We start from the raw sequence: 70,415 nt of genomic DNA on the forward strand, positions 1-70,415 counted from the left end.
ATGCTGCCTAGCCCCCTCATTTGCAGCATCCACCATGAGGCAGTTAGGTCGGTGATGGCAAAACAAAGTCCGAGTCCTTAAGGGTGCATAATACTTGTTGCCCTTTTGCATGTTGGTGGCATGGGCTCTGCCAGGCTGTCTGAGCTGGATCCAGAAGAACCTTATTAACAGGCAGTGCCACTCTGGAGGGTGTTGCTGAGTGCCTGTGCTGCTAGTCTTTGACATCCTCCAGAGGGAGCTGTAGTGCACTCGCTACCCTTCTAATGAAGCCCTGAAATTGTTAGCGAGAGAAAGAGGGGGAAGCATGAGTGCCTCATCCAGCAGCAACAATAAAATGGGACTTTCAGGGGTGACTTCCACATCTGCCCTTCAACATCTCCTACCTTGAAAGGGTAGAGGGAGGATGTGGAACCCCAGTCTCCCTAAGGGACAGTACCAGTATTTACTGGATTGTTGCAGCTAAGCAGCCCATGGGTCCCAGTATCAGCATTGTGGGGGGTCTATAGGGGAGCAGAAGTTGTATACAGGGCTGCTTCCACCACACCTGATGAGCTGCAGAGTCCTCACTGTATGAGGGCAGGTTCCTACAGGGCAATGTAGGAGAACCTCAAACAGAACAACGGTGTCCGCTTCTTTTTCCTCAACATCTTCCTGTGGGGGAGCTGCCACTGAGGGCAGAGGAGAAACCTCTGCCAGGGAGCGGACACTTAGAGACTGAGATCTTGGTACTATGAGATGCTCAGTAGCTGACAGCAACTGGGACTCTGGTTCATCCGACACTGAGCGATCCATCAAGTATCAGAACTGTGGTACTGGAAAAGACCCTGGTACTGACACTATAGCTGAGGTTGCCAATAATGAGCATAACACAGGCTTTGTGGATGTCAAACACCACTGCTCGCTTGGTACACAGGGTCCAGGCACCCCCAGCTGAGCTTGCATCAGTAGCTATGACTGGTGTGTCACAGCACCAATGGCTGAGCAGGACGCTTCAGTGCATGGGGGGTAAGATTGGGCTGAATAGGCACCGGTAGCTAGAACGTTCCGATCAGGGCTTGAGGGGGACACGCACATGCACACCCATAGGGCTGGTCTACACCGGGGGGGGGGGGGGAATCGATCTAAGATACGCAACTTCAGCTACGTGAATAGCGTAGCTGAAGTCGAAATATCTTAGATCGAGTTACCTACCATCCTCACGGCACGAGATCGACGTCCGCGGCTCCCCCTGTCGACTCCACTACCGCCATTCACGTTGGTGGAGTTCCGGAGTTGACAGGAGCGCGTTCGGGGATCGATATATCGTGTCTAGATGAGACGCGATACATCGATCCCCGAGAAATCGATTGCTAGTGAAGACGTACCCATAGGGATGCTACTCAAAGAAGGGGGAGCACTTGAGTGGAGGGGCAGAGAGTTCGGGAGGAAATTGCAGTGAAGAGCCCAGGGCCGTGGATTAGGGGAAGAACTCAGACAGCAGGGTTTTTTTTTGGGGGGGGGAAGAAGGGAGCATCAGCAATTTGTGGGGTTAGTGAGGGCGGAGCTGGAGAAGCGCTCAGGCTGGAGCAGTTTAGGACGATGTTTGTGGCTGGCTGTGGGTTAGGGGGAGGGCTATATTTAGAAGTGTTTGAGTTTTGGGTGAGCCCCCTGATCGATTGGGGAGCACATGCCTAAGGGCTGGGCTTACAGGGAGTACACGCAAGGACAGAGCAGGACAATACTTGATGTTTCAGGTCAGTGGCCAAAAACAAACGAAAAACAACCCAATTGCTTCAGTTTTTCCATCCCAAAATGAAAAATAAAAACCCCCAGTTTCAGGTCACATGAAACACTGACCGGGGATTCAAATCAACATTTTCAAACAAAACATTGACTTAAATTGACATTTCATTTAAAAATGTCATCGCAAAACATTGTTTGGAAAATGTCAATTCAAACTGGAACCTCAAAACTGGTCATTTAAAAAAATGTCCAACCAAACCCAACCGTGACTTTTCCAAACATGTTCCAGGTGAAACTATTGGCTGATCCGACCCAGATTAGTGAGTAGGTACAGTGCCCCCCCCCATGAACTTTTTGGGGCATATTTACTATTCACCCAATTTTTGTTTGCCCCCCTCTACTTCAGCAGGAACTTTGTGCAACACCTGCTGATTCATGATCAGAACCCTTAGGGTTTGCAATAGTGTGAATCACAAATCAGGCTCTTCAAAATCCTGAGATTTTAAAAGTGTCAGGCTCTGTACATTGACCTTCTGGTGTTTCCATCCCAGCCTGTAGGAGCCACTCCAGCTTTTTCCCCATGCAGCAGGGCTAAAAACTGACTCTTGTTTTAAAGGCTGGCTGAGATTCTCCTAGATTCACAGGAGTTCAGGAGCTGGGGTTTCACGGAATTCATCACAGATCATGAGACTCTCACTAACCCTGAGACACAACCTTTCACTCTTGTCTCTCTCACCAACAAAAGTTGGTCCAATGAAAGGTATTAACCCCCACCCCCCCGACCCCATCTCTCTGATGTCCTGAGACTGACATGGCTACAACACTGATAACAGCCTGAGTCAGCCACACTAAACAGCAGTTATAGGTGAGGCCTTGATAGTGGGGAACACCATGGTAGGGATGCAAGTGGGGCCCTCGGCTTCAGGGTGAGAACCACTTGCAGGGAGGGGTGATTTTGTGATCACCAGGGGAAGCAAGCCCTCACCCAAGGACTTTGCTTGAAGACTTGTGTGCCGAGGGCAGGAGATGTGTGAGCAGCAAGGAGTCTTATGGGCAGGGAGAGAATCACCAGCTGAGGGGGTAGGCTAGCCCCCAGCCCCACAGGATCCCATCCCAGGTGAGTACCCACAGCCCGGGGAGGGTGGGCAGTGCAGCTACAACCTCCCCAGGCCTGAGCTAGGGCCATCACACAGGAGCTGCAGAGCAGGAAGGGGCCTAGGGGCAGAGCCATGCCTGGCTCTTTAGGGAGGCAGATCCCCCCCTGCCCCCCCAGTCTATGATACCCACCACCCACAGAGCCTCTGGTAACCTCCGAGGGGGAACAATTGAGGGTAGCATTCCTAGGGGTTGCAGCAGGGCTAATCCGCTGCACACCTTTCAGGCAGGGCTGGCTACTCAAATCCTGGAGCAGGAGAATCAATGAGGATTAAGAGCCAGGGCTGCTTTCTCCCTTCCCTTATGCCTTGACAAAGGCAGCTATGCACATTCTGGGGCTTTTAATGAAAGAAAGCTGCTTTAGCCTCCTCCCTCTCATGCAGAGGAAGCTTCATGAGCCAGGAAACCATTTCCACATTGCTTTGTTTCATACCCTGCTTGGCAGCACTTCAGCTAGTTGATTCACAAAGGGGAGGCAGATACCTCTCCTTGTTCCCAGGCACGCCTTAACCCACCCCCCCCCCCCCCCCGGCCTGCAGCAGGGAAGGCAGGACACCCCTTCTGCATCTGTGGGATCCGTTTTATGCCCCAGGAGCAGGTGCCAGCAGCAGCAATGGGCCCAGCAGGTACAGAGTCATTTTAAAGGACACTCTGTGCTAGTTCTTCCAGAGGCAGCAGGACAGCTATTTGAATGCTTAGTGCCCTTTCCCCCACCCACCTTTCAGTTGCACAGGACCCTGGACCCCCAATTTCCTCCCACCCTCCAAAAGCAACCTGCATTTGAGTGCCTGCCCTCTGGGCTACTCCCTTGGGGGCCGAGGCAAAGGCTCAGAGCAGATTGCTAAGAGGTACTCACCAATCCTCCGCTAATGGACCGTGCTAGCCCCAGCCAGGACTGCTCTAAGCCAGCCCGGGGGCAGGTCCTTCTCCCCTGGAGCCCAGGCTCTCCGGCCGAACAAACCACAGCGACACAGGTCTGGGAACGGGGGTAGGTTTAATACAATCTCAGTTCTTTTTTCAAACCCGGGGCTCCAAGACAACCCAGCAGCACAGACAGCTGGGCCACCTATCAAACCCCCAGTTCTAACAGCAGCACATACCACCCTCCACCAAATTACCGCATTCCCAAGCATGGTGCTTCCCCTTGTGCTGCAGTCAGCACCTGCCCTTCCTCCGTCAGCTGCAGGACAAGGGAAGCGCTGGCTGGGTGCAGTCTGTGCCCAGAGACCAGCCGCACTGCCCCCCAGACTCTGTTCACAGCCAGGTTGAGCAGCAGGTGGGAGAGGCATCACCCCCACCCTACATACACATTCCAGCAGCTAGGCAGGCCCTGGGCTTGAGTGACCAGGTCTACAGGCTTTGGCTGGTGAGGGCAGGGGGGAGGCTTTGCAAGTGTCATGGACTGGAGTTCCACCCCTTGAAGGCAGCTGGCCCAGCCAGCAGAGGGAAATCCAGCTCAAGCTTGTCAAACAATCTACAACCCCCCACGTCATACCCCTCACAGAGCAAAGTCCACCCTCAGCTGAATCCCCAACCCACCTTAGACAGCTAGGCTGGCCCAGCCTGGGGAGGGAAGGGGGGGGTGATGAAGGCACTAGCCTGAGAACCAGTCCTGGCTCTACTCAACTCCTTCCTGTGTGACCTCAGGCCAGTCACTTAATCAGTTTCCCTATCTGTAAACCAGGGACACTCCCCGTGGTGAGGCCACAATTGAAGAGGTATGTAACCCCTAGCACCATGCAGGCCACAGAGCTGCCTGGATGGAACCGCCCCCTACATTGTGAACAGCCAGCTCCCACCGTCCTCACCTCACCCTGGGGAGCCCCCAACTGCTTTCTAAGGACTTAACCTTTGACCCCGGGGCATGCCATCCATCCTCCTAGGAGCCAGCAACAGGATCTTGCCAGCACCAGGAAGATGGATGGCATCACAAGTGGGTGGCTTTGGCCTGCAGTGACATTGAGAGTCCCACCCATCGCTGCTCTCCCGCAAAGCCCTGCCTTTAACTGGGGGCCCTTCTGCAGTTGTATTAAATCCCGGAGAGGCAACGGTGTCCTAGGGCAACATTTAACTGCATGGGTGTAAGCACGTCCTTAAGGAAACGGCTGCTCCTGAACCATCCCACATGGGCCTGCCCCATACTGGAGGGTCACTGGTGCAGGTCAGATAGTAATGCACTAGAGAATGTCTTTGCCACAGGAGAAGGCCTCTGCGGGGAGGATGGAGATTGGTGGAAAGGGGTAGTTGGAGAAAAACAGCAGCAGATCTATTAAAAAGCCACTAGGCTGGCCTGTCTGGGACATTTGCTGCAGCATGGCAGCGGTTCTACGTCTATATCCCAGCCCAAGGCAGGGCAGGTTAGTGGCTTGGATTACAGAAGAGGCTGCCAGTGATCAGTCTTCTCTTGAACTCACTCCAGAGGAGCTCCCTCTCGCGTTTGGCTCTCTTCATGAAGCCCCTGTTTTCCAGGGCCCTTCTGGACAGGTACGGCAGCACTTCGTTCACAGGGCCGTATGGAACGTATTTGTAGACGGGATAACCTGCTTGCCCTGAGGACAGAAATCAAGGTAACTTACAGGATACAATGGGCATGAATCTGTGCTAGTGCAAATCAACCCCACTCCATCGGCTGCTGAGACACCAGTTCACACCAGCTCAGGATCTGGCCTCCCAGAGCTAGACCAGAGGTGGGCAAACTACAGCCCGCTGGCCACATCTGGCCCACAGGATCGGCCTGCCTGGCCCCTGAGCTCCTGCCCGGGCAGGCTAGCCCCCGGCCCCCTACCCCACTGTTCCCTCACCCGCCAAGCCGCACAGGCCACGCTCTGGGTGGCGGGGGTTGCGCGCTCCTGCCGAGCAGAGCAGCAGCGTGTCTGGCTCCGGCCAGGCGGTGCAGCTGCCAGACATGCTGCTCTGAGTGGCATGGTAAGTGGGCCAGGGGGTAGGATAAGGGGCATGGGGTCCCTGGGGCCAGTCAAGGGACAGGGAGCAAGGGGGCAGTTGGATGGGGTGGAGGTTCTGTGTGGGGGACAGTAAGGGGACTGGGAGATTGGATAGGCATGGGGTCCTGTCTGGGGCAGGGGTAGGGATAGTACTGGGGAAGTCAGGGGACTGGGAGCAGGGGGGTTGGATAGGGGCAGGGGGTCCCGGGAGGGGGCAGTTAGGGGACAAGGAGCAGGGGGCAGGAAGTGGGAGGGGTCAGATAAGGGGCAGGGACCAGGCTGCTTGGGGAGGCACAGCCTTCCCTACCCGGCCTTCCATACAGTTTTGCAACCCCAATGTGGCTATTGGGACAAAAAGTTTGCCCACCCCTGAGCCAGACCACCTCCGTGGCCTCGAAGTTACACACTGCAGAGAGGACTCTCGTTTCAATGTCCCAAGCAAAGGAATTTGCACCCTGGCCTCGAGGCAGCCCAGCGGGAAAGAGCCACCCTACATGACCTGCTAACACCATTTCTTCTCATTCCTTTGTTACACCCCACCACGTTCACTACAGTCTGACTGCAGCACGTTGAACCCTTTCATGCTTCATGCAGAGACCGCAGGACTGGATGCAGGGAGGAGTGAGAGCAGCCCCTATGGGGCAGAGGGACAATTCTGGAAGTGCTCTGAAGGTACCAAAGGGACTTGAGAGAAAGGTTCAGACTCCAGTCTGAACCAAAGTGACTCTCCCCTGAAGCAGAGCAGAGCAAGATGAGCCATAGAGAACATGTCTCAATCATTCAGTAGTCCTGAGAGGCAGAGAATACCCAAGTTCTGACAAACTTGGTCTTTTCCAGCCAGTACCAGCAGGCCAGTGACTTGGCTGAAGGAGACTGGAGGGGCTAATCCCCCCTCAGCTCACCAAGGAAATTGCTGTGACTCCAGTGGGATGAAGAGCAACAGCCCAGCACTGCCACTGCATTAGTGACAGGCACGTGAACCGTTACCGAGCGCCTTGGCACTCCTCATCCGCACCAGCCCAGGCAGTGCAGACAGCGCTGTCCCACGCGCGGCTAACGCAAGGGTGGAGCAGCACCGGGCAGCTCTGCAGTGCCACGGGCAAACCACACCACAACTCCACTCACACGACATTCCCATGCAGATTTAGTTCCACAGTAGCCACAGCATCATGCACGTTTCCTCCTCTTCCCCGTAGAGACAGCAGAGGAATGCTGGCGAGCGCTAACATGCTGCAGCAGGATGGGATTTGATGCCATGGCTACTTACACAGGCCAAGGGGGGAAGAAACCACTTGACTCAGCTCTTCCAATTGTCCCACAAGCTTTAGTGATTCAGAGCAGCCAGCGGTTCCACCATGAAGGTGCAGCAGAGCTCCTGAAGCCAGGCCAGTGTGGACACAGGTATTGCCAGACTGGGTCAGCACTATGGCCCATTAGGCCAGTATCCTGCTTCAGGGCAAGGTGCGAGACACCTCACAATAGGCAGTGATGGGATAGGCACCTGCCCCAGGGGAGTCCGTGAGCTCCAACCCAGAAGCAGGGGAGTTGATGTCTTTTCTTGAGCTTTTTAAATTTAATTCAACTCCTCTGGCTATTTGTTACCCACAGAAGTGTCCAACAGCCTTTGAATGTGGCTAAGTTCTCTGCCTTAATACGCTGTGGCAGTGAGTTCCACAGTCTCGTTACAGCTAGAATGAAATGTTTTTTCCCCCCCTAGTCTTTGAATTTGTCACCTTCCAATGTCATTGTCTTAGCACCAGAGCAAGGAACATCCAGAGGACAAGCACACAATCTCCCTTCTCTAGATCAGTCATTTTATACACTTCTATAGTGTCCCTTATGTATGCATCTCCTTTCATAGGAGACCAGTGCCCGTCTCTTCCATCTCTTCAGCCAAAGCTTTTCCTGCCTCTGGTCATTGTCACCTGGCTCTGTGCCCTTCTGATGGTGCAATATCCTTTGAGATCGGGTGAAAGGTACAGAACGCAGGACCCAGATGCGCCAAGCATGGATTTGTATAATGACTTATGACTATATTCTCCGTCCTGTTTCTTATGCACCTTAAGATCTTGTTGGACTTGACCACAGCCGTGCACTGAGCAGATCTTCAGTGAGCTGGCCACACACACCGGCCCATCCTGAGTTCACACAGTTCGTTACAACATGGCAAGGTGCACAAGCTAGCGTGTCCTCTCCTGCATTGCTCAGCACTGAGCTGTCCTCTTGCCTGGCCTAGCCAGGCCCCTCGGAAGTGCTGCCGTGCTCATGCTTGACTTGACTAACCTAAGTTAGGGCCTCTGCAAATTGCATCACTTTGCTGCTTGGCTCCTTTCCCAGATCATTAAACCACACGCCACAAGCAGCCTCTAGCACCTGCTCCTCACTTCTGGCCATGATAAAAGCAACTTAATTCCCCCTGTTTTTAAACTCTCAGCCAGTTTCTGATCCATGATAACACCTAGCCTCCTACCTCATGACTCGTCTCTTTAGTAATCACGCATGAGAGATCTTGTTCAAGGCCTTTTAAAAAAGGCAGCCAGCTGGCTCTCTACTCACTGACTGAAAACAGCACAGCAAACCCCACCCCTTCCCTCCTCGGGCACACCAGACACTTACCCAGAGGGAAGGTGATCTGGTCACACATGCCCAGCAGCTGCCCGAAATACACCTTCTTCTCAGAGGGATGAATGCCAAGCTCTGCCATTCTGCAATGGAAGCACCACAGTCACACCAGGAGATGCCCAGCAGGAAGCGGGGAGGGATAGCTGAGTGGTTTGAGCCTGCTAAACCCAGGGTTGTGAGTTCAATCCTTGAGGGGGCCATTTTTGCCCCAGATCCCTAAATCTGTCAGGGTACTTGGTCTTGCTATGAAGGGAGGGGACTGGACTATGACCTTTCAAGGTCCCTTCCAGTTCTAGGACATAGGTATATCTCCATATAATAATAATAAAAGGAAATGCTACACTAGAAGGACAGAGTGAGCTGGAGGAACAGTGAAGCAGCCTCTGGTCAGGGAATCCTGCTCCTTTTCCAGAGGTCTATTGCCCACAGGCCTGGATTAACAACTTCCCATAGGGTAAAAAAGTAGCAGACTGCAAGAGAAGCATGGCAGAGTTGGGTAACTAGTGCCCATCCCCTCAGAGTGCCTGGCACAGCTCTTCCCTGGAACAGCTGCATGCCCTCACCCATGCATCTGCCCAGCACATAGTGCTGCCTGGAACAGTCTACCACCCCAGCACATCTTCATCCGGCCGCTGTGCAACATCTGCGGTCACTAGCCTTCATACTCCCACTGATACAAAAACCCAGGAGTCTGGCATTCAGCACCGGTCTGAGCCAACAGATTTATACCCGCAGGCCAGAAAGGTCACTGTAGAGCAAGCAAGGAAAGTCCCTTCTTGAAAGCTGCTTCTGCCAGGGTCTGACATATTTGCCAGACATTCCAGGACCCAATTCCATTTCTCCTAACTGCACAAGAAGGTACATGAATTCAATTCCATTCCATGCACAGGCCCTCTTCCTTCCAGCCCCTTTAGAATCATAGAATCTCAGGGTTGGAAGGGACCTCAGGAGGTATCTAGTCCAACCCCCTGCTCAAAGCAGGACCAATCCCCAACTAAATCATCCCAGCCAGGGCTTTGTCAAGCCTGACCTGAAAAACCTCTAAGGAGGGAGATTCCACCACCTCCCTAGGGAACCCATTCCAGTGCTTCACCACTCTCCGAGTGAAAAAGTTTTTCCTAATATCCAACCTAAACCTCCCACACTGCAACTTGAGACCATTACTCCTTGTTCTGTCATCTGCCACCACTGAGAACAGTCTAGATCCATCCTCTTTGGAACCCCCTTTCAGGTAGTTGAAAGCAGCTATCAAATCCCCCCTCATTCTTCTCTTCTGCAGACGAAACAATCCCAGTTCCCTCAGCCTCTCCTCATAAGTCATGTGCTCCAGCCCCCTAATCATTTTTGTTGCCCTCCGCTGGACTCTTTCCAATTTCTCCACATTCTTCTTGTAGTGTGGGGCCCAAAACTGGACACAGTACTCCAGATGAGGCCTCACCAATGCTGAATAGAGGAGAATGATCACATCCCTCGATTTGCTGGCCATGCCCCTACTTATACAGCCCAAAATGCCATTAGCCTTCTTGGCAAGAAGGGCACATGGTCAGCTCATATCCAGCTTTTCATCCACCGTAACCCCTAGGTTCTTTTCTGCAGAACTGCTGCCCAGCCATTCACATTTCCCTAGCTCTGGCCAGCCCGTTCCTAGTGCTGTCGGATGCTGTGCAAACGTCACCCACACATTTCTGCTGCCACCGCTCAATGTCTTCTTGCAACAGCAGCCCCTGCTATCCCCATCCTAGGCTCCCACGCAGCTGCTCTGCTGCAGCCTCACCTCCCACCCTATTCAAGGCCTGGCACCCACTGCTCTTGCCATGCTGCCACCTACCTGCGAATGGTGAACTTCACCGTGTCCTCGTTGTGCGATGCCACCATCACTTTGACTTTCTGGCTGTACTTGATCTCCTCGAGAACGTAGTCCAGGCACCTGCAGGACAGATCACATGTGGGCACAGGGAAGTGCCCAGGGCACCACCTCCTCACCCCAGCATCCCAGCTCTGGCACCCCTACCTCTGGTACATCTCGTTGGTCTCTTCGTATGTAGGGTTGAGGGGATCCTCGTAGCCAATTTGGGCAGCTCGGGCATGCTCCTGCTCCATGTACGCGCCTCTGACCAGCTTGGCCCCGAAGTGCCAGCCCTCACGGCGAGAGAGCTCCACATCTATTGTCACGTTGTCATACGCCTCCTGCAGCGGAAAGACGGAGCGGTGCCATCCGCAGCCAGGAGCAGTCGCTCCCTGCACTGATGTGCTGTCTGGGGCCGGGGGGGGAAGGGGCGCGGGGGGAGGGGAGAAGAGGAGCAAGGCTCCAAGCCTGCTCCTGGAGTTCTGCCCTGAGACTGAGCTGCCATTGAAGCACCCCCTCCTCCTGCAGCTTGAGGCATCTCCACCCCACTGCCTGCCACCACTGCTTGGAGCACTGCCATCACCACTGCATCTGGAGCCCTTCCGGCATGCAGGCTGCACCCCGCACAACGCTGGGCCCCAGCTCCCCTGCCCGCAGCTCACACCGGCCAGACCTTCACCTTCAGGTAGCACTGGAAGGTGTTAAATACGACAGCCTTCTCCATGTTGAACTTGCGCTGCATCTCCAGGGTGAGCCGGCTGATGGCTGGCTGGAAGTAGGTCTGCTCAGCGTCCACCATCAGCCTCACTCCCAGCTCCAGGGCTCTCTGCAAGGGGAAGGACACTCCTCAGGTCAGGCCACAAGCAGCGAACAGGTTCTGCTCAGGTGAAGTCTGCAGGGCCAATGCCGAGCCCACTGCTGTGTGTAGTACTGCACAGGTCCTGCAGATGGCAGCACTCTCACCTGCAGGCCAATGCCTCCAGGGAACACCTGCTAGAAGAGTCCTGTGACCCTAGCCCAGCAGCGAACAGCCACGGAGAGCAGCCCAAACCCTTCTGGCACCGAGGCCATGCTGGGGTATGGGTGAGCAGGTCCATCTCCCTCCCCATGGGGCCAGGGCCCACTCTACCTCTCCCCGGCTCGGAGAACTTCCCACCAAGACCCCCATGATGGTACAGGCAGGGCAGCTCCTAACCGTGGCCAGGACATCCATCCTCTGCAGCATTCGCTTCATCTGCAGGTCCTCCTCTTCGGTGAAGTGCGAGAGCAGAGGCTCCAACTGGCCAGTCTGAAAGGAGAAGCACCGGAGAGCCTCAGTGCTACCCCACCCCTGTGGCCACAGCCTGGGCATTACAAACCATAAGCCCTCCCTCCCTCACCCAGGGTGCAGAGCAGGACATGGCACAAGGCATCAGGACCAGTGCTAACCCCAAGAGCCCATGCAGCTACCCACTCCCTCCCCAGGCACATGGGACAAGCCTCGTGTGCTGACCTGTCTGCATCAAAGTGCAGTGGGAGGGGGCCCAGCTGGGATCAGGTTCCTAGGAGTACCAGCATGCTCCAGACTAAGGGGCAGCCACCTAGCCCCATTCACCAACCCTGTGCACCTGCCACCTTCGACTGGGAGCCAGAGCTGCTGTTCCCCAGATGTTACAGAAAGGGTGTAGAGGGTGAGGTGCCTGGGGTCATGGCAGCTGCTAACTTGCCAGGGCTGGGGAAGCAGGATGGAGCCCCACAAGAAGCTGTTTGAGAGGAGAACCCTTGCACCCCTAGCCCTGAACCTGCCCTGGTTCCATGCCAGGGGAACGGCTCCACCGGCAGGCCTGGCTGAGAAGCCTGGTGAGTGTCCAACCCATTTCTCTGCTCAGGCCAGCCCAACAGCACTGGGCTGTGCAGAGGTGGGGCTGAGGTGGATGCTCAGGCTGATCTCCCCACTCCACCTCCTCATCTGGGAAGAGCAGATTAGAGCACAGCTCAGCTACTGAAACCCACAAGCCCCAGCTCCCTTGCTCTAGCGGGGACATGACTGCAGCGCTGCTACGGCTCTGAGCTGCTGAAGCCCAAGAGGCAGCAATCATAGAACCTCAGGAGGTATCTAGTCCAACCCCCTGCTCAAAGCAGGACCAATCCCAACTAAATCATCCCAGCCAGAGCTTTGTCAAGCCTGACCTTAAAAACCTCTAAGGAAGGAGATTCCACCACCTCCCTAGGGAACCCATTCCAGTGCTTCACCACCCTCCTAGTGAAAAAGTTTTTCCTAATATCCAACCTAAACCTCCCCCACTGCAACTTGAGACCATTACTCCTTGTTCTGTCATCTGCCACCACTGAGAACAGTCTAGATCCATCCTCTTTGGAACCCCCTTTCAGGTAGTTGAAAGCAGCTATCAAATCCCCCCTCATTCTTCTCTTCTGCAGACTAAACAATCCCAGTTCCCTCAGCCTCTTCTCATAAGTCATGTGCTCCAGCCCCCTAATCATTTTTGTTGCCCTCCACTGGACTCTTTCCAATTTATCCACATCCTTCTTGTAGTGTGGGATGCAAAACTGGATGCAGTACTCCAGATGAGGCCTCACCAGTGCTGAATAGAGGGGAATGATCACGTCCCTTGATCTGCTGGCAATGCCCCTACTTATACAGCCCAAAATGCCGTTAGTCTTCTTGGCAACAAGGGCACACTGCTGACTCATATCCAGCTTCTAGTCCACTGTAACTCCTAGGTCCTTTTCTGCAGAACTGCTGCCTAGTCATTTGGTCCCTAGTCTGTAGCAGTGCATGGGATTCTTCCGTCCTAAGTGCAGGACTCTGCACTTGTCCTTGTTGAACCTCAGGTTTCTTTTGGCCCAATCCTCTAATTTGTCTAGGTGCCTCTGTATCCTATCCCTACCCTCGAGCATATCTACTACTCCTCCAAGTTTAGTGTCATCTGCAAACTTGCTGAGGGTGCAGTCCACGCCATCCTCCAGATTATTAATGAAGATATTGAACAAAACTGGCCTCAGGACTGACCCTTGGGGCCTCAGAGAGGACCCTAGAGTCCTCTCTCCATCCAGGGCAGATGGATTCTAGCCACCCCTCCCACCAGGCCTGCTCCCATGCAGGGCTCTGCTTAGCCTGGGAGTGCACCCGCACACACCACCATGTACATCTGACCAACCATCTCCTCCATCCAGTTCAAGTTCTGTCCTCAGAGCCCAGCCTGGCATCAACCAAGGCCATTTCATTCTGTTACTGTCCTCTGGAGACAAGGGCCCTGCCACCGGCTTTACTCCTACCCATCTGGCAGCTAGCAACATTCTACCATCACCCACACTGGCACTGAGTATTGACAGGTGCCTCACCCAGTCACCCCTCCCTACCACTACCAGCTCCCGATCACCACCTGAGCATCACTTCAATGCAGAAGACACCTATGTCCATGTCTGCTCCTGTAGGGCTCTCTTCACTTCTGCCCGGCCCCAAATTCAAGTCTTGGTTTAGCCAGAGATATCTCAAATAGCACTCCCCCGAATGCCTGTAACAAGCAAGCAGAGTGCCTCCCAGATGGCTCCTGACTGTGGACACCCCACCTCCATGTCCTAGGTCTTTGGCCCTTTCATTTGCAGACAACCTTAATTCAGTACTTCACCATGAAACAGGGTTGTGGTCATCTCCCCTCACCTCCAATGGCTCCGCTGTAGCCTATAGGTGAAGGTACTTGCTAGGTGAGGCATAGGTGTAAGTTAAGGCAGTAATGCAATGAGCTTACAAGCCTCAACAACTGTGGGGCAGTAGCTTAGCTAAACTAATCAAGGCCCAAGGCCTAAAAAGCCTTACCAGGAGTAGCTAACTGGGAGTAACCCTAGATCATAAGGCAGCACAAGACAGAGTGCTGTAGGGACTAAACTGCTGTAATCATGACATGCTAGTTGATACCATCTTGGGATATTTTTAGTCAGGGACATCAGCAGATGTCTGACTCCAAGAATGTCATGGGAATTATCTGACATCTGTGCTAATAAGCTTGAGGTAAAAGACTATGGGAGAAGGGCACCCAATTAGTAGGGGGAGGAACTGTAAAGGAAAAGGGGCTGAAGCCCCTCCTGAATATGCATTAGGCCTAGTGGTGTGGGTATAACACAAGTTGTATCCCAGCTTGTGTGGCTTGAGAAGTGTGGCTCTTGAGGATGGTGAGGGGGAAGATGAGGAAGATAACTAACACCCGAGGCAGTTTTTCAAAGGATGGTGAGAGTCTATGGATGCTCAGCTCCATCTGTGTTATCTCTAGCTGCCTCACAGGGTTAGTGTGTTTGTGGCTCTGAACTGTATTAATAAAACCAGAAACAGTGCGATGGCTGAAGTGTGAGTGTTGCAATCCTGCCTCCTGTGGCTCCCAAACCAGGAACTCTGATAATACCAGGCCTGATCCTGGGTCAAGAACCTACCAAATTCTAGCGTGGCAACAAGGGAAAACAAATTGATCTAATCAATAGCTCAGGCAACAATTCCCTCTTGGATTATTTTCTGCATGGCTCAGTTCTATCAAGTTCAGTGTGTCCCACCCCGTGGCTCCTCTTCCACATTCAGCCAGCACCCCTCAAACTTGCAATGACGCATTAACAAGAGGTCTGACTTCTCTTACCTGCCAAGACCCGAGCTCAGGCCCTCTGAGCATTTCCCCAGCTAGTGTCACTGACCAAGAGGAGGTCAGGAATGCAGGTCCTTGCAGCCCAGTGCATGGAGGGATGCAACAATACAAACTCTTAGCCCTCCCAACCCCTTTGTGATGACGGAGAAAGAGGGTAACCCGGTGCTGACGGGTGAAGACCCCAAGGGGAGAGAATTTATGGTGCACGGTGTAAGTAGAAGCAATGGGATGCAATCAAGTTATCAGACAAGTATCAGGATGAAGTGCCTGAGAGGAAGCGCCTCCCATGCGACTGGCTGATCCCGGATACTTGGGAGTTTTAGAACCGACTGGCTAAAACATCGGCAGGCCTGACGCATGGTGGCCCCTGCCCAGTCCAGCACAGCACCATGGAGCTCTCCAGCTGCAGCGTCCCATGCCATTACCTGGGAGGAGCAGCTCTACTGCTCAGGAGGGTTCCCTTGGGGCCTCTCCCTGGGCCAAAATAGCGCCGCTCACCCACCTTCGTGTTTGGTATGAGCAGCAGTTTGGAGAGCTTCGTTCGGCTGTCAATCAGGCTGTTCCAGTCCAGCAAGTCCACAGTGCTGCAGCCACAAAGACTCATGTTAGCGCCAGCTCCAAGCAAGCTGCAGACTGGCCCCAACCCCAGCAGGCCTCCCCAAGGCGTGCACCAGCAGCTCCCTCACTAGTCAGGATGGATTAGTGACCCAGAGCCCACTGCTGCCCATCATGACCCATCTTGGGGGGGATTTCAGCAGAGCTCCCTGGGCATAGGTCCTGGCACTGGATTGTCCTTGGTCACCGGGAGCCTGGCAGAGCAGCAGGAACTGCATGGCAACTCTGGCTACTTACCCAGGCAAACTTCCACCCAAACCACTCCGAGAAGTAACATGCCCCTCAAAATGCCCACAACAAACATGGCCACCACCGCTTCTTACCCCTTCTCAGTGCAGCTCCCTGGCCTCTGAGAAAGGGGGGGAGGGATAGCTCAGTGGTTTGAGCATTGGCCTGCTAAACCCAGGGTTATGAGTTCAATCCTTGAGGAGGCCACTTAGGGATCAGGGGCAAAAATTGGTCCTGCTAGTGAAGGCAGGGGGCTGGACTTGATGACCTTTCAAGGTCCCTTCCAGTTCTAGGAGATTGGAATATCTCCAATTACCACCTTATTACCTAAAGGCAGCCTCTCCCAGGACCCCTGCCCCAAGCCATTGCTCTAGGATTTGGGAAGCTCCCCTCTCTGCCTCCTACCCCAGTCCCTCTCTGGCAGAGCACACACTGGCTGAAATGGAAGCCTTTGGGACCCCTTCACATGCTCCTTTCTGGGGCACCCCCACCCCTCCCCACTCTGCAGCACATTCCGGGAAGGCCAGAGGGTCAGGCTGGCTGCCACCAGGAGGGAGCTCACCCAGACACGCCCAGGTCCTCGCCGGTGAACCAGTGCTGGCTCTCCGCTTTGGTCGCAATCCCAAGGTTCGCCAGGGTCTCCTGCAATGAGAAAGGAGCAGGTCAGAGTCCCCGCTGCCGCCTGCTGTCCCCAAACGCTGCAGTGAGCAGCAGCCCTGCTGCTTTTGCGCTGCAGGCCTGGACTCTACCCTGAGTCGTGACCCTGCTCCGAGGCGATGGCTGGGGTGGGACCGTGCCAGTTCCCGCACACCACACAGCCCCCGTGGGGTCAAAGGCACCAAACAGCCACTCAGTGTTTCCCAGAGGGTTCTCTCCTGGTGCTGAGCCATGCAGGCACATGCACCAGCAACGGGGACAGACCTCACTGGTACCAGCACAAGAGGGGCTCCTCCCATTGCTCTGCCTGGAAGGGGCAACAATGGATCTCAGGAGACTTATGGTGCACTGGGACCTATGAAGGGGGAGGGGGATTGTAGCGCAACCCCAGCCCAGGGGAAGGACTGGGGGAAATGCACAGAAATGAGCTTACTTGGCTAGGGAGGAACAGGGCATGCATTTTACTGGCTGCTGCATCACGCTCTTTCGGTCACTGGGCATGGAACCAGAACAATGCTCCTCCCAGACTCACACTTTAAGGCCAGAAGGAACCATCCTGAACATCTAGTCTGAGGTCCTGCTCATCACAGGCCATAGAACCTCCCCCACTCACGCCTGTAATAGACCCCTCACTGCTGGTTGAGTGACTGAAGTGCTCACATCATGGTCTAAAGACGTCAAGTTACAAAGAATCCAGCGTTTACACAAGTTCAAGCCGGCAGGTGACCCGTGCCCCATGCTGCAGGGGAAGGCAAAAAACCCCCAGGGTCTCTGCCAATCTGACCTCCAGGAAAATTCCTTCAACCCCAGATATGGCGATCAGCTAGACCCTGAGCATGGGGGTGAGACCCCCAGCCAGACACCTGGAAAGAATTCTCTGTAGGAACTCAGAGCCCTCCCCAGTGCTTTGATCCAAGGCTCCGAAGTGTTTCACAACCCCCTCCCCCCCGAGAAAGGTGGGGGCACAGTCCCCCAGGAGGGTGATGCACCCAGGGCCCGAGCAGCACAGATGCCCCTGGGGCAGAGTTGGGGAGGACAGCTCCTTTGGGAGTGCTGCCCCTAGCTCACCTGCAGCTTTTTCACCTCCAGCCTGGTCTCCATCACAGCCAGCCCGGCCTTGCCCTGCTCTGCAGCCATCTGGTGAAAGAACTTCCTCCATTTCATCAGCACCTCCGAGAACTGCAGCTGCGGGGGCAGACCGCAGGGTGAGCTCCCTGCTCCTCTCCCCAGCCGGGATGCCTCAGAGCTCCCCCACCCTGCGATTGTATCCTGGGGTGCTGGGCACTGCCATGCCAAGTGAGCAGGACTGGCCCTGCTGGGCTCCCACCCAGACTGGCCCTGCTGGGCTCCCACCCAGACTGGCCCTGCTGGGCTCCCACCCAGACAGGCCCTGCTGGGCTCCCACCCAGACAGTGCTGGCACCTCCCACTACCCTCCTAGTAAAGATCAAGGCCCCTAAACCTGACGCTAGGCAGGGGGTCCTAGTGAGCTAACCTAGCATTTAGCCAGATCTCCGTCCTCAAAGCAAGAGGCAAGCTCAAGCCCTTCTACATCAGGTGAGGCCTGGGCCAGACATCAGGGGAGCTCTGACTCTCCAGGGATGGACTGAGGCCCAAGCCGCTGCCCTGACCGGGATACCGGCCTCCCCAGGGTGTCAACTGAGCATCACTGACAGACAGTCTAAGCATGTGCCTGGCATGCACCCGAAGGGAGGAACCATCCTGCCTGGCACCCAGCTCGCTGCACTGAGCCCAGGCAGTGGGGTGCTGCCTGCGATGAGCACAACGAGGCAGATCTAGTGTTAGGGGCCTCCGTCCTCTCACACCAGAGCTGCCGCCTCTGCAGCTCCTGCCACCTGGAACAGTCTCCAAGTAACTCCCAGAGCCTGTCTCAGCCTGAGCACCCCTCCCTCTGCTAGCACGTGGGGGCCCTGGCACCGAGAGTCAGTCACTCACCAGGAACTGAGGCCTCCCTAAAGCTGTCAGCTTAATGGCCGAAAAGCTGTCCTCGGAGCTGCCACCTAAACGAAGGCAGAGAGAGCTGAGGCGGCTGCAGCATCCAAACTCCAGGGCAGGTAAAGGAAAGCAGCCCAGGGCAATCCAGAGAGGGAGGAGGAATTCAGAAAGCCCATGTGAGCTGGCAGATCTGCCCTCCGCCCCTGCTGGGTACCCTCCAGAGACCGCAGCAGGAGGGCACTCGGAGAGCCATGGCCCACCGATGGCAATGCAGCCTGCTGGGGGAGGGGCACAGGGCCAGGTGCTCCCAGAGGGACAGTCAGACACAGCCGACAGGGGCACTCTGGGGGTGGCATATGCAGGGTGCCTACCTGAGGCCTCGATACAGCGCAGGAATGTCTCCATGTGCTGGTCACACTTGGTTTCGTCTGCATAGAAGTAGGTGCGGGCACTGATGACCTTGTCCCGGCGGTCCCCGAACCCCCGATGCGCAAGGTACTGCTTCTCTCTCTGGGTGGCACCTGGGGACAGGTAGAGGGAGCGTGCTGCAGACACGGCAGAGGGGAGATGGCCAAGAGCCCACATGCCCCTGGAACAAGCCCCCTTACTCTTACCAAGCCCTGCCCAAGCCTCTGTGGGGATTTCTCCCGCCCTAGGAGAAAGTCCCAGGGCTAGATTTTCATTGGGTCGAGGTCCTTCTAGAAGAAGATCTGCTCTACCTCAGCCACAAGCCAATGGGCTGGATGCAGGACTCATGGGGTGGGATTGCCTGGCCTGTGCTATGCACAAGAGCAGGTTAGATGTTCCAGCCTTAAGACCTATGTGAGAACCCAGCAGCTGCCCGATCTCAGGGATCTCCGCTTTGTAGCAATGTGAGCCCCCGAGGGCCCCCCCAGAGCAGTTTAAACACAGTCTGTGCCTGGGTTTTCAGTTTATGAGCAGATCAAGGTACTTTCCACCCATTGGCCACTTGAGCCCCAGGCCTTTCTGCACAACAAGGGTGTGAGGGCCAGAGCCCTGGAGCATACTGGGGAGGGGATGGTCTGGGGTAGAGTCTCAATGGATCTGTGTCCAACTAGGATGTGTTAGGAGCGGTTGTGTCACTCACCCCCCGTCTCCTTCTCAGATGCAGAGGTACAGGAGCTAGAGGAAGGAAGCAGATGGTGAGACAGGCACCAGGGCAGCTCAGGCGCCCCCCTGGGACTACAGTGCACCCCCCTCACAACCAGCTCGCTTGGGTTCACAGGGGTCAGCTCCCCATAGCCAAAGGGCCAGGTCTCCACAAGCCCCTCATCCTTCCTGTTCTTCACTCCGGCAATGGCCATTCACAGAAGCACTTCTCTCGGCCTCTGGGCCCAGAGCACTTCGCTGGCGGGGAAGGGGATATTTTCCAAAGCCTCCTTCGGGCTTACGCCCATCAGAGTCAGCCATGTGCAGCTACCTCCTCCCACCAAATGAAAATCAGTGGAACCTTCAGTGCCTTGGGAAATGTTAGCTGAGATTCCTACCCCACCCCATGGGGCAGCCAGCTCAGAGGTGGAGAAACTGCTATAGGTGAGGAGAGTAAATTCCCCTCACGAAACTGCAGGGGAACCTGGGGAGCCAGAACGTCCACACTCTAGTTCAGCTGGACACTGGGGCAAATGCCCCAACTTGTGACAAGTGTCACACTGATAGAAGCCCTCACCTCCCTCCCACAGGGTCTGCATACCAAACAGCACCAGCCTGAACCACCCTGGGCTGCTTATCCCAAAGCTTTACACTGTGCCAGCACGTACCCTCTACGGAGAGCTGAGCCTCAGCCCCTTCACTGCATCCATCTCCCCTCTTTCTCCAGGCCTGCTTCAGAGCAAATTATTGTTCGTTTCCCAGGCACTGACCCTGCCCTAGTTCTTCCTCCTGCCTCTGCTTTTCTTCTGGATTATTTTCAATGCCAATCGCTCAGACAAAAGTTTGTCTACATGTACAGGAGATAATGCTGCCTGCTTCTTATGTACAATGTCACCTGAAAGTGAGAACAGGCATTTGCATGGCACTTTTGTAGCTGGTGTTGCAAGCTATTTACGTGCCAGATATGCTAAACATTCATATGCCCCATCATGCTTCAGCCACCATTCCAGAAGATATGCTTCCATGCTGATGATGCTCGTTAAAAAATAATGCATTAATTAAATTTGTGCCTGAACTCCTTGGGGGAGAATTTTATTTCTCCTGTTCTGTTTTACCTGCATTCTGCCATATATGTCATGTTATAGCAGTCTCGGGTGATCATGACACACAGAATCATAGAATGATAGAATCTCAGGGTCGGAAGGGACCTCAGGAGGTCATCTAGTCCAACCCCCTGCTCAAAGCAGGACCAAACCCAACTAAATCATCCCAGCCAGGGCTTTGTCAAGCCTGACCTTAAAAACCTCTAAGGAAGGAGATTCCACCATTTCCCTAGGTAACCCATTCCAGTGCTTCACCACCCTACTAGTGAAAAAGTTTTTCCTAATGTCCAACCTAAACCTCCCCCTCTGCAACTTGAGACCATTACTCCTTGTTCTGTCATCTTCTACCACTGAGAACAGTCTAGATCCATCCTCTTTGGAACCCCCTTTCAGGTAGTTGAAAGCAGCTATCAAATCCCCCCTCATTCTTCTCTTCTGCAGACTAAACAATCCCATCACGTTTGATTTAAGAACACAAAGAAGGTACTAATGTGAGATTTCTAAGGATAGCTATAGCACTCGACTCAAGGTTTAAGAATCTGAAGTGCCCTCCAAAATCTGAGAGGGATGAAGTGGGAAGCATGCTGCCAGGAGTCTTAAAAGAGCAACACTCCGACGTGGAAACTACAGAACCCGAACCACCAAAAAAACCCTTCTGCTGGTGGCATCTGACTCAGATGATGAAAATGAACATGTGTCGGTCCACTCTGCTTTAGATCATTGTTGAGCAGAACCCATCATCAGCATGGATGCACGTCCTCTGAAATGGTGGTGGAAGCATGAAAGGATATGAATCTTTAGCACATCTGCCACGCAAGTATCTTGCGACACCAGCTACAACGCCATGTGAATGCCTGTTCTCACTTTCAGGTGACATGGTAAAGAGGAGGGCAGCATTATCTCCCATGAACGTAAACAAACTTGTTTGTCTGAGCAATTGGTTGAACAAGAAGTAGGACTGAGTGGACTTGTAAGTTCTAAAGTTTTACATTGTTTTATTTTTGAATGCAGTTATTTTTTGTACATAATTCTACATTTGTAAGTTCAACTTTCATGACAAAGATTGCACTACCGTACTTGCATTAGGTGAATTGAAATATATTACTTTTGTTTTTACAATGCAAATCTTTGTAATAAAAATATAAAACAAGCAGTGTACACTTTGTATTCTGTGTTATAATTGAAACCAATATATTTGAAAACATAGAAAACATTAAAAAATATTTAAATAAATGGTATTCTACTATTGTTTAACAGTGCAATTTATCATGACTAATTTTTTTAATCTCTTGACAGCCCTAATTTTAATGCAGTTTTTTGTATTTAGTTTACTAGGTTTTTCTAAAAAAGTGCAAGTCCCGTCATATGCAGCAAATGTTCTTTCACAAGCCGTCAGCAAGGCTGGAAGGCACCCTTTGGTGAGATTTTGATAGGGACCGCCCTCATGCAAAACTCCCTCTGGTCAATTTGAGTCTCTCCTCTTAGCCAGAGGCAAGGCAGATTAGCATGTAAACAAGTGGCTAGGTCTAGCATGAAGCTGAGGGAAGGACTGGTGGGGCCCTGGGGTCAGCCATGGGTCCTGGTTGGTTTAGAAGTGGAATGAAATTCCGTATGAACAAGCTGCGAAGCCGTCCAATTGCAGCGAGCGCAGCAGCATGGGGCCCCCTTGCTGAACTCAGCGTTCTGTACGCTCTCTGCTATGGCCAATGGCACTGCCAAGTGCAAGAGCAGTATAGGCAACACCCCACCTGCCTCTCCATTAGGCATCCATGGACCAGTTCAAGGGGGGGCATTAATCTGATTGTGGCAGTGAATGGAGGAAGCACTGGCAATTCAAACAAGCCAGGAGAGCTGCAAATACCAGCCCCCCCCAAGCGGAAGCTGAAAGAGAAGAGTCAAGAGGCAGCATTAGCAGACAGAGGTACTGCCTGCAGAGAACAGCCACAGAGCTGGGAGCAAGGGACAGGTAATACAGCAAGGCAGAGTCCTCCTACGAGTACGGCTGCGGAAGGGACATGCCAGGAGTGGCATCTGTGAAGATGATTTCTTAATTTCACTAGAAACAAGGCCTTTTCAACATGCAGACACTAGGCTGGTAGGACCAGCCTGCACAGGTGGTGTCCCATTTCAGAGACCGATACAGTTAAAGCCATGCAACCCCTCAGGACAGGTGCAGTGATCCCCATACAAGATGCTCAGTGCCGTAAATTTAGCAGAATAAGCACCTTTTACGCAGGCTTCACTGTGCCCACACTAAGGGGCTGCACCGGCATAACTGTATGTGCTTTCAAATCTGTACACTGTGTAGCCCAGCCCTTGGGATCTTCAAGCGCAACTGTGCAGCTAGAGGCTTAGTCGCAGGAAGTGAAACGGGCCCAGCCTGGTGTCCCAGTGCCAGGCTGAGTGAAACGCAAACCGGACCAGCAGCAAGAAGTTCACTGCTGGTTGGTTAACATGGGAGAGCGCGCTCATGTGTCGACACGCCCACCTGGTCAACATTCCTTCAGCATTATAATACAGTGCGGCTTTTCGGTTCCTGGCCCGGGTGTGTAAAGTATTAGTCAGAATGGTGCATTGATAGAACGGGTTTTGCCTTTTAATCAAGCCAAAAAGAAGAAAATCCTTTTCCCAGCTGAACAAACAGACAAGCGCCCGGCAACAGCCTGCTTTTTGGAATGTTAATCCCGGCCAGCAAAGCCATCACAGCAGATAACCCAGACTTGCTTAAATATTTGCCCACAACATCTTATAGGATGGAGCAACAAAGGAATAAGCCTCGTCAGGAGAGAAAAAAAACATCCCGTTTAATAGAGTGCAAAGCAGCCTCCTGCGACACCAACACACCCTGCACCGGAACAGCCAGCTCCGTGCACACTCAAGACAAGACTAGCACGGAGGTCCAGCAGGGTTTGGAGGAATTACACACCTAACACCAGCACCCCTCATCTCCCAGGGCTCAGCTGCCGTGGTTCAATTCCTTCCCCACTTGTGAATTCCTACAGCCCAGCTCTGAAGGGGGCAGAGCTAACATGTATTTGGATCTCCTTGGGCACAGTGCCCCACAGCCTGGGACCACCCTGGAAGAGCCTCCGATCCAGGGCCAAGAGCATCACGCTGGCTTCGGAGTCTGTGCCATGATGAGGGCGGTGGTCTCTGGAGTCAGAGAGAACCAGGTGTTCTGGAGGCCTGGCCGCAGCCCAGCAGGGGCTTTAGAGATTAAGACCAAGCCAGCGACCTGAACCTGGAGTGGGCAGGGGTGGCATTCTGGTGCCACGTGCCTTGGGGCTGCTGTGAACCATGCAGGCTACAGTTAAAGTGGCCTGGACTGATGTTCCTAGTTACAATCATCCAGTCTCGGAGTGACACTCAAGGTTACTAGGTTCCCACCAAGAGGAGCAGCTGGAGCTTCCTAGGTAGCTGGAAAACGGGCAGCCATTGGTATCGCTGTGTGGCTCTCGGGGCGGTGGGGGGGGCGGTGGGGGGAGATGAGTCTATTAGTATGTTGAGGCCATGCCTGTGGGAGGCCCCCCTCGTGCGTACCAGGCACCCCAGACGTCACTGGATTCCCAGACTCGCTGGACACTTTCTGCTGTCTCTGGGCTCGACTAACCATTGCCCGGCACCTTGTGCAGCGGGTGTGATCTGCTACCAACCAGGCCCACAGCACTAAGAGCACAAGGGAATAGTGAACTAGGCTCTTGTTTCTTACACAGCACCAAGAACGCTGTCAGGACTCAAAGGGCTGACCCAGCTCCCCTGGGCGTCACAGACCCTAGATAAACAGCCCAGGTTACAAAGCACTGTCCACACACATTCTTTGATTTGGCTTGTGGGTTAATTCTGACCACTCTGCTTTGGTGAAAGCCTCATGGTGAGGCAGAAGCTGAAGTTGCTCATCTGGGGAGAAAGCATGTCACTGTTGCTCCAACCCAGACAGACTACTATGCCATAGTGTTCTGGGCAGAACTCTGCACACGGGTGATGGCCCAAGTGGATGTCACAAACATGGGAACGGCTGGAGCCTCAACTTCCCGTTTTCCAAAACAGAGGATGCAAAAATGGGCACAGTGAACTGAGAAAAATTTAGCATGGAATTTATGAAAAGTATTTCCACAACATTTGCCTCGCTCTAGCATTGAGCACCCTGGCAGCAAGGGCAGCCGGTTGTGTGCTAAGTGAACGGAGAGTGCCAGCCGACAACTGCTAAACACAGATCAATTTCCTTAGCTGTGGGGCTCCTGTGCAGAGCAGGGTTCCCTCTATCACACTTCACTGCACAGCCAACTTAGCCACACGTAAGAGAGCACAACCATTACCAGCTTAGCATAAGCCATGTGCCAAGTGAACTTGGTATGTCCAGCTGGTGACTGTCCAAAGTCCCGGCTTTACCAAATCAAAACTAAAATTTCATCAGAACGCTCGAGATGTCCTTGGCAGTGAGAACCATCTCATGTTCAGCTTTCTGCCCCAGCCAGCTCTGCTGTGCCCCATGGCTGGCGTAGTCTCAAGGACTGGTAAAATACTCCCCTTCCCTCACCCACAGATCCTTGTTCTCAAGCAGCTGAACTTTTCCCCCCAGCTTACACAGAGGAATTCTTACAGTATCAAGGCTGGACACTTTTTACCCAAAAATGAAGTTTCAAGAATTCTGAATGCCTGAAACCTGGGGCTTAGCGTGGTACTCAGTGACTTACACGAGTACCCGCTAGTCGACACTAGAAGCCCTACACTGGCACAGCTACACTGATGCTGCAATGCGTCTGGTGAAGACGCCCTGTGCCGATGGGAGAGAGCTCTCCCATTGTAAGCTCTCAGGCCTTTTCTGCAACCATATTAGGAGAGCAGCAGCCATGAGCCAAGAAGCAAAAAGTCACCTCCTCACATTTTATCTACATTACTTTAAAACAATGTAATATCAGGCTTTTAAGAAGGCAATCCCGTACTAACAGTACCCACCACCAAACAGATCTTAGGGTGCCTAAAGAAAAGTTGCTTGATAGTATTCTGTCTAGCAAGGAATCACTTCTCAACAGCTGTGGTTGTGAAGTCTCTATTTCATTATTTTGTCTTGTCTATGGTCCCTGCTTCCCTGTTCGTCTGGTTCTTTGTTGCACAACTAATTTTGCAAGATTTAAATCAACTAAGGTGGTGGGGTATGACTAGGCAAAGAATTGTTTTGCAATGTTAGGATTGTACAAAACTGCGTAACATTTTAGTAAAATGATCAGCTAAGGCAGGGGTGGCCAACCTGTGGCTCCGGAGCCACATGTGATTCTTCAGAAGTTAATATGCGGCTCCTTGTACAGGCACTGACTCCAGGGCTGGAGCTACAGGCGCCAACTTTCTAATGGGCTGGGGGGTGCTCACTGCTCAACCCCTGGCTTTGCCCCCCCTCCACCCCCTCCCCTGAGCCTGCCATGCCCTAGCTCCTCCCCCCTCCAGAGCCTCCTGCACACCATGAAACAGCTAATCGGGAGGTGCAGGGAGGGAGGGGGAGGTGCTGATCGGCAGGGCTGCCAGTGGGCAGGAGCCGCTGGGAGAGTGTGTGTGTGTGGTGGGGGGCTGCTGACACATTACTGTGGCTCTTTGGCAATGTACATTGGTAAATTCTGGCTCCTTCTCAACCCAGGAGTGGCCAACCTGAGCCTAAGGCATAGCTAAGCAGGACTCCAGTTTCATTATATAAACTGGGTTCCAAGGAGACTGTTGGGGCAAAAAAAGGAAAAGGAAAGACCTGGAAGAAGAAGTCGCCTCCAAGAGACAGCCCAGAGCAGAGCTGCTAGAATCCTATGCACGACCCTGACATGCAGTGTAACCCCTTTGGGATTTAAGGAGCATGGCCCCTTTAAATCTTTTTCTTAGGGGGGAGAGGGAGAGTGAGAAAAAAGGAGGGAAACTCCAGGGGTGGGGCTGAAGCTCCAGGGGAGAGAGGGGGCAGCCCGCAGCCCTGGCAAAGGAAGCAGCAGAGAACCTGCCTGGAGCCTGGTAAGGGCAGGGCGGCCAATCAGGGCCAGCCCAGGACAGGAGCCAGGAGGAATCGCCCAAGGACAGGCCAGAGCTGGACCCAGGATCACGCCTGCCCAGAGCTGCGTGGGGCTGGTGACTCTGCACTGGGAACAAGGAGGGAGGCTGTAGCTAGTTCAGTGGGGAGGGGGTTGCTCTGTGGGGCTTTGCAGAGAGCAGCAGAAGAGGCACCGGAGGGGTTTGCTGGGGAGAGTTCACTGGCACCCAAGACGACCAGGAGCCCCCAAGACTCACCACCGGACTGGAACTTTGCTCAGGCCTCCTGAAGTCTGTGTGCAGACACATTGCTCAGTGCCTGCCCTTCCAGACTGTGCTACCACTGGGCCCGTGGGGCCTTGGCTTGGGTGCAGCCCTGTTTTACTGCTCCCCCTATATTTCCCCTTGTTGTATTTCTCCTCTCATCCCTCTGTAAATAAATACCTCCCTTTGTTATCTTCATTGTAGTGTGTGTGTGTGGGGGGAATAGGCGCCCCTGGGGTGGAAGGGATTTCTCCTGCTGCATTCCTGCGCGCTGTCTCTTGGCCAGAGCTGCCTGCAGAGCAGACTCCATCTTGGCCACGAGGGCGCTAAAGTTACACAGCAACAAGAACTCAGGTGAGACTGATCTTGCCTGGCCAACAGGTAAAGTCTGCCTGCATGATCAGGACCCGTGAGGACAGCATTGTATTCTTAGCATGTGTATTCTGCTCTGTGATTGTGAACAGAGGGAGGTTAAGGATATTTCTGTGTAAGACTCTTTCACTGATAAAAAGGTCCTGCAAACCCACAGAAGAGCACACCTTGATCCCTGGGAACTAGGTAAAGGCGGGTGCCCTAGAGTGTGCCAGTAATACCATTGGCATAATAAATCCACCTCTGAGAGACCTCGCCCGATGACATACCGCAGTCCACGCTGGCACTTAAGTAGGTGCAACTTACGCAGCTTGTGGGGGGGACGGGCTTATTCATACCCAAGCAACACAAGTTATACAGATGTAACCTGTCATGTAGACAAGCCTTCAGGATGGGCTTGGTGTAACACCACTTATCTGGAGTAGCTTCTACCGAGGTCAAGTTTGATCTCAGAGAGTTAGTTGGTAAGTCTCAAGGGAAACATTAAATCTGATTAATGCTCCATCACTAACAACTTTCACTGAGAAGAAACAGATGCCAGGAAGTTAATGAACATTGCTGTACAGTTACTTAGGCCATGCCTACACTAGCGAGTTTACAGCAGTACAAATCTATCGCTGTAATATTGCTCGTGTAGCCGCTCTATGCTGTCAGCAGAGAGCTTATGTCGAACAGTCCAACATGTCGCTCAGGGGTGTGAAAAATACTCCCTGAAGCAGCTACTGCACTGATACCTGGATCAGAGACATGACAATTCACTACAAAGGAACAAGCAACAATCCAAGAGCAGAGTGCAGTATGGGGAGACCATTTGATTCCAGTGACAGCAACACCTGCACCCTTGCATAAGACTCTGAAAACAAGCTGTTTGCAAAGCAACCTGCTGGAAACAGCAAGAGAGAACTGCTAAAAGGATGAGTCAAATCCATCCTCCTGCCATCAACTCAGACACCACATGCAAGGACACTGGCAGGTGGGCATGGCTACTTTTACAGGCCTGTGTTAGTGACACTGTGCAGTTACTTATTGCATCTCCTTAGCACAATCCGTTGCCAGGACACATCACAGCTCTGCACAGGGCAGAGCCAAGACCGAATACGTGTCTAACTGGGGAAAAGCACAAACAGCTTGTTAGACGTTCCTTCACAGCCACTTTTGTACCAAGTCTGCGAATTCCAGGTAGGGCTGCTTCCAACGCTGCTGGTGAGCTGAGCAATGCCCACCATCTCACAGCTAGTACATGCCAACCCCCCACTCTCCATAGGGGGCCAGAACAGACTGGGGCAGCAGACATGCAGTGGATTGAAATCCTTCTCCCCCGACCAAGGCTCAGCCTCCCCTCCTCTTCCCCACTTCAGCCACATACACAGGACCCTGGAGAGAGGGGAACCAATTTTCCTGAGTAATGTGAGGTGGAAGGGAGGGAGCGAACGCATGAGTTCCCAGCAGGCCAGATGCGTGAAGCTGCCCAGGACCAGGCTCTATGGAAGTTGTTTGGAGTCCACCAGGCGGTGGACAAGGTGTCCCCAAAGTGTCCTCCCCACCCATCCCATGGGGAGGTATCAGAGTAACACCTGTAGCAAACACCTACAAGAAGCTCAGCAGGAGAATGAACTGTGGCCCCACCTGCATCCATTTATCAGGGTAATTAGTGCTCCTGAAGATGAAAGGGGGTGAGAGTGAGCACAGTGCACTCTTAGCTGCTTTTGGGTCTTTGGGCAGCTTCCACAAGGATTTCTGTGGGTGCCTCAACAGCTTCCTGTCCCCAAAGACTGTCCGGCAAAGCAGGTCTGTGGCTCACCCCTGCAGAGAAAATAGGACTCTCAGGCCTTCCTGATCTTCCCTGCCCTGCATAAACACTGTTCTGAACAGTCTGAGACTCAGCACCTACCATGGGAGGAATCTAGGGACTCAAATCTTGCAAGAAATTGTCCTTTTGGGGCAGAACTCGAGTACACCTCTGAGAGGATGGGGCAGGATCCCTGCAGCAGCTCCAAGGCGGAGGCAGGCAGGCTAGATCTGCCTGCAGGGGGTACCCAAGCTGAGCCTTCTGGGAAGCAGCACAGAACTTGGCAGCTCCAGTGCTTACCTAAAGGCTCTGCCTCTGTGACAGCCAATCAAACTGAAGGGGATGGGCCCTATTGGCCAACTGCATTCCCAGGAAGAAGGGCAAGCCCTTGGCAAATTTGAAAGGGTACATTCTGTCAAAGGCACTTGCAGGCGGAGGCAGAGAGGACAATTTCCCTTCAACTGCACCAGGTGCTCCACAGTAATCTAGTCCTCGCCCACTACCAAGGTCACAGAAACTATCCCAGGCCAGGCCTGAGGATTCAGCAGCACTGAGCCCACCTGCATGAAGGGAGGACATAGACCCTGTGCACTCTGGTTCAGAGCACATGCTGTGTTGGTGCAGGTTCCATTCAGCACCACAGGCCAGAGACAACCCGGCTTTGCCAAATGCAGCTCTGATCCCACAGCAGATGCACAGATCAGAGCACTGGGTCACAGGTTCTGGACTGGGCATAACATCCACTGGGCCTGAATTTCCAAATGACCAGTGATTTTGGGGATCCAACCTGAGACAGCCTAGGGACCCAATTTTCAGAGGGTGGGTGTTCAGCACCTCTTAAAAATCAGACCCTTTGAAGGCATCTCAAATTGGGTCCTCAGAAAAGAGGCCCTTTCTCCACACAGGGGAAGGAACATGTAAATTCTACACCCCCACCTCTCAGTCTCTGGGAAAGGGCATGCAGGTGGGATGATGTCCCAGAAGGAAAATGCTCAGTGGCACCCCAACTACACAATCCTTTGGAGGAAGGGGTGGCTGGCTGGCTTTTTGGTGCCAAAGCAGAGTGGTGTCAGCACCTGGGAAGCTAGAAATCTGAACGGTATGTTCTCTTTTCACACATGGGCTAGTCTGAGGAGAACATGACCAGAACAGCAAGGCAAGGTCAGCACGTCCATGCAGGGCAAACTACAGTGTGAATGAGCGAACGATTTGAAATGGCTGCAGTGAACGTGTAACAGCCTGAACTGGTCTCCCAGGTCACCAGCTCAAATCTTAACCTGAAGGAAAGTTTGAGGGAGAACAAAGGAACAGCGATGACGAAGCTGTCATGGGCCTGAAGCAAGGCCAGGAAAGGAAAACAAAGCAGAGGGACCAGAAGACAGAACAGAAGCAGCCAAATCAAGACTTGGCCATCACATTTGTTCTGGGGTGTGCTTCTTCCCTGGGAAAGCTCAGCACGCTTCAGCCATTCCCTTTCATAACGAGGCTGCCTGGGCAACAAGGCCTGAAAAAAGGAGCTTAACTCACACTATCAGATAGTTCCTTCTGCTGTGCCAGCAGCAGCCCTGGGATAACAGAGGCGAGTAAAAAAGGGAAAATCCTCACTGGATGGTTCCCCCGTAGGTAACACCCACTACTGGAGCACAACCTGCTGCCTAGTTCATCTCACCCCACAGACTAGCTCTGCCCCGCTCTCAGCACTCCCTGGGATACCTTTCTCCATCAGGAGGTTTGAAGAGCCAAGCTCTATTTTCTTGCTCCCCTCATGAACCACAAGAGCTCCCCAAAGATGGTCCCAGTTCTGATCTCAGGCTTTGGGAGGCCTGGTGTGTATTTATAGCCATCACCACAGATTGCCCAAAGCTTTGCTTCTAACTGCCTGCAGTCTGCAAACTCGCAGTTAGAAGCGCTCAGATGCTTACTCCATTTCCTTACGCTCCGCCTCCTCCGGTGTCAGATCCTCCTCCACGCTGTAGTCCAGCACCGAGCCGACCCCAAACGCACGGTTTCGTTGGATCAGGGGTTTGATGGCCTCTTGATCCTCGCCAGCCACAAACTGCCCATAGAAGGTCATCTTCATCAGCTTCTCAAACAGATGCTGCCCCAGCAGCTTCCTGCTGAAGTTCATCAGCTACAAGACACAAAGCCCGTGTAAGACACCGCTTTCTTCGGTGCAGGCACCTCCTTGCCCCGCCACACCTGGGGTAACAGCCCTGCACTAGCTCTCAGGTGAGGAAAGCCAAGACCCAACACACCAATAGCCACAGGGCCATGGAGCAGCCTGACCTCAGGGGCCAGCCAGTGCTGGTCACACCAGCGCTCTGGCCTTAGCTGTAGGGACACCACCCTGCTCTGCCCTACACAGGGGCCAAGCCATGATCCCCATCTGTACAGAGGAGGGCGGGCCCAGGATCTTGCCCGAGGTCCCAGAACCAGGTCTCCGCCCCGTACCCCAGGCACAGGGCCACCCGCTGAGACGCGTTAAGTTAATACTAAAGACAAGATCCTACCGGCACCTGACCCCCGAGCCTCGCTCCAGAGAAACCCCGGGGCCTGCGTCGGCGGGATGGGGGGGCAGAAGGCATCAGTTACACGCAGGCTCGAGGGGTCCCCTGGCTGATCCGGGGGTCCCCGTCGCTTTGTCCTGCTGCCAAGCGCCTCGCCCCAACTCCCACCCCGGGAGACGCGCGACCACAGGCGCAGCCCCAAGGTGTCCAGACCCCCGGCGGCTCCCAAAGCCCCCAGCTCGGCCCCGCGGGCAGCAGCCGAGCCCCGGCGAGCCGGCTCCGAACCCCCCCCCCGCGCACGGGCCCGGGGCCCCGCTCACCTGCCGGCTCCGCGCCACCAACGGCTCCAGCGCGCAGAGCCGCAGCACCACCAGCGCCCGCACCAGCTCCGCGCTGCTCTTGCTGCGAAACGCCTCCCGCGGGTCCCCGAACTGCACCGCGGGCGGCGGCGGCTGCACCCGGCGCGTCCCCCGCGGGCCGGTCCCGCCGCGCGCCGAGCCCCGCTCCGGGAGGCGGCGGCGGCCGGGCCGCTTCCCCGGCTGCTCCTGGCGGGCGGCGGCGGCCGTGGAGCGCAGGCAGCGGGGGGAGCGCAGGCTGGAGGCGGCGCGGAGCGCCAGGGGCCGGGCAGCGCTCGCCATGGCGTGGAACCCTCCAGCCCGTGCCGGCCGGAGCCGGTTTAAATAGCGGGAGCCCCGCCCCCGCCCCTCCCTGGAGCGCCCCGCCCCCTATTGCTTAGCCCCGCCCCCTACACGGAACGCCCCGCCTCCTCCGTGCTTAGCTCCGCCTCCTACCCGGAACGCCCCGCCTCCTTCGCGCATTGTCCCGCCCTCCCTGCGGCGCCCCCTGCCGCCTGTTGGTGCGCTGAGAGAGCAGAGCGGGATCCACTGGCAGAGTTATGAACGGCCCCACGGCGCGGGTGGGGGCTGGACTCCATGACCCCTCCCCTCCAGTCCTGTGTCCCTAAGGGGCTTTGTGTGATACAGGCACCTATTGCCCCTCCATTACCCTCCCCTCCCCCATATACTTGCTATCCGGTCACCCAGTCCCTATGTCAGTCCTAGCCTGCCCCCATCCTGCACTCAGAACTGTACCCCAAGCCCCCCAACCTGCCCCCTAAGAGTGGTGGCACAAACCCACCCTATCCTGCCCCTAGGGACTGTGCCCAACAACCCCTCTTAACCTGCCCCTAGCAGGACGGGTGCAAGGATGTTTCACGCCCTACGTGAAACTTCCACCTTGTGCCCCCCCCGAGCCCTGTGGCAACTCTCCGCCCCCCCGCCCTGAGGTGCCTCCCCCGCTCACCTCTGCTCCGCCTCCTCCCCGAGCACGCCGTCGCTGCTCCACTTCTCCCGCCTCCCAGGCTTGCGGCGCCAATCAGCTGTTTGGTGCCGCAAGCCTGGGAGGGAGAGAAGCAGAGCGGGGCGGCATGCTGATGTCAGAGAAATCAGAGAGCAGCTCCCTGGTCACATTTCCATCTCCCCAGGCTGTGAAGGCCTCAGTGCATTATGGAGCATGAAAGTCGATGCGCCCAGGGGTTTGCAGTGAGTCCGGGATCCAATGGCCACGCATCGTAGGAACAACTCAGCGAGCTAGGATCTTCCCTGGTCCCCCTTCAGCTGTCGGGAAAGGTGCGGCCGTTGCAGCCCATCATGCTCTGCATGTGCCCAGTACGGCTTTGCCTTCCTTAATCAAACCCAGTCTTCTGTACAGGAGAGCAAACGGCCTGGGAGGCCTGGGCGTTGGGCACTGAAGTGAGGGTGTTTTGCTGTCACCCCATCAAAATTAGAATTTTTTAAGGGCCTTTTCCCAACCTTGCCACAACTCAGAACCAATCAAAGAATAATACACAACAACACACGATGCACCTTGGGCACAACCACAGCTGATAGCTCCAGCCCCTAAAGTGTATGGAAACAGGGCTAGGATGGAGGTTGCTCCAGTTGCACCAGCAGCCCCTGCTCCAATCATCCTGCCTGGCCAGACGCAGTAACATGCCTCAGTGGTGTTACCCATGAGGAGGGAGGGGAGGAAATCCCCAGCAATCCAGGAGGCAGGACAGGTGACTGGTGACTGGAGCAGGGTAACCATAGGCCAAAGCAAGGTCCCTGGGCGGCCTTTCTAAGTTGGTGTCAGAGGTTAGGGCCTCTGAGTAGAGCTGGCTTCTCATTGGCTGGCATCAGGGCCGGCTCCAGACCCCAGCGCGCCAAGCGCGTGCTTGGGGCAGCCTTTTGCTGGCAGGGCGGCAGGCGGCTCCGGCGGACCTTCCGCAGTCATGCCTGCGGGAGGTGCACCGGAGCCACGGGACAGGTGGACCTGCCGCAGGCATGACTGCGGATGCTCCACCGGAGCCGCGGAACCAGCGGACCCTCCGCAGGCATGTCTGCAGGAGGTCCCGCGAGCTGCGGGACCGGCGACCGCCAGAGCGCGCCCCGCGGCGTGCCGCCCTGCTTGGGGCGGCGGGATTGCTAGAGCTGCCCCTGGCTAGCATTCGAATTTTTGGACCTGTTGAATACATTTTCAATGCTAGTGGTCCTGAGCGTGAGTGCTAGATGGGGCAGGGAGGAGTGGGGGCATGGAGAAGTGCTGGGAGGAGAGGAGTGGAGATATGGGGAAGAGTGGGGGGTGGGGAGATGCTGGGGGCAGAGTAGGGGGAGGGAAGGTGCTAGAAGGGGCGAAGAGAAGTAGGGGTGGGAAGTGCTGGTGGGAGGAGGGGGAGGTGTTGGCGGGGTGGGAGGTGCTGGGGGTAGGAGTGGGGAGGTGTGGAAGGGGCAGGGAGGAATGCGGGGTGGGGAGGTGCTGGAAGGGGTGAGAAGGGGTGGGGAGATGCTGGGAGGCGAGAAGGAATAGGGGTGGGGAAGGTGCTGGGTGGGGTGAGCGGTGCTGGGAGGGGTGGGAGGAGTGGGGTGGGAGGTCCTGGGGGAGGACCAGGGAGTGGGAGGTGCTGGGAGGGTGGGAGGGGTGAGGGGAGGTGCTGGGAGGGTGGGAGGTGCTGGGGAAGAGCAGGAGGTGCTGGGTGGGGTGGGAAGATTGGGGGTGGGAGGTGCTGGGGGAAACCGGGGTGGAAGGTGCTGGGAGGGCTGGGAGGAGCGAGGGGAGGTGCTGGGAGGGTGGGAGGTGCTGGGGAGGAGCAGGAGGTGATGGGTGGGGTGGGAACATTGGGGGGTGGGAGGTGCTGGGGGGAAACCGGGGGGTGGAAGGTGCTGGGAGGGCTGGGAGGAGCGAGGGGAGGTGCTGGGAGGGGTGGGAGGTGCTGGGGATGAGTGGGAGAAGCGGGGAGGTGCTGGGTGGGGCAGGAGGAGTGGTGGGTGGGAGGTGCTGGTGGAGGAGCAGGGGAGGTGCTGTGTGGGGCCGGAGGGGTGGTGGGTGGGAGGTGCTGGGGGAGGAGCAGGGGAAGGTGCTGAGTGGGGCAGGAGGAGTGGTGGGTGGGAGGTGCTGGGGAGGAGCAGGGGGAGGTGCTGGGTGGGGCAGGAGGAGTGGTGCGTGGGAGATGCTGGGGGAGGAGCAGGGCTGGGGCAGGAGGAGTGGTGGGTGGGAGGTGCTGGGGAGGAGCAGGGTGTGACGTTATTGATATAAACTGGGACCATATAGAACATGGTTTGCAACCAAGGTCCTGTAGTGGCACCAAATCTTAGGTAAAGGGGGTCATCTAAGGTGTCTAAGACCAGGTTCTGGGTTGCTGGTTATGATTATGCTGTCTGTATGTCTGTGTATCATTTTGTACTTGAAGTTATAAGTATTGGCTCTGTACTGTCTGTATTTTTATTGTGCTCTGCTTCTGGGTGACACCGCAGACAAGTTGGTGTTAGTCCTGCCTAGCTGGCTTGATGGCCCATTAAGGACCATCAGCTACACAATTGACCCATGGAGAGGAGGCAGACACGCCTGGTGACTCAGCAAAGTATGCAGGGACTGGCCCATGTGACTCCAGACTCCATTTTGCTGTAATTTTCCACAGTAAGGACAAAGAGGTTCTTACACCTGGAAAAGCCTATATAAGGCTGATGCATCATCTCCATCTTGTCTTCAATCCTGCTTCTTACCTCTGGAGGGACTTTGCTACAAGCTGAAGCTCTGCACAAGGGACTGATGACCCATCCCAGCTGGGGATGTTCTCCAGAGACTTGATTTAAACCTGCAGTTTACTCCATCACTGCTACAAGCCTGAACTAAGAACTTTGCCATTACTGTATGTAATTGATTCCATTTAACCAATTCTAGCTCTCATCTCTACCTTTTTCCCTTTATGAATAAACCTTTAGATTTTAGATTCTAAAGGATTGGCAACAGCGTGATTTGTGGTAAGATCTGATGTGTATATTGACCTGGGTCTGGGGCTTGATTCTTTGGAATTGAGAGAACCTTTTTCTTTTATTGGGGTGTTGGTTTTCATAACCATTCATCCCCAGGACGAGTGCACTGGTGGTGATACTGGGAGACTGGAGTGTCTAAGGAAATTGCTTGTGTGACTTGTGGTTAGCCAGTGGGGTGAGACCAAAGTCCCTTTTGTCTGGCTGGTTTGGTTTGCCTTAGAGGTGGAAAAACCCCAGCCTAGGGCTGTGACAGCCCTGTTTAAGCAATTGGTCCTGAATTGGCACTCTCAGTTGGGTCCCGCTAGAACCGAATCGTCACACAGGGGGAGGTGCTGGGTGGGGCAGGAGGAGTGGTGGTGGGGGGGAAGTGCTGGGGGAGGAGCAGGGCTGGGGCAGGAGGAGGGGTGGGTGGGAGGTGCTGGGGAGGAGCAGGGAGGTGCTGAGTGGGGCAGGTGGAGTGGTGGGTGGGAGGTGCTGGGGGAAGGACCGGGGTGGGAGGTGCTGGGGATGAGTGGGAGAAGCGGGGAGGTGCTGAGTGGGGCAGGAGGAGTGGTGGTGGGGGAGGTGCTGGGGAGGAGCAGGGGAGGTGCTGAGTGGGGTAGGAGGTGGTGGGGAGGAGGTGCTGGGGCAGGAGCAGGGGTGGGGCAGGAGGAGTGGTGGGGAGGTGCTGGGGAGGAGCAGGGGAGGTGCTGGGTGGGGCAGGAGCAGGGTTGGGGAAGTGCTGGGTGGGGCAAGAGGAGAGGTGGAGGAAGTGCTGGGGAGGAGCAGGGGTGGGGCAGGAGGAGTGGTGGGTGGGAGGTGCTGGGGAGGAGCAGGGGAAGGTGCTGAGTGGGGCAGGAGGAGTGGTGGGTGGGAGATGCTGGGGGGGGAGCAGGGCTGGTGCAGGGGGAGTGGTGGGGGGAGGAGACGGGGGAGGTGCTGGGTGGGGCCGGAGGAGTGGTGGGTGGAGGTGGTGGGGAGGAGCAGGGCTGGGGCAGGAGGAGTGGTGGGGAGGTGCTGGGGAAGGAGCAGGGGAGGTGCTGGGTGGGGCAGTAGGAGTGGTGGGTGGGAGGTGCTGGGGGAGGAGCAGGGTAAGGTGCTGGGTGGGGCAGGAGGATTGGTGGGTGGGAGGTGCTGGGGATGAGTGGGAGAAGCGGGGAGGTGCTGGGTGGGGCAGGAGGAGTGGTGGGTAGGAGGTGCTGGGGGAGGAGCAGGGTAAAGTGCTGGGTGGGGCAGGAGGATTGGTGGGTGGGAGGTGCTGGGGGAGGAGCAGGGTAAGGTGCTGGGTGGGGCAGGAGGATTGGTGGGTGGGAGGTGCTGGGGATGAGTGGGAGAAGCGGGGAGGTGCTGGGTGGGGCAGGAGGAGTGGTGGGTAGGAGGTGCTGGGGAGGAGCAGGGAGGTGCTGGGTGGGGCCGGAGGAGGGGGGGGTGGAGGTGGTGGGGGAGGAGCAGGGCTGGGGCAGGAGGAGTGGTGGGTAGGAGGTGCTGGGGGAGGAGCAGGGGAGGTGCTGGGTGGGGCAGGCGGAGTGGTGGGTGGAGGTGGAGCGGGAGGAGCAGCGCTGGGGGAGGCGAAGTGGGGGGTGGGAGGTGCTGGGGAGGAACAGGGAGGTGCTAGGTGGGGCAGGAGGAGTGGTGGGTTGGAGGTGCTGGGGGAGGAGCAGGGGAGGTGCTGGGTGGGGCAGGAGGAGTGGTGGGTGGGAGTTGCTGGGGAGGAGCAGGGTAAGGTGCTGGGTGGGGCAGGAGGAGTGGTGGGTGGGAGGTGCTGGGGATGAGTGGGAGAAGCGGGGAGGTGCTGGGTGGGGCAGGAGGAGGGGTGGGTGGAGGTGCTGGGGGAGGAGCAGGGTAAAGTGCTGGGTGGGGCAGGAGGAGTGGTGGGTGGAGGTGCTGGGGAGGAGCAGGGCTGGGGCAGGAGGGTGGTGGGGAGGTGCTGGGGAGGAGCAGGAGGTGCTGGGTGGGGCAGGAGAAGTGGTGGGTGGGAGGTGCTGGGGAGGAGCAGGGTAAGGTGCTGGGTGGGGCAGGAGGATTGGTGGGTGGGAGGTGCGGGGATGAGTGGGAGAAGGAGGTGCTGGGTGGGGCAGGAGGAGTGGTGGGTGGGAGGTGCTGGGGGAGGAGCAGGGGAGGTGCTGAGTGGGGCAGGAGGAGTGGTGGGTGGGAGGTGCTGGGGGAGGAGCAGGGTAAGGTGCTGGGTGGGGCAGGAGGATTGGTGGGTGGGAGGTGCTGGGGATGAGTGGGAGAAGCGAGGGGAGGTGCTGGGTGGGGCAGGAGGAGTGGTGGGTGGAGGTGCTGGGGAGGAGCAGGGTAAGGTGCTGGGTGGGGCAGGAGGATTGGTGGGTGGGAGGTGCTGGGGATGAGTGGGAGAAGGGAGGAGGTGCTGGGTGGGGCAGGAGGAGTGGTGGGTGGAGGTGCTGGGGGAGGAGCAGGGTAAGGTGCTGGGTGGGGCAGGAGGAGTGTTGAGGGGGAGGTGCTGGGGGGAGGACCGGAGAGGAGGGTGGGAAGAAGGAAGCTTTACTGTCCTGGCTGCCCCCAGCTTCCCAGCAGACGCGCCATGTCAACATCAGGCCTTGATTGCCCTGGCCCTGAGAGATCTTCTAACCCAGGGGTGGTCAAACTATGGCCCACGGGCCACATCCGGCCTGCGGGACCCTCCTGCCTGGCCCCCAAGCTCCTGGCCTGGGAGGCTCGCTGCCGACCCCTCCCCCACTGTCCCCCTTCCGCTGCCAGCGCAAGGCTCTGCATGGTGGGGCTGCGAGCTCCTGGGGCAGCACAGCTGCAGAGCCCGGCCTGACCCGCTCTCTGTGCTGCGCGGTGGCGTGGCTGGCTGCAGCTGGGTGGTGTGGCTGCCTGACCCTTTCTCTGTGCTGCGCGGTGACATGGATGGCTCCAGCCGGGCGGCGCGGCTGCCTGACCCGGTGCTCTGTGTTGTGCGGTGGCGTGGCTGGCTCCAGCCGAGCAGCGTGGCTCCCTGTCCTGGTGCTCTGGGCGGCGTGGCTGTAGCGCCGCCAGCCACCGGTGCTCCAGGCCACGTGATAAGGGGTCAGGGAGTTGGGGGGAGGGGGTTGGATAGAGGGCAGGGGAGTTTGGGGTGGTGGTCAGGAGACGGGGGCGTGGATAGAGGTCGGGGTGGTCAGAGGGCGGGGAATGGGGGGGCTGAATGGGGGCAGGGGTCCCGGGGGGCAGTCAGGAAGGAGGGGGGTTTGGATGGGGCAGCGGGGGGCAATCAGGGGCAGGGGTTCTGGGGGCCATCAGAGAACAAGGGGGTTGGATGGGGCAGGAGTCACGGGGGGGCAGGTGGGGGGGGTCTGGGTCACGCCTCCCTCCCCTGGCCCTAACCAGCCCTCCCTACAATTTCCAAAACCTGATGCGGCCCTCAGGCCAAAAAGTTTGCCTGCCCCTGTTCTAAGCACATCAGGCCAGAGAGGGAACCGATGCCCTGCCCACCTCCAGCAGCTCCAGCGGAGCCCTGTGCAGCCTCTGGCCTGAGAGTCCAGGTCCCTGCTGTCCCCCCACTCTCATGGCTCATTTCTCTCCCCCACCGTATTTCTCCTTTCGCCTCTGAGGGGAGTCTGGCTTCCTCCCCAGGACGGCTCCCCCTTGTACCAGCGCTGTGAGCAGAGAGGCAGCCATGGCAATGCTGCAGCCAGCCGGGCAGTGAGTGCAGCTTGCAGGGCTCGCGGTGGCTGGTCAGGGCAGGTGCTGGTTCAGCGCAGCTGCCAGCGGGAGCCAGCACCAGGGGCACAAGCCGCTTTCCCGCCGGGCTTCCTCCCTCTGAACATGCTCGTCTTGTTTCGTCTGAGAGGAAATAGGATTGGACACTGACAAGGCAACAACAAAGGCCCAGCAAACAGAGGGTGCCCCTAACTGCTTAATGCTGGGTCAGCAAACAGGAGCTTTATCACCATCTCCTCCTGTGCTGGGCTGGACACCCGCCTTATCCACATAGCACAGGCAAGAGGAAGGGAGGAGGAGGGGAGGGGGCTGCAGGCCCTGGGAGACGAGAGGGCAGCATTGCACCGTCTATTCCACGGACCCCCGTGCACAGCCCACTCCTGCTCCTAGCGACCAGGCTGCTGCTCAGCACAGAGACCATGTTAGACAGAAAGGTACCAGTTAGGGGTTGCCAGTTTGGGTTGAACGTATTCCTGGAGGTTTCATCACATGACATTAAATATTTATCCTGGAGACTCCAGGCAACCCTAGTACCAGTGAATGTCCTTTCAGTTATCTGAGCTCCCCTGCATTCACAAGGAGCGTGGCCTATTGGTTAAAGCAGTGATCAAGCCCTGGCTTTGCTGTGTCACTGGCCCACTCCGCTGTGGGTGACACTCTCCATGGGCACCGTGTGCTCACTGGCGGATGAGGTGGTGTTAGTTCTCCAGTGTTTGTAAGCCGCTCTGAGATCCGGGAATGGAAGTCGCTCTAGAGTTATGATTCTATATGATTATTTTCAAACCTACTGGGCTCGTTTCCAGAGGAGCCCTGGACTGGCTCTGAATCATGCTCCTGGTTCCCCATAGAAATGTATTGTGTATCCAATGGAAAACTGCAAACGCAGAGAGATTCTGGGAGCCCCAGTGACATCTAGTGGCTAGTTATGCTAATCACATGTGTATGAGGCCATGTCTACAGGGCAGCCTATGTTGGCAAAACTTATGTGAATATTCCACCCCTCTGAGCATCATAAGTTACACCAGCACATGTGCACAGTGCTATGTGGGCAGGAGAGCTTCTCCCACCGACATAGCTTATGCTGCTCATGGAGGTGGTTGTGTTATGCCAATGGAAGAGCTCTCTCCCATCACCAGACGCGCTACAGTGCCTCAGCTGTACTGGTACAGATGTGCCGCTGCAGCACTGTACGTATAGACATGGCCTTAGAAGGACCCCTCTCTTAGGCAGAACCGATGAAGTAGTAGTAGAAATGACCTGCAAGTATTTGTTTGCATTTGAAAGCACATTTTGATTAGACTGTGGTTGTGATAGAAATAGTTTGCAGTATTTTTAACTACTAGCTCTCCCCACCCCCTGAATTTTTGTATGGCGTTGTGAAGTTTTTACACTTAGTTTATTTAAAAAAAAATCAAAATCTGCCAATTTTAAATATATTTTTTGCCTGGAATGTCCAAGTTTGGTCACCAGAGGGAGCCTGCAATACATGAGCAATTTTTAAAATAAACAATTTTTCCTTCCGAACAAAGCAGAAATATAGCCATCATTTTCACAAATCATTTAAGAATTAATAGTTATACCTAATTGTTGAGGTTTCATGGAAATATTTTGTTAAATTCATATTGTAGAAGACTGGAGCCTGGTCTACCCTTAAAAATTAGATCCACTTCGCTACATTGCTCAGGGCTGTGAAAAATTCCATACCCTGAGCACCACTGGAGACACAGCTAGGTTGATGGAATAATTCTTTCAGTGTAGACATAACCCAGTGTTTCCCTCTGTAAACACCCTTTCCATGCATTCCCACGATGTGTCCCTAGGAGCGAGCTACCGAGCAGGCTTTTAATTGCTTTATGGAAATAACTCCTTTGAACATCATTACTGCAAGGGGGTTAAACACACCAAGTCCTGCATAGTGGGTTGAACTTGAGGGTACAAAAGATTCAAAACATTGTGGTTTGTGATAAATCCAGAAAGCCGAGGTTAAAAATAAAAAACCCAAACCCAACATTTTATTTGATGTTTTAAAATAAACTAGATTAAAAAAGTGGCAAAGAGTGCTGTGGCACCTTACAGACTAAATGTATTGGAGCATAAGCTTTCGTGGGTGAATACCCACTTCGTCGGATGCATGCTACCCCTCTGATAGATTAAAAATAAAAGTCAGAATCTGACCCTAACATTGCTCCACACCTAACACTAGCACTAGCCCTAACCCTACCCCCAGTCCTCACATTCCTGTGCATTCTAGGAAACACATGGTTATGTTTTGTACCTGGAAGAAACAAGCAGAACTCTAGTACTTCCTTCTATATTGTGATTAGTGCCCTGTCAGACCCTAACATCCATGACTGCAATGAGGCTAATGTCATGGACTTAACATATGCAGTGTGTCAGTCCCATCAAGCAAAAACATCTCATCTCATCTCATCTCACCTGTTCTGTTCTGTTCTGCCCCCCGGTCTTCCTCTCAACCTCCCCTCCCACCCCGCCACCACCACCGCACTGGGCTCTGGCAGCTGAACCCCCAGCTTAGCGAGTGCAGTTCAGCTGAGGGTGACCTACGCAATCAGGACAGGCCAAGCACAGTTCTGCTGCCCTTCACTTGTACAATCAGGATAACAACATTTCATTCCCCTGCAGTCTATTAAAGTGATCTGTCACAACAGCCAGAATTGATCACTTAGGCAACACAGTTCTGTCAGCTGGATACCTAGGCAGAGGGGGTATGTTCGTGTAAACACAGGCTGGTCCTGAAGCCTTTCCCCTCAGCTCATCATTAGCTGTCATGGTAGAGCTCATTCAGACCTGGCTTACGCCGATAACTGGACAGATGAAAAACATCACCAGCATGACCAGACTCTTCTGCTTCCCTCCATATTGCAATGAGTGCCCTTCGAGCGCTCACATCCCCACATATCCCAGTGGGAGGAATCCTTAACATGTCCTGGGAAAACGTGCCTCTTAGAGTGAGAGACTCAAGGAGATCAGTCTATTTAGCTTAACTAAGAGAAGGTGAAGGGGTCTAGAAGTACCTACATGAGGAACAAATATTTAATAATGGGCTCTTCAGTCTAGCAGAGAAAGGTTTAATGTGACCCAGTGGCTGGAAGCTGAAGCTAGACAAACTGAGATTAGAAATAATGTATACAGTTTTGGCAGTGAGCGTGTCGGGAGTTGGCTGTGTGCTCTGGGCTGGCAGTACTGCCTAATGGTGATACTCGGGGTGCAATGCCTAACTGTGGGAGTCTAAGGGTCACTTTACATAAGAACATAAGAACGGCCAGACTGGGTCAGACCAAAGGTCCATCTAGCCCAGTATCCTGTCTGCTGATAGTGCCAGTGCCAGGTGTCCCAGAGGGAATGAACAGAACAATTAATCATCGAGTGATCCATCCCCTGTCGACCATTCCCAGCTTCTGGCAATTTCAGTTCAGAGTAGTGTTGCCCACTGGCAAGAGCCCAAAGGCCGCTTTGCCTAGCAGCAATAGTTTGGGGTAGTGTCCCCTGCTGACGAGAGTGGGGAGATAGAAGAACCTGGGCCCAACCTATTCCACTGGGTTCCAATCCAGAGCCTTTCAAAACAGAGGCTCTTGCACAGGGCTCAGGGCGCGAGACCACTAAGTCAGTGGTCCTCAAACTTTTGAGGGTCACCCCCCCTTGCCCCTGTCCTCACCCTCCTGCCCCCCTGTAAAGGAGGCCAGGAGTGGGCTGTGGATACGCGGGGCATGGACGGGGGTAAGGGCGCTTAGGCTGGGGCTAGAGCTGGGGGTGGGTCAGGGGTTGGGACCAGGGGCCAAGGCTGGAGGTGGGGGCAGGAGTGGGGAGCCGCACCGAGGGGAGCCAGGGATGCAGCTGGTGATGGGACCAGAGCAGAGCTGGGGGTGGGGAGAGGCTCCACTGGGCACCCCTGGACATTACTCTTCTCCCCCATCTCTCCTTGTTGACAAGCGCTGACTCCTCTGTCGGCTGCTGTTCCCTCCACCCCCGCTCAGTGAAGGACCATCCCCCTCGCCACCACCAGAATGAGCAGGGCCTTCTGCTTGGCCAAGCTCTAAGGGCACAGCCAGGGGTGTGATTTCCATGAGATAGACCCATAGTAGCTAGCGCACTGAAAATAGCAGCGTAGCCACAGCAGTGTGCTTGCTAGCGGCACCAAGTACAGACCCATCTGAAACCCGGGGTTCATACTCAGGCAGCTAGTCCCTCCTGCCACTCGCGCCACAGTGGCTACTCTCTATTGCAGCACGCTGGCTCAATCAGAGGCAGTGTGGCGATGTCTCCTTGGGCTTGAAATCACACGTCTGGCAGCCCTTCATTTCCTGTCTCTTTGAACAGAGCCAGCCGAGGAGCTACAGAGAAGCACCATCCCTGCTCTTCGATCTCCACTTATCCCGTGGATACAATGGCACTTGCCTTTCCAGATGCTCCAGGTATCTGGCATGGGATCGAATCCTGGAGGACAAGGGCCCTCGCTCCTCTGGGGAGACAATTGAGCATGAATCTCTCCCCATCTCCCTGGGCTGCTCAGCCACACCTTGCTGATGGTGCCACACCAGGGAAGAATCTATTATTGATGGCCTGAGAATCCATAAAATTTAAGGAAACAAAAATGAATGCAAGATAAATAGGCGGGAAGCGGATTTAGTGCTGGAGGAGATGACAGTTTGGAAGGGAGGGAAGGCACTTCATGCATATTTCATAGGCTGGTGCTCAGCGGAGGGGCTTTTTGACACAGCAAAAACAACAGATGGCAACAAGTTATGGCAAAGACTCACAGCACCTGAGAGGGAAATTTATGAGGTGAAAATTTCGCCTTCTGCATTTTAGTAAAAATGTCAAGCAGGCCTTACAGGTGATTTCCCTGCAAACGGCTCTGGTGCAGCGTATGCTAATGGACTCCCTATCTGAGCCAGCCACCGGCACCTCAGCAGTGGGCTGCGGGTGGTGAGGGCTTCACACTGGGAGACGGCCTGAGGGCGAGCGCTCTGCTGCCTGTGGCCTTTCCACTGGGATTCTCAGCCTGCATATTTCTGCTGGACCACATAGAGCAAGGTCTTGGTGCAGGCTGTGCATACGGGCTTGTGCATGGCCCTCAGAGCCAGAAAGCACACAGCCAGCCGGGCATCTGCCCTGATCCAGGCAGAGAGAGCTGGAGGAGGAGGACGGGTGGGGGATTGAAGGAGAGGGCATGTGTGCAACTGGACAGGCAGAAGCGGCTGTGTTGGGACTTGGGGCAGCTTTTCCCACTTGCCCCCGAGGCCTGGGCCAGAGGGCTGCTCTGCAGACCAATAACAAACCATAACAGCAAACAATAGCCCCCACCCTCCCCCATCCTCTGCAGAGTTATGAAGCCTCCCAGACAGCCCCAGTTGGCATCATGCCCCGGCACCATGAGTCCTCAGGGCAAAGCACAGAAGCACCAAGGGACCCTCAGAGGGCACATCCCCATGTGGCTGCAGGGGCAGCTGGAAGGCAAGCGGGGGTCTGCTGTCTCCATGCACAGCAACCTGGGGGCCAGCCAGCGCCTGGGGGCACGCCATGGTTCTGCATTCAGTGGCCATCATGGTGCCCTGTGTCCCATGTGAGGAGGCCGAGTAGCCAGCTCCTGGAATGCTCTCCCAGTCCGTGCATTCTGCACCATGCACTGGAGAGCAGCAGGCCAAGGCAGGTGGGTGAGTTGCTGAAGTCAGTCTTTAGCCAGAGGCGGCGGTCTCAGCGCATTGCCAACAGGCCCTGGGGTGGAGGAGCGCTCTACCCAGCTGGAGGTCGTACTGCCAGGGGGGCTCTCTCATTCACTCCTAGAAGCACTGGGGTGTCTCACGCAGGGCATGTGTCTCTTCCCTTGCTGTAAAAGCAGCTGGAGGCAGGACAGTCTAACAAACTCCCTGCTTCCATCAGATTTAGACACTCCAAGACCAGCTGCCCAGCCCCGGTCCTGCACGGTAAGCCCATGGCCCCTCTTCCAAGAGCCTTTCAGCATCCCATGCTCACCACATTAACCTCCTCTCCAGCAGCGCTGGGAGGCCTAGGCCAGGCCAGAGAGCAGGAATGACCATTGTAGCAGGAGTGGGAGGGTCTCTATGGATACGCGCCGCAGTCCCTCACCCCACTGCTCCTCTCCTCTCCTCGCCGGAGTAGTCTCGTGCCCCCCAGGGAGGGCCTTCCCCCCAGGTTGGGAAGTACCGTACTAGCCCTTGAATATGCTGGCACATGATCTGTTGCCCTGGGACTCTCTGTAAGTCCAGCTGGCTGCATGCTTTCCCTGAGAATCAATCGCCCGCACTCTGTCTGGCCTGCATAGCCAGAGCTTTGCCAGGCATTCCCCAGGGAAGAGCGCTGGATCAGAAGGCTAGCAGCAATCTGCTACCCCCCGCACCCTCCCCCCGGTCAGTGCACTCATTCAGTACATGACACGAGAAGCGCAGTCTTGCCAGATTTCCTGTCCAAAGACTTGTGGTATCGGGAGAGACATATCTATGGATACAGTTACAGCCAGTGCTGCTGATGTGACTAACTGGATAGAAGCCCTTAACCTCTCCAAATTCCTAGCAGACAGCTTTCCCTGGACACTAGGGGTGGCTCAGCACATCTCTTCTGTGTGCTGATTCCAGGCTGCCCTGACAAAAAGACGCTTATGCAGCCTGTGAAAACTGGCAATCCGGTGCTAATGCCGTGGTGAAAATGGAGATGCTAGAGATGGCGACAAAATACACCGGAGGGAGAAATGTGCTAGGTATAAACAAATGGAAAACAGCCCAAGGGCATGGGAAGCTGAGTGAACCCTGGTTCACATACAACGATGGCATTTAAAATCAACCCACACTCCGCCTGCTGAATCTGCTAGTGACAAACCCTAAACATGCTCCGCTTGCTGCTAGAGAGAATCAGGGAACAGAGTCTCCCTCAGGCCCTATCAGTACGGAGAGGGGCTGCCGCCATGGGCTAGCCAGCATCCACAACCTCCTGGGTTTCCACTGAATGACACTTGGAAGGGACACAGGAAAGTTTGTTGCCCAAATGCTGCTGCTAGAGCTGATGTCGTGGTTGCCAGTCATCTGCATTTGCAACGTGATTGGGGTTTCGAGTCCACAGCTTGCCCAAGTGGAGAGGAGCGGGTTAGAACCTGTGAAGCTGAGTGGGAGATGGGTAAAGGCAGAGCCGGCTCCAGGCACCAGACGAGAAAGCACGTGCCTGGGGCAGCACATTGTAAGGGGTGGCATTCCGGCCAATCTTGGGGCGGCCAGCCCACCCTGCAGGGACACGGACCCTGGCCGGGCGGAGGGGGGGCAGGAACTAGTGATCCCTGCCGCTCATCATGCCGCCGGGCTCCCGGGACGCGCCACTCCCCGCCGCCTGCACCGGCCTTGGCCTCCCGCGCTGCTCTGAGCCCGGCCTGGCCAAGCCACCTTTAAACGAGCGGCTGAGCCATCACCTCCTGCAGCCCCTGGGCACCAGAAGGAGGGAGGGTTCTGCGGTGGCCCGGCGGGCAGCGGTGGCAGGGACGCTTCTGCAGCGGCCCGGCAGGCACCGGAGGGAGGGAGGGAGGGTTCTGCGGCGGCCCGGCGGGCACTGGAGGGAGGAGGAGGGTTCTCAGGAGGGAGGAGGGAGGGTTCTTTGGCGGCCTGGCGGGCACTGGAGGGAGGGAGGGATGGTTCTGCGGCTGCCCGGCGGGCACTGGAGGGAGGGAGGGATGGTTCTGCGGAGGCTCGGCGGGCACCGGAGGGAGAGAGGGAGGGTTCTGCAGAGGCCCAGCAGGCAGCGGAGGGGCGGGCCCCACTGATCCCTGTGCCATTTGCACTGTGCCGAGCCCCACTGCAATGCCGGCCCCGCGCGGAGGTCGCAGACCCCAGCCAGCGCTGCCTGTGACGGCCCCCTCGGAGCCTGCCCGGCCAGGAGAGGCAACCCAAGGCCGGAAGGGGGAGCCCCTCTCGTCCGGCTGCGAGCGGGCTGCAGCGCCTGGCTGCCCACGGGCGGAGGGAGCAGGCGGGTGCTGCCCTTCACCCCCTGCGAGCCACCTTGACCGCCCTCCACGAGCTCCCTGCGGCTGCCGGTTTTTGTTTTTGTTTTTTGCTTTGGCAGTCCAGCCGCCTTTTTTTTTTTTGGCCTGGGGCGGCAAAAAAGTTGGGCAAAGGTGCTGGGCATGGAGAGTTGTATGTGCTCTTCCTATCCAGGCACAAGGAGCTGGTGTTAGCAGGCATGTTATTTTGATTGAAACGTCACATAACCCCTCAACATGAGCGAGCTGCGAGCTGCAACCAGCCGCAGTGCTGCCCTTCCCCCCAGCAGGCAGGGTGCCCCTTGGTGTGCCACTAGGAAGGGAGAGTGTGGCCAGTGAGCCCCCAATGCCAGGAGCCTGAGGCCCCAGGGCTTGCATAGATGCTAATGGGTCGGAATGGCTGTTTGAGGACTGTTAATAAAAATAATCACCTGACCGTCCATCAGAAAAGTAGCTTCTCTTTGTGGAACATTCCAGTTCCCTGCCCTGATGATCTCCAGAAATACCCAGAGGAGACCCCAGTGTCATCTGCTTTGGCAGACGCAGGCAGATCAACGCTGCTGGAACACCACCCAGCAGATCCCACCCTGGAGCAAGGGGCTGATGATAGTACTGAGTACAGAACGACAACCAGACCCGCAGGAGAATCCATGCCGGGTATGCTCCTTTGCTGTAAGCTGGGGGAGGAGTGGCCAAGCCAGAGATCTGGGGGAACCTGCAAGAAGAGCCAACATATCAGCAGCGCTGCCCAGAGGATTCAGGGGGTCTGGGGCAAAGCAATTTCAGGGGTCCCTTCCATAAAAAAAAGTTGCAATACTATAGAATACTGTATTCTCATGGGGGCCCCTGCGGGGCCCAGGGCCTGGGGCAAATTGCCCCACTTGCCCCCCACCTTGGGCGGCCCTGCATATCAGAGAGCTGCTGGCAAGGGTTTGGTTTAGAGAAATGCATTTCTTCAGTTTCATATTTGTATCGTGGGAGTGTCAAGAGGTGTTCCCCGAGTTCAGGGCACCAGAGTGCTGCACACAGTGAGACAGACTCTGCATGAAGAGTTCTAGATGAGACATACAAAGGATGGAAGAAAGGAAGGATTATTATCCCATCGCACTGGTGGGCAACTGAGCCACACAGAAATGAGATGACTTGTCTGAGGTCACACAAGCAGTCCTGGGCCAGTGCCGTAACCGCTAACCCATCCTTCCTCTCACTGGACATTGCTGTTGATTTTTTCATTTGCAGATATCGGAGAAGCAGAAGTCTGTCCATAATCTGCCAATCACAGACTCCCATCGATAATGCGAACACCTACCAGCCAGCTATTGATGTTCTCAGGTGGAAATCTCCCTGGACACTGTGACTATCTCTTTAATCTGCCGCTGCTTTACGCTGTTCTAATTCCATGGACTTCAGAGGACTAATTTTAAGGAGGAGGGATAGCTCAGTGGTTTGAGCATTGGCCCGCTCAACACAAGGTTATGAATTCAATCCTTGAGGGGGCCATTTAGGGAACTGGGGTAAAAATCTGTCGGGAGATTGGTCCTCCTTTGAGCAGGGGGTTGGACTAGATACCTTCTGAGGTCCCTTCCAACCCTAATCTCCTATGATTTACTCTAGTGTAGATAAGACCAGTATCTGGCTATGGGACTGTTCCAAATTCAATGTATTTTCTAATGGATTAAAACAGGCATTCAGTGACTTGCTTTCAGTGCAAGAAATAAAACTGAGTCAGACTCTTGCTGTGAGTTGCTGCAGGTCTAATATTGCTGAGCAGCCAACGGGAAATACCTTGGTGAATTCCCATCTCCGGAAAGGTCAAACCTCTGCAAAAAGGAGGTTGCATCTTAAAGGGCATCTGGGAAATATTTCAGAGCGAGGAAGTGAACATCAGATTTTCCCAGGTTGTTTTTATTGCGAGGGGCCCCTGTGGCATTCCATCAATTCTGAGAATCTGTCAGGCGGAGCTCTGAGCTGGGGCATCCTGGGGAAAAAGCAGGCCGCCTGTGCCGGCTGTGCATGGCTGCGGGCAGAGGGAAGGTCGGCGAGCGCCTGCAAGAATTCCGAAGCAGTGAGAGACTAGAAAAGAACAAGTGTAAAGGTTTCTACAGGAGCAAGGTTGGGATGATAGCTGAGGAATAGATGTAAAAAGTCTTTTTCCAGGCTGGTTCCCTGGGCTGGTAGGTTGTTTACAGAGTCTGTATTTCAAAATGCCTGGAAGAGAATCAGTTCTATTTCAGACCCATGCAAATGATTTCAATGCCTCATGCTGAAGACAATTCCCAGGAAAGCAGAGGGAAAAAATCAACGGAGGAAAAGTCTCAAGTATGGTGCTTAGAGTCCCCAGCACAGGGAAGCTCGTGGGACTGAGACAGAGGAAGCAAACTGCAGGAAGCCCCCCAGCAGCTGGGCAGGGCCGTCTGAGCCATGGAGGGCAGGGGCAGAGGCTGTTGAAGGCAAGGGGACAAGTGGAATGAAGGAGGGAGGAAATGACTCGAGCCATAGGAGGAAGTGGGGTGTGTGTGTATGTGAGTTGGGGACAATTCCTGGGTGTGGGGAGAAGTTGGCCCAGCCACAGTAGCTGGAGTGTGCAACTTAAGACAGGCTGGTTTCTGCAGCCGGTGATCGCTCTGAGTCTGGGAGTCGGACAGAGCTCTGCTCCACTCAGGGTACATCTACATTTGAGCTGGGAGGTGGGATTGCCAGCTCACGCAGACATACCCGCGCGAGAGCTGCATGAGCTAGCACCTAAAATGGCAGCGTGGCCTTGGTGGCAGGTGCCCTGACTACAATCCCTTCCGACCCCTGGCTCTAGGCACCAGCAAACCAAGCACGTGCTTGGGGTGGCAGTTTCAGGGGCGGCATTACTGCTATCTTTTTTTTTTGTTGCTTTCGGTGGCAAAAGCCTATGGCCGGCCCTGGAAGCAGCAGCGCATCGTGCACAGGGGGCGCCCTAGGGCAGCTGTGGTTCACGCTGCGGGGGAGCAGCACCCGCACCTTGTGGCTGGGCCGGGCAGGCTCCAAGCGAGGGACACTCGGGGTGGGGGCTGCCCCGTGGGGCACACGGAGCTGCCTGCAGTTGCCGCGGGGCAGCTGCCCCCCAGCGCTGCAGCCGGGGCTGAGCGAAGTGGCCTGAGCCGCCCAGGGACCGAGGCAGGGCGGCCAGAAGCAGCAGCAGCAGCGGGGCCCACGTCCTGCTCTCCGGGGCTCCGCTCCCTCTGGGGCTACCCTGACCCGGCTCCTCAGCCCCCTGCCAGGGTGGTCCCCACGGCTCTGCCCTCCCGGGTCCCGGGTGGTCCTGGAGGTGGGAGCCCCGGCGAAGGGACCCCTGGGCTGAGGCGCGGCCTGGGAGCCCCGCAGCTTACCCCGACCCTGCCAGTGTAAGGGGACTGTTGCCCCCTTACTAACATTCAGTGGGGGTGTTTTGGCTGCTAGCTCCCAGCACTAAAAGGGGAGGGTTTGATGGCAAATCAGGACCCTGAGACTGACAGTCCCCAGGAACAATGGCAAGAGGCCAATGCTTCAGGTCAGCCTGATTGACAGGGCAGGCCGGCTAATCAGGGAGACAGAAGGCCAGTGTGGGTCCCGTCCTCCGTGTGTGAGCAGGAATGTGCCGGAGTCAGACAGAGTGGGGCCGAGCTAAGGAGGAAGCAGGGGCCCAAGCTGAGCTGGAGAACAGAGCCAGGCCAGATCCAGAGGCACAGCCCAGAGAGAGCAGATCCTGTGCTGGGAGCGGAACAGAGCCAGAGAGCCAGAGGCACAGCCCAGAGAGAGCAGATCCTGTGCTGGGAGCAGAGCTGCAGCCAGAGAGCCAGAGGCACAGCCCAGGGAGAGCAGATCCTGTGCTGGGAGCAGAGCTGCAGCCAGAGAGCCAGAGTGTGGTGAGCAACTGGGGCCAGCCAAGGGGGGGAACCTTGGTAAAAGGGCCCAGCGCAGAAAGACACTCCAGCCAAGGGTCCATGCAGGCCAGGTTGGGAGGGGGACCTTAACCTGCCGGGGGGCTGGCACTGGAAAGAAGGATCCCACCACCCAAAGCCCGGAGGTGTGTGGTCACCACCATTTCAAGTGTCCCACCCACAGCATCCCTGCAGCACAGCCAGGGCCTGAGAAGGAGGCCTGGGGCCTACAAGGAACAGACTGCAAAGTGCTTTGATGTCCAGAGACATTGTTTGTAATGTTCCCTGCCACAGAGCAGGGTGATGTGTTTCCCTGTAACCGTTCCCATTTATTCTTATTCTTTTCTTTAAATTGATTGTTAAGTAAACAACTTGTATTTGCTTTAAATTGTATGGAATAATCAGTGGGTCAGGGAGGTGCCCAGTGCAGAGAGGGTACCCCAGAGTGGGGACACCTTAGCCCCTGTCCTAGGTGGCCACAGCAGGGTTGGGGGTTGAGCCCCCCAGGAATCCTGGGCCCAGTCTTGTTGGGGCTACGAGAACTCTGCCAAACAGGAGAGTCCTCAAGGGCAGGGAGGCCTCTGGGTAAAGGAAGTAGGAGCAAGGACTCAGATCCTTTGCTAGCCCACTTCACCGGGTACACAGAAGCCAGGAAAGTTCCCACAATAGCGGGACCATTCCCCCGCTTACATAATTGGCGTCACGAACAGGATCCTATCCACAGGGTCCACCCCATTGGTTTACTGCTTGAGTTCTAGTAGCACTGTCCAGGCCTGGTTGAGCACTCTACCATGGCTGGAATTGAAGAACTACGGACCCAGTTTGCTGAACTTCAGCGCAGATTATCAGACCAAGCGGAGGCATTACAACAAGCTAGAACTGAACAGAGAGAAGCCTTATCACTGGCTAAGGCAGTGATAGACCAACAGGCAGCAGAAGCTAAGAAACCCCCTACTATTTATGTCCCACGGAGCGGAAGGTCACAGAGTTTGGTGGCTTCCCGACAAGACCAGGAGACATTACGGTAGAAGAGTGGGTCAAGTCTGTGAAGGCAGCTCGTGCTAAGAGTACCTGTAGAAGACCATGTAGACTTCATAGAGGAACATCTCAAGGGCCAGGCCAAGGCCACAGTAAAGTTCATGGCAGTGGCAGACAAGAAAGATGTGGAAAAGGTATTTGAACTCCTCCTAGAAGTGTATGGAGACAAGGTGCCTATTGGAACCCGACTAAAGGAGTTCTTTGAGAGAAAGCAGGAGCCTGGTGAAACTATCCGGGCATATGCATATGACCTCCAGGAGAGAATGAGCAAAGTGGAGCGGCGAGACCTCAACGAGTTCCAGACCCAGATACAGTTCTGAAAGAGCAGCTGGTGTTCGGGCTTCGTGATGACTCCCTCCGACGTGAAATGAAAAGGAGGTTTAAGGAAGAGCCCAGTAAGAAGTTCTATGAACTCATGCAGGCTGCCATTATGTGGTCAGAAGAAGAGGAAGTTCCTGTGGCAGAGACAGCCAAGAGTAACCCCTGTACACGAAGTGGGGGCCTAGTGAATGCAGCTGCTGGGGAAAAGCCCTGCCCCAAACACAGCTAACATTGGAAAGCTTAAGTGAAGCTGTCCAAAACTGGCGGTCCAACAGGGGAGATGCTGAAAGTAATGACTGAGGTGATGAAAGGGAAAAACTCCACCAATATGCCAAGACATCCAAGGGCCCCAGGACCCCGAAGAAGATCTCCACTGAAGGACGAGCTGGGCAGATACGTTTGCTACACTTGCGAAAGGCCAGGACATACTAGTCGAGAATGTACAATGAGGAGACTGGAGTCCCAGGCACCTGAAATTCAAGAGGCACGGGGAGCAAGCAGCCCACCGTCAGAAGGCCGAGTGGGGACTGAAGGGTTTCTACGGCTGTCCCTAGAAAAAGGGCAGCGTGGCAGCAGCGAGGAAAAGGACCCTGATGATGTTAGTATATTCAACGACTTCTGTGGCCGAGCTTTGGGACTGCTTGACAGTGGAAATAACCATAGCAGGGGTGAGAACCCGCTGTTTGATAGACACTGGCTCAGAAGTCACCACTATTTCTGAATCATATTTCGAAACCACTTAAAAGAGAGAGATCTGACCATGCATAATACCCGATTTGTACAGCTAACGGCAGCTAATGGACTTGCCATCCCTGTGGTGGGGTGCCTTGAAGCTGATGTAGGGTACATGGGTCGAACAATCCCTGGGAAATGCATCTTTATTCTAAAGGACACAGCTTCAGAAAAGACTTTAATGGAGAACAGAGTACCAGGAATTCTTGGGATGAATATTATAAGAGAGCTGAAAGAATTACTGTTGATAGGAGAAGGAACCCAGGAGATGAACCGTCACGGGCAGCCCAGGAAGGACGCTACACTGAAGCGAGTACTAGCCCAAGTGGAGAGACATGAACGTTTCCCGGGCCAACGGGACAAATTGGCTATGTTAGGGTGGCAGGGAGACAGAAGGTGGTTATACCTCCTGGAGTGAGAAGATTATTGATGGACGCTGCCGGGTGCCGCGACTTTGACGGATACAGAGTGCTTGTCGAGCCAACACCTGGGGCCAGTCTCCCTAATGGGCTCCTGGTTGCAAATGTACTGGCTAATGCCAGCAAAGGAAAAGTGCCAGTCAGGCTGTTAAACTCAAGTAAGAAGGCCATAAAGTTGTGCCCCGAACCAGAGTGGCAGAGATATACCGACCTGAAGGAGTGGTACCCCAGTGGGGTGGCCTTGGAAGAAAATGGGGATGAGCTGCGGTGACAAAAGTAAAAAAGGCACACAGGTTATCACATCGCAAGTGGCACCCGATGGAGAGCTACCCATTCCAGTCCAAGTGGACCTCCAACAGCTAACCCCTACACAGGTTGGTCGTTTATGGCGCTACTGGAGAAACATCAAGAGGTCTTTTCCAGGGATGAGCGGGACTTGTTACACCACTACAGTGACACACCAAATAGCCACTGGAGATGCTGTCCCGATAAAACAGAGACACCGGCGGATTTCACCACGAGTGTTCCAGGAGGTAAAAAAACACATCTTGGACCTAGTGACTCAAGGTGTCCTTAAAGAAAGCCACAGTCCGTGGGCATCACCTGCAGTGATTGTAATAAAAGGATGGTGGGGTGCGATTTTGCTGTGACTACAGGAAACTGAATGAGGTAACACACAAAGATGCCTACCCGCTACCCAGGGTGGAAGAGTCACTGGATGCATTAGGGAGTGCAAGAGTGTTTTCAACCCTCGATTTAACGTCTGGTTATTTCCAGGTTGCAGTGGAAGAACGAGACCAGGAAAAGACAGCAGTGACGACCCTTTGGGCTGTTTGAATGGACACGTATGCCATTCGGCTTGTGTAATGCACCTGCTACGTTCCAGAGACTAATGGAGGGGGTTTTGGGAGACTATATCTTAGACACTTTGCTGATATACCTGGATGATATTATTGTGTTTTCCAAGGATTTTGAGAGTCATATGGAAAAATTGGACTTGGTTTTCACACGATTGAAGGAACACGGATTAAAGCTGAAGCCAAGCAAGTGCTGCCTCCTACGTGAAAAAGTCAAATTCTTGGGCCATGTGATTTCAAAGGAGGGAATCCAGGTAGATGAGGAGAAGACCAGGGCACTGGAAAATTGGCCGGTCCCCAAGAATGCCAAGCAAGTGCGGCAGGCTCTAGGTTTCATGAGCTATTACAGACGATTCGTTCCAAAGTTTGCACACGTTGCTGCACCGCTATATGGACTAGTGGGCCAACCCACCCAAAGGAAGGGAAAGGACCAATGTTTTGTGTGGGATGATGCCTGTCAGACAGCTTTTGACAAATTAAGACATCAGCTTATGTCACCACCTGTACTTGCATATCCTGACTTTAGCCTGCCATTTATAGTGACAACTGATGGAAGCCTGCACGGCCTAGGTGCGGTGCTCAGTCAGAAGCAAGAGGGGGACAGAGTGGGGCAAACCCAAACCCTAACGAGAATGGCCAGATCCCTCAAACTGACCCAGTATTACCTGAGGATAGGGAAACAGAAAATATGGGTAACGAACCACCAGTTTTAAGGAGGTCCCAGCGGGCTAATAAAGGTGTACTTCCTGTTAGACTTAGAGATACTTATGTTATTGGTTCTATGTAGTGTGTTGATGAATATTGTTATGTATAGTATTAAGAAGTAGATGTGGAGTGTTAACTATGTTAAATGTTCTTTTCGTAATTGTTAATGGGTTTTTAATATAATATGATGTGGATATATGTTGATTTTATGGGGCCCGGATGTACCGGTGTAACTATTGTGGCTGTGGCAGAATTTTGGGAATGTAAGGGGACTGTTGACTAACATTCAGTGGGGGTGTTTTGGCTGCTAGCTCCCAGCACTAAAAGGGGAGGGTTTGATGGCAAATCAGGACCCTGAGACTGACAGTCCCCAGGAACAATGGCAAGAGGCCAATGCTTCAGGTCAGCCTGATTGACAGGGCAGGCCGGCTAATCAGGGAGACAGAAGGCCAGTGTGGGTCCCGTCCTCCGTGTGTGAGCAGGAATGTGCCGGAGTCAGACAGAGTGGGGCCGAGCTAAGGAGGAAGCAGGGGCCCAAGCTGAGCTGGAGAACAGAGCCAGGCCAGATCCAGAGGCACAGCCCAGAGAGAGCAGATCCTGTGCTGGGAGCGGAACAGAGCCAGAGAGCCAGAGGCACAGCCCAGAGAGAGCAGATCCTGTGCTGGGAGCAGAGCTGCAGCCAGAGAGCCAGAGGCACAGCCCAGGGAGAGCAGATCCTGTGCTGGGAGCAGAGCTGCAGCCAGAGAGCCAGAGTGTGGTGAGCAACTGGGGCCAGCCAAGGGGGAACCTTAAAGGGCCCAGCGCAGAAAGACACTCCAGCCAAGGGTCCATGCAGGCCAGGTTGGGAGGGGGACCTTAACCTGCCGGGGGGCTGGCACTGGAAAGAAGGATCCCACCACCCAAAGCCCGGAGGTGTGTGGTCACCACCATTTCAAGTGTCCCACCCACAGCATCCCTGCAGCACAGCCAGGGCCTGAGAAGGAGGCCTGGGGCCTACAAGGAACAGACTGCAAAGTGCTTTGATGTCCAGAGACATTGTTTGTAATGTTCCCTGCCACAGAGCAGGGTGATGTGTTTCCCTGTAACCGTTCCCATTTATTCTTATTCTTTTCTTTAAATTGATTGTTAAGTAAACAACTTGTATTTGCTTTAAATTGTATGGAATAATCAGTGGGTCAGGGAGGTGCCCAGTGCAGAGAGGGTACCCCGGAGTGGGGACACCTTAGCCCCTGTCCTAGGTGGCCACAGCAGGGTTGGGGGTTGAGCCCCCCAGGAATCCTGGGCCCAGTCTTGTTGGGGCTACGAGAACTCTGCCAAACAGGAGAGTCCTCAAGGGCAGGGAGGCCTCTGGGTAAAGGAAGTGGGAGCAAGGACTCAGATCCTTTTGCTAGCCCACTTCACCGGGGTACACAGAAGCCAGGAAAGTTCCCCACAATAGCGGGACCATTCCCCCGCTTACACCAGCACTGGAGTGGGCGGAGTCAGCACTGGTGGCGGAGAGCCCAGTGCTGGGGCGGCAGGGGGTGCGGATCGGGTGGGGGTGAGAGCCCAGCGCTGGGGGGCACAGGATGTGTGCGGGGGGAGAACCCAGTGCTGGGGCGGCAGGGGGGGCAGGTGGGAGAGGGCACTGGTGGGGTGGGGGTGAGAGCCCAGGGCTGGGATGGGGGACAGACAAAAATTTTTTTGCTTGGGTGGCAAAACACTAGAGCCAGCCCTGCTCAGCTGCCTCGTCTGAGCAGCCTCCCACATTCGTAGGTGCTTCTGGGTCTGTCAGCGCGAGCTGGGAATCCCACCTCCCTGCACAAACGTAGACTGATCATCTGTGTTCGGCTCTGATTCGTCAGCATTGCCTAACGTGAGTCTCTGCAACTGCTTCCAAGTAGCTCTTGCCAGAGTCTCTGAAGGGGACGGTTTCCCACACGGCACACACTGATAGAGACTAATAAATGGACAGCTCCTCACCCCTTGCTACCAGCCAGGCTCCCTGCCACTCCCATTCCTCGTCTCCTGCCCCACCTCCCTTCCTGTTTCCCCATCATCCAGTTCTGCCTCTCCTTCCTTTGCCCAGCTCCGCTTCCCTTCCTGTTCCCTCTTGCCCAGCTCCTCCTCTCCTCCCATCCCCTCTTCCCATGTTGGTGCTTACAGATCATCACCCCTGAATCTTCTCTTGGGCTCCTTTCTCTCTCCCTCCGAGGCCAGTTCTCCAGACTGATTTCTGAACCATTCCCAATTTGTCAATGTCCTTTCTGAAGTGTGGACACAAGACCTGGACACAGTATCCAGTTATGCCCTCCCCAGGGCCTTATACCGAGGCAATCTCACCTCCCTACTGGTCCTGGATAGTCCCCTGCTAGTAGGTATATGGATTGTGTTAGCCCTCTTAGCCAAATCATGGCACTGGGTGCTCATGTTCAGCGGGTTTGCATCATCACCCCTAATCCTTTTCTGAATCCCTGCTTTCCAGAATACAGTCAGCCCCCATCCTGTCCCACACACCCCTAGTGTGACCCACATCCTTCATTCCTAGATATGTGACCTTGTGTCTGGATGTACTAATACACACGCTGTTCAAGTGAGAACAACTTACCAAGTGTTCCAAACTGCTCTATATTTGACCTGCCTGTATCATTATCATGCTACCGAAGTTGGTGTCATTAGCAAATTTTACTAGCAGTAGTTTTTAGGGCTGTCAATTAATCACAGTTAACTTACGTGATTAACTCAAAAAATTAATCACGATTAAAAAAATTAATCATGATTAATCACAGTTTTAATCGCACTGTTAAACAATTGAATATCAATTGAAATTTATTAAATATTTTTGGATGTTTTTCTACACTTTCTACACAAATGTATTGAAAGTGTACACTGCTCACTTATATTATTTTTATTACAAATATTTGCACTGTAAAAATGCTAAACTAAAAAAATAGGATTTTTCAGTTCACCTCATACAAGTACTGAAGTGCAACCACTTTATCATGAAAATGTAACTTACAAATGTAGATTTTTTTTGTTACATAACTCCACTCAAAAAGAAAACAATGTAAAACTTTAGCAACTACAAGTCCACTCAGTCCTACTTCTTGTTCAGCTAATCGCAAAGACAAACAAGTTTGTTTATATTTATGGAAGCAAATGCTGCCCACTTCTTATTTACAATGTCACCAGAAAGTGAGAACAGGCTTTCTCATGGCACTTTGTAGCCAGCATCGCACGGTATTTACGTGCCAGATATGCTAAACATTCGTATGCCCCTTCATGTTTCAGCTGCCATTCCAGAGGACATGCTTCCATGTTGATGACGCTCGTTAAAAAATTAATGCATTAATTAAATTTGCGACTGAACTCCTTGGGGGAGAATTGTATGTCTCCTGGTCTGTTTTACTCGCATTCTGCCATATATATCATGTTATAGCAGTCTCAGATGATGTCTCAGCACATGTTGTTCGTTTTAAGAACACGTTTGCTACATATTTGACAAAACGCAAAGAAGGTACCAATGTGAGATTTCTAAGGATAGCTACCACACTCAACCCAAGGTTGAAAAATCTGAAGTGCCTTCCAAAATCTGAGAGGGACGAGGTGTGGAGCGTGCGTTCGGAAGTCTTTAAAGAGCAATACTCCGATGCAGAAACTACAGAACCCGAACCACCAAAAAAGAAAATCAACCTTCTGCTGGTGGCATCTGACTCAGATTATAAAAATGAACATGTGTTGGTCTGCACCACTTTGGATTGTTATCGAGCAGAATCTGTCATCAGCCTGGACACATGTCCTCTGGAATGGTGGATTAAGCATGAAGAGACATATGAATCTTTAGTGCATCTGGCATGTAAATATCTTGCAACACCAGCTGCAACAGTGCTATGTGAACACCTGTTCTCACATTCAGGTAACATTGTAAACAAGAAGCAGGCAGCATTATCTCCTTCAAATGAAAACAAACTTGTTTGTTTGAGCAACTGCTTGAATAAGAAATAGGACTGAGTGGACTTGTAGGCTCTAAAGTTTTACTTCTTTTTTTTTTTTGAGTGCAGTTATATTTTGTACCTAATTCTACATTTTAAAGTTCAACTTTCATGACAAAGAGATTGCATTACAGTACTTGTATTAGGTGAACTGAAATATACTATTTTTTCAGTGCAAATATTTGTAAAAAACAATAAATATAAAGTGAGCATTGTGCACTTTGTATTCTGTACTGTAATTGAAATCAATATATTTGAAAATTAATATATATCAATATATTAGAAAACATCAAAATATTTAAATAAATGGCATTCTATTATTGTTTAGCAGTGTGATTAATCGCTCAATTAATCACAATTGACTTTTTTAATCATGAGATTAATCACGATACATTTTTTTAATAGTTTGACAGTCCTACTAGTGTTAGATTTTCTTCCAGAGGAGTGATAAAAATATTGAATAGTGTAAAGCCAGAACCAGATCCCTTTGAAACCCCACTAGAAACACCCCCCATTGGTAGATGATTCCCCATGAACTTTTTGAGATTTGTCAGGTAGCCGGGTCCTAATCCAGTTTTTAATATGAATGACATTGATTTTGTACTGTGATATTTTTATTAGAATATCATGTGGGACTTAGTCAAATACCTTTCAGAAGTCCAAATCTGTTATCTCTACACCTCTTTATCAGGCAAATTTGCAATTTTATCAAAAAAACAATATCAAGTTTTTGGACAAAAACCAAAAAAACCCAAAACAAAACCCCCAATAACAAAACAAAACAAAAAAACAAAAAAATCAAAACAACACCTCAATCATGTTGATTACTTAATCTGCCATCCTTCTTTTTTACTGCTTGCGTCCAGCATCAGCCTTTCCTTGATTGTCCTTGCGATCAATGTCAAACAATGCGGCTATAGGCACCTGGATCACCCCATGTACCCTTTTAAAATATTAGCACAACTCTAGCTTTTCTTACACTCCTCTCGGCCTTCCCCACTACTCCGAGAGTTGTTCAATATTAACATAAATGGTTCACAAAAAGAACAGGAGTACTTGTGGCACCCAGGAGCGGCACCAGGGTTTTTGGCGCCCTAGGCGGGGGTCCTTCCGCGCTTCTGGTCATTGGCGGCAATTCTGCGGTGGGGGGGTCCTTCCGCGCTCCTGGTCTTTGGGGCACTTCGGTGGTGGGTCCCGGAATGAGTGAAGGACCCACCGCAGAATTGCCGCTGAAGACCCGGAGCGTGGAAGGCCCCACCCCTGCTCACGAATTGCCGCCGAGGGGGGCAAAATGCCGCCCCCCCAAATCCTGGTGCCCTAGGCGACCGCCTAGGTCACCTAAATGGAAGTGCCGGCCCTGGTGGCACCTTAGAGACTAGCAAATTTATTTGAGCATAAGCTTTCGTGAGCTACAGCTCACTTCTTCGGATGCATAGAATGGAACACACAGATAGGAGATCTTTATACGTACAGAGAACATGAAAAGGTGGAAGTACGCATAAATGGTTCCGAAAGCTTCTTGTCCAATTCTCTTAAAACTCTTGGCTGCAAGTTATCAGTCCTGCAGATTTAAAAATATTTAACTTTTAGCAGTTGCAGATATTTATTCTTTGTTGTTAGGCCACCCCTAGTATTCAAACACAGAACCCTTGATACATAAGGAAAGGCTATACCCCAAAGCCACTGTTAATCAGTCTCCTTATTTTGTAATCCCGCAGGTTTGAAGAATTCAATGGGTTCCTTTGTCAGGACAGACATTTGGTCTCCAGATAGCTCAGTGCTCCTTTTTTAAATGGCCGCATACACACCCAGAATCCTTTGCCAGTTACTCAGGGAACCTCTTTGATATACTGCAGAACTGACAAGCACTCCAGGATGTGTTTTGGTCTGAATCTGGTAGAGGAACTGCAAACAGTGAATCCAAAGAAGAAGGAACATAGAGTAAAAAAGCTAGTCTGGTTGTGACCGGCCTGCTGCCTGGCTCCATTTAACAGAGCAGGAGCAGGCACTAAAATCCAATGAACTCTGCTGGAGGGGAGAGCTGGAAAGCAAGAGGCAGCTACAAACAGGTCCCAGCAGGGCAGGGAGACAGAAAACCAAATGCTGGATGCCTGGCTACAGAAAAATGGCAAATTCGATGGCCCCAGAATGGCAGCATCCTCAAGGTTCCGATGGAGATGAATGGGCCAATTCATTCCCTTTCGAGCTATTGTTTCAGGCTCTTTGCAGATTCAGGCAGGCATCAGTTAAACAAATTTCCTGTTCACAAGGTTATCTCAATGATCATAAGGGCTGGGAACAATTCTTTTTACGTAACTGGGTAAGAAAGGGAGAAAAGGGAAGGTGCTGGCAACCCTCTTAAAAACTGTTTGTGAGGATATGGCCAGGGGAAGCAGGACTCAAGACAGCAAAACCCAAGCTGCCTGGTGGAGGGAGAACTCCCTCCCTTTCCCCGTGATCCTTTTCTTCTGCTGGATTGGAGGGCACTGCTCCCCCATGGACAGCACCCATCTCAGGCTCTGTGGTGAGACCTGAGGGGAGAGGAAAGCCCCCAGACACTCCTGCTGGTCTCCGTAACAATGGTCCTTTCCCCAAATGAAAAGCCTTTATAGCAACCCCGGCATGGCTGTTTCCATCTCTTCCCTTACTTCCAACCATCCAGCATCCAGGGACTCCTGTAAAAAAACTAAACAGGGTACAAGTGAGCATAAAAGCCAGCCTGCTCAAATCCCAGTCTCCGAGAAGCCGGGCCAGCTCCTACCTTTCTTCCACCGTTGCTGTGCCCAGGAGGCCAAGCCGTTTGTTTTCAAAGGGAGAAGCTGGCTCCCAGGAGCCCTCTATAGTTCAGTAACAATGAGCAGTGGTGTTCTCCGGACACTGCTTGGGTGTTTAAAGGCCTCTCGGTGCATTGAGGAGGAACGTACGCCCTGGTAGAGCTCCCTGCTGGAATAACGGGGAAGGGACCCGTGAGGTCAGCGTGTAACGCTCTGACATGGCGTGTCAGATGGGCGCTGCCGGAGCGCACACGCAGCACTGTCTGACTCTGTGTTGTTATAAATACTGGGCCAGGCCTGGTGCAGCCAGGAGTCGGTGCAGCGTTAGTCAGTTAGCGATTGCAAGGCGGAGGTCGATTCATTGAAAGCCGGCTTTACCCTTGAGAACGCGGCTGTTACGTATTGATCACTGTAGTGTCTGATGCATCTAAAAATATACTCTTAATTACCGAGCCTCAGGAAGATGAGACAGCTCCCCGTGCAACCCCATCGATTCCTCAGCCTGCTGCGGATGCAGTAAAGCCCCTTTTGTTACAGAGCAGCTTTGATGTCCGGTTCAGAGTCAGCTCCTTTCACAGCAGCTGGACCCCTGCCTTACAGGTTGAAGGGAGTTGATGGAGGGTTTGGCAGGACACGGCTGGCAGCGGGACTGCAACACTCTCTCATGTTGAAGTCTCACTTTCACTTTCTGTCTATTTACTGGAGAGGAAGTAACACCGAGGAACCCTGCAACATTTTCCCAATGGCAAACAAATTAAAAAGTCAGAGAAAGTACTTTCCCGCCTTCTCTTTTTAAAATTATCACTCCTTTTTCCACTGGAAGGAAGGAGGGAGTGAAAACCCATTGTTTTCTCCCCACTTTATCTCACTTTTTTTACTCCTCTCCTCCCAGGGGGAAAAAAAGGGGCAGGAAAAATGAAACTGCACAAGAAAGTGGGATTGTCCCTACGAAAATGAAAGGAGTTTGAAATCTGGCCTGTTGTACAGAAGGGCCCTGCTGGCTTTACAATCTAAGGCTCTCTGAATCATTTCCAAATGAAACAAAAATCAGCTCAATATTTTCGTGACTAACAGAACTTTTTGCAAATCCTTGTAAATGACACCACGCTCTTTTCATGTGTCCCCACATTCGTGGAAAAGACGGGACGTTTTGCCCAGCTGATGGAGCAGGAGCTGGGGTTAGCAGGGTCACGCCGAGCTGGCCAAACCAAAGGGATGTGATGGGCCATTCTTCTTCCATCCCCAGAGCCCTTTTCTGTGAAATGCCGCAGGAACTCGTCCTCCTTGATCTCTGCATATGTGCAGCCAGCAGTGAGGCCAACCCTTGCGGTTCTGTTGCAACTTTATGATGTGTGTGTGTGTGTGTGTGTGTGTGTATTTTTGATCTCCTGAAAACATGATGGAAGGCGCTAACTCACAAATTCTCCCTTATAAAATGGCTGCCGGCTCCCGTTCCTGTCAATGGAGCTGAGTGAACAAGACGCTGCCTTTCCCCTAGAGTCCGCTGGCAGGGGGAAGGGAGGCTGCCCTGAATAAAGTTGACTGCCACCTCCCCCTGTTTTCAGTGAGATTGAAGCCAGGCCTAGAGACAACATGGCTGCCAGTTCATGGGTCAGGGGCTGGACAGGACACAGGGACTGGGAGGGGCAGCAAAGATAGAAAATGAGGGGGAGCAGGCACTGGCAGGAGCAGGAGGAAGATTTAGGGGCTGCTGCGGAATGGGTGCAGGGGGATTTGGGAGCAGGGGGGAAGCCGAGGGGGGCAGGAGGATGTGGGGGCAGAGGGAGGCTGAGGGGGTGCAGAGGACACTGATGGGGCAGGAAATAGCAGGACGGTTGGCAGCTCCCCCAGCCGGGTGGCAATGGTGGGGAAGGGGAGCCCCCTCCAAGCAGCCAGGGGAAGGCCATGTGGCCATGTTGCCAGCTCTCATGAGCTGATAGTGAGTCACAGGATGTTGGCACCTGCAGGAGGTGCTGTCACAATGACGCAGGTAGGTCCTCCAATCCCGTGATTGTCAGGGCTGGGCACATGGGCAAAGCTGTGTGCAACGGACACAGGGCTGAGGGCACAGACCTGCCCTGCCACTGAGCCCTGCCTTCAAGTATGGCCCTGGAGAGGGTCCGGGGGCAGCCGGAGGGGCGAGCTGGGAAAGGGGTGTTGTCGGGACCAGGGAAGAAGAGAAGCCCTGTGTAGGGGGTGGTGCTGTCCGGTGCCAGGGGGAGAAGTCCCAGGGCAGAAGGAAGCAGAGACATGGTTGCCTTGGGGTCAGGACAGATCCAGGAAGCGGAAGGCAGTTCCCCCACCTTGGGTGAATGGAGTCTCCATCCGAGTAGCCAAGAAGAGCGCGGGCGTGTCCGTGCAGATTACAGGTCGACTTTTCAACCTGACATTCTCACTCACGCACTGGCGGAGGCTAGAGGGGAGTTAACAAGTCAAAAGACCGACAAAAGCCTGGTTTGATTTCTTTAAAAATCTCATGATATTTTGGGCCAATCGCACGATTGGGGAGGGTCTGACACATGATTTTTGATCTCTTAAGGCTGGCAAAACTGAGTCTCCATCTCATCACAGGCATGAAGTGTTATCTCCCAGGTGGCTGCCCAAGACGCAGCAGCACCTGCCTGGGAAGCTGCTAGTTGAAGGAAGCCCCAGGTAAGTCCGAGGGGATGTTGGTGGGGAGGGGGAGCGCTTAGCATGACTTCCCATCACAGCCATATCACCCTCTGTCGAGGGCTTCCGGCCTCAGAGCCTCCTGTCTGCCCACTGGCTTGGGGGTCCTCCCGTACTCCTCACTGATGCAGGACACCCAAGAGTTTGCAGCTAGAGAAAGGCTTTACCTGGGTGGCAGACTTAGCCCCTCCCTGTTGGACTCAGACCTGGCCACAGTAATCCAGAGACCACGGAGGCGATGTGATATCTTTTATTGGACCAACTCTTGTTGGCGAAAGAGACAAGCTTCCGAGCTCCCACAGAGCTCTGCTTTAGGTGTAATCTCCAGGGACAACCATAGCAAAGAACACCGCAATCGATGCATTCGTGACTTCCTGACCTGACTGGTGAGACATGTGCCGCTGGGGATGAAATTCCCAACCTTAAAATGGCTCCAGTCGTTCACCACGCTGCAGCCTGCCTACTTAGCAACAGTTGCTGCTGAGCACACAACACAGTGGTGCTCTGCTTCCTACACTGGCTTCCAAGTGAATACGGAGCCAAGTTCAAGGCTCATCTGGTTGTCAAAGCCCTCTGTGAAAACAGCCCAAGCTACCTATGGGATCACTGCACCCCCCATGACCGTGGCCACGGGCAGCTGGGTACCACTGGAGCAATGGGATTGTGAGACACAAGGGTGAGGCCTGGGGCGGGGGGTGGCAGAGGTCTCCCAAAAGCCGAGTCCTGGCTTGGAACTCACAACAGAGCATGCATGAGGTTCTCATGTCACATCACCCTGCTTCAGCTCCCCTTTCCCACAGTAACCTCACATTCAGACAAGGAAAGGATGATGGAGGGTAGGACAAATGTTGCCTCGGGTGGGTAAATGCCATAAAGAAACAGTGGCTTGAATGAAAAGTGACTGTGGCTGCTGGAAACCTATGGCAGCCTGAAAGGCTGCTGTGCCTGGCTTTGTTCCTAGCAAGCATTTCCAATAGCAGTGTGCAAGCCATCAATCATCTGACAGATGAGCCTGGCACGGTTTTCTATCTCCATCTGCCTCTGCCCATGCTCCATGTACTCTGTCTCCAGATCTCCTCTATCTGCAACCCCGAGCTCTCATTTTTCTTCTGCAGTCTCTAGCATTATTATTGCATCCAAAAAACCCTGCATTAAAGAAACATTAAGGTTGAAAAGACAAACAGTCAAAAGTTAGGCAATGTCAGAGCTAAGGTTGCCTGTGCAACCTTAATTCAGCTCATCTGTGCATATGCGTTATGGTACAATCTTTGGTTACCTGAGAACATGCTATTTTTTCCACGGGACCCTGCCTCATTCAATGCACAGGATGGACATTGCTCACTAAATGGGCAGCTATTCAATATTTCATTTTATCCTCCACATGCAACGTGTGGCCCTAGACCTGATTGACTGCACATCATCCAAACTCAGCACTGAATACAGAATTGCTAATTGCTCATGGGCATTTCATGGTAGTATCTGAGCACTTCACAGATATTAGAACACAGAACATAAAGAATGGCCATACCGGGTCCATCTAACCCAGTGTCCTGTCTTCCGACGGTGACCAAGGCCAGATGCTTCAGAGGGAATGAACAGAACAGGGAATCATCAAGTGATCCATCCCCTGTCACCCATTCCCAACTCCTGGCAAACAGTGGCTAGGGACACCATCCCTGCCCATCCTGGCTAATAGCCATTAACATTAATTAACTTATTTTCTCAACACCCCAGTGAGGGGAGAGGATGCCATTATCCCCATTTTACAGACAGAGAACTGAGACACATGAAAGATTAAGGCCAAAATAGTCAAATGTTTTCTAACTTTGGTTACCCAGATTAAGATGCCTAGGGCCTGATTTTGCATTGTACTTAGCATTTTTATAGCACTTTCTATGTTGAAAGCACAGCTCCCATTGACTTCAGCTGAGTGCTCAGTGTCAAGCTGTCCTGCAGCGACTCAAGAGCGTGAGTACCAACCTCAGGGCAGATCACTGAGAACCAGGTCACAAAACCCCAAATTTGTTGTGAATTCTATATTTAAATGTCACTGACCAATTATCAAGTGTAAACTCCTTAGGCGATATAACAGCCTTAACATGGAGTCACAGACAGTCCTCCTTGGTTACTCTGATCTGACTTGCCACTCAGGTAAGCCTGCCTGTGTGATGGCTGGTCTATATACCATAAATCATAGCAAAATTCAGGCTACTTCCTGTCCCAAAGGACTAGTCACTTCCCCCATGTTAATTGCACTTTAGCGCTCACACCAAAAACAACACTTGTAGCCAATCCTATAATAAACTATAGATTTATTAATAGGAAAAGGATATAAGGGAGTTATTTACAAGGTTAAAGCAGGTAAAAATATATACAGAAATGAGTTACAATCTTAAGTTTGAAATGGTAACAGAAGCTTCCATAATAATCAAGCTCTGTACATCTTTTAGGGCTAATGCAAACTAAGCACTGGAGATCTTTTGCTTATGCTTAGTAATCTCTTCCCTCCAGAATCCAAGCAGCATAAAGATACAGTTCCTGCTTGTTAGGGCTTTTTATTCCATTCTCCCCTTGTGCTTTGGGCTACAAACTCAGCGGATGGAAGGAATTCACTTGCAAGACTCATCTTCATGGTAGGGGGAAGAGCAAACAATGAAGTCTTTTGTCCTCTTTAATGTTCCAGTCTAGTCCAGCCGGTGTTGATGGGCCTTCCTTGTTGGGCAGGACATAGCAGCTAAATTTAGAGATCAGCACTTCACACTAGTTAATGTTTCTTTCCTGTCTGGTGAGTTACATAGTTATGGAGGCTTACAATGCAAATGCTCAAATATTACCTTACAATATGGGGTGTCAGGATCCTGCTATGCTCATCCCAGGAAAGGAGCAGTAGAGTAGTCCTCCAAACAACCTAGAGAGGCTGTGGTCAATCGCGGGAGGCTGCAAGGGGCTAGCCAATCAAAGGGTTGCAGGCTAATATAAAAGGAGTTGCAGTGCAGCACTGAGTTAGTTGCTGCTTGGAGCCTAAGGAGGGAAGATGGTGCTCCTGGCTGGCCAAAGAGAACTGCAACACCATGGACAGCTCAGTGCTGGCAGGGATTGGGGGAGACAGAAAGAGCTCCTCAGTGGCTGCTGGGCCTGAATACAGGAGATCCCTGAGGTAAGGGTGAAGCATTGGTGAAGGCTGGGGCTGAGGGGAATTGTCCTTGGGAACTGAAAGCAGTTTTGTTAAAGGGACATGGTGGTGTGTGACTGCTATTCTTAGGGTTCCTGTGCTGCAACCTGAAGTAGTGGGCTGGCCTGGGTCTTTTCCCCTCCCCACCCCGCAATAAGCCACTGGGGAAATGGCCTAAAACTGGACAGTGATAAACCGCCAGAAAAGGATCTGAACTGTTAAGAGGCCCAGCTGCAGAACTAGGCCAGAACAGACCAGGGTGGGTGAAGAGTCTCCAGGGAGGTAGCCCTGGGTACATGCCCCTACCTGGGCCAGAAGCACTTAAAGACTTTGTTGGACTAATGCCCTGGAAGGATCTGCTTGAGTTGTGTTTTGCACAGACTGTGTGTGACCTGGCCGGAGGGCTGTCACTACAAATGGCCAGAAAGTAGCCATCTAGCTGCACAGACTGAAAGAGGTGCAGACACATGCCCGAACAAGAGGGCGCTCCATGAGAGCAATTTTAAACAGCAGAAATCCCATTATGGGAACCATTTTGACCCCCATGTGGGATGTCAGCAAGGTTAGAACCTTCAGATTTCAGCACAGACTTCTGCCACCTGAGCTAACTCATTTACTGCTAACAGTAGTAGGCTGTTATCCTCTATGTGGAACAGTTGCTAGAGGGGGAACAGACACACTTTGGTGTATTCAGTGTACAGTCGTGCACAATCAGCTTGACAACAAAAGGCAGTGTTGCTCCTAAATCCCCCACCCCCCAAACCAAATCAGGCCAAATCACCTGAATGCTGATAGTTCTTCAATGCCTTCACACAATTCCCTGTGAAAGCATTGTACAGCTGCTCAGTTTACTGCAGCTTAAGAACCATGGGCCATGCCCCTAGAAGTCCTGGTTTCATACGCAGGGGAGTGCAGCACCAGTGAGGACACAGTAACGCTAGTGTGGCTTTGCCGGGTGGCTGCCCGCACCTGGGCCAGGATAACCAGGGCTCGGACCTTGATACCAATCAGCCATGTTTACTCTGCAGTGAAGACACACCCCTTCCCCACCCCCCAAAGACTTCAGTGTCACAGAGGAGGTGGTCAGTGTTTGAGCACACACTGGCTGCAGTCTCACTCAGTTCTTATTCTGCTGTGATTTAGGCGATGTTCTAGTTTAAATCAATGGGGCTTTGCTTGGGTAACAATTGAGTGAAGCCCCAGCTGATCATAAAGCACATTCGTGATCATGTAAAACACAAAACAAGTGTTAATCTGCTCCTGAGCTTTAACCGTCCACTGATATATTTAATACCCTCTGAAGCACAATTGCCAACTTCCACGCAGTAAATAAGCCCCCCGACTTTCACTGTAAGCCAAAAATCAAGCTAATCCCATTTCAAAACAAGCCAATCCCTACGAACCCCAACATTCTGACTAGATCCCCCCCCCCCCCGTGTGCAGTCTGGGACTGTGGTGGGCCCGCTGTGCACCCCTGACTCTCTTCCCTTCCCCCAGCTCCTGCTTGCCCCCCGTCCCTGCTTGCTGGGAGCCGATTTAAAAAAAAAAAAAGCAACAAGCTACAAGCAGAAAACTAGCCAACAAGCAACTCACAAGCCAATTAAGCCCCAAACAAGCCCAATTTCTGTGTGTTTTTTTTTTTTTTTTCCGTGGGTTTGGCATGTCTGCTTGAAGGCATGGACCATGGGCCTGGAAGGGAACTCCTTAGTCATCAAGTCCAGTCCCCTGCTATTGCAGGCAACTCTGACAATGAGTTTTAAAGGAGCCATTTAGAATCTAAATAGTCAGTTTGTAGCACTGCTGTAATATGGAGATGTGGCAGGCCCCACCCCACAGCTGGGGGTGCAGCTGGCTTCCCTCATAAAACTCCGTTGTAGCCCCCCTAACTTTGCATTGGAAAGTTTGGGAGATAAGCCTTAGCATTGCTCTAGCATAACAAACATTTCCATCAGCTCAAGTTGCCATGTTGTACCAGTGGCGTCACCAGCTATTTCATGCAGCCAGAGTCTGGGGGGGGGGGGGGGGGTTCCTTGAGTGACGTAGAAGCATCCTTTGCTGTCTTGGCGTCATTGCGCCTTCTTTTGACACTTCTGCCTTGGATGGTGCCTCCTCCTCTTGACCTGTAGAGAGAAACTCTGGGGAGGCATTTCTCCATCCTCCACTGCAAATATGGCATCCAGCTTCTCTTCTTTTCTCTGCAGGGAATTGACAAGACTGGTGTGACGTTCCCCTGGAGTTATCCGGACCGGTGATCTGCTAGGTCACACCAACCCTTGACTGTGGGAGCCAGCCTGACCCTGCTCTGCTGTGAGAACCCCCACTCCTGGGCTGTTCACACACAGCCTTTGGCACGTAAGCTGCTTGGATTGTGCAACCGAATGACACTAGCCAATATCT

At 53.8% G+C, this 70,415-nt stretch overlaps 1 protein-coding gene across 1 annotated transcript; it reads right to left on the bottom strand.

Annotated features, from left to right (window-relative positions):
- Positions 1–3,852: 3,852 nt before the first annotated feature.
- On the bottom strand, positions 3,853–31,987 carry LOC120386290 (proline dehydrogenase 1, mitochondrial-like). Its single transcript, XM_039505443.1, has 14 exons — positions 31,836–31,987; positions 30,931–31,139; positions 19,479–19,513; positions 18,742–18,891; positions 18,371–18,435; positions 17,484–17,600; positions 16,321–16,400; positions 15,418–15,499; positions 11,483–11,575; positions 10,967–11,113; positions 10,453–10,628; positions 10,270–10,368; positions 8,436–8,524; positions 3,853–5,426 (listed from the first exon to the last, which is right to left on the bottom strand). Exons 2-14 carry the CDS (start codon positions 31,134–31,136, stop codon positions 5,236–5,238), a joined length of 1,530 nt encoding a protein of 509 aa, XP_039361377.1. The 5' UTR covers positions 31,137–31,139; positions 31,836–31,987; the 3' UTR covers positions 3,853–5,235.
- Between the last annotated feature and the right edge of the window lie 38,428 nt (positions 31,988–70,415).

This window comes from Mauremys reevesii, linkage group 18 (assembly GCF_016161935.1).
Source record: "Mauremys reevesii isolate NIE-2019 linkage group 18, ASM1616193v1, whole genome shotgun sequence".
Taxonomy (NCBI): domain Eukaryota; kingdom Metazoa; phylum Chordata; order Testudines; family Geoemydidae; genus Mauremys; species Mauremys reevesii.

Coding starts and splice junctions, on each gene's coding strand:
- LOC120386290 (XM_039505443.1), bottom strand. CDS start 31,136: ATGAACTTCAGCAGGAAGCTGCTGGGGCAGCATCTGTTTGAGAAGCTG. Junction 18,436..18,741: donor GCGCTGTATCGAGGCCTCAG/GTAGGCACCCTG, acceptor GCCTTCGTTTAG/GTGGCAGCTCCGAGGACAGC. Junction 5,427..8,435: donor CCAGATCACCTTCCCTCTGG/GTAAGTGTCTGG, acceptor TTCTGTCCTCAG/GGCAAGCAGGTTATCCCGTC.